General features: G+C 51.5%; 1 long non-coding RNA gene across 1 annotated transcript; it reads left to right on the top strand.

Annotated features, from left to right (window-relative positions):
• The first annotated feature begins 37,993 nt into the window (after positions 1-37,993).
• LOC139828322 (uncharacterized) lies at positions 37,994-43,411 on the top strand. Its single transcript, XR_011739841.1, has 2 exons — positions 37,994-38,765; positions 43,207-43,411. It is a non-coding gene; the product is annotated as an uncharacterized lncRNA (long non-coding RNA).
• The last annotated feature ends 27,857 nt before the right edge of the window (positions 43,412-71,268 follow it).

Genomic DNA, 71,268 nt, shown 5'->3' with positions numbered 1-71,268 from the left:
TTTTGGACGTTTCTGGTCAGCTGTGACTTACGGTGTCAATCTGGGCTGCATCAGCAGCTCTGTGCTCTACTCCTCCAGTCTAAGGGACTGGCACTTCAAGATGCTGGGAAGAAGTTCTTAGGTCGTGCCGCCGTCTCTTCTGCGTGTGTGTGTGGCAGTGCCGCCGTCTCGTAAGGGTGTGATGTTCGGTTCCTTTTTCTTTTTCCTGGGGCTGCAGAAGAGGCTCCTTGCCTCATCACTGCCTCCCTGCAGGGCATTTGGATTGATGCCGTCTCTGGTTTTGGGTCACTGTCATTGCAGAGCGTTTTTGGTGCTGTTGCGGTTGTGTTGTCCATAGCGTTCTGTGGTGCGTTTGTCTGCGCACGTGCCCGTTCGGCTCGGAGCTGCTCTGCCCGGTGGTGTGGAGTCAGGGGCGGGTAGAGCAAACTCTAGGAGTCCAGGGTTAATCTGTTGACAGATTCAATTGTGTAGGCAAAGGTTGGGCGATCATCTGGGATGCAGTAGCTGTGGGCAGGGGAGCTGGCAGTCCGTTCCCCAGTGTTTTAGGGACTCAATTAGAGTGTCAGGTGGGATTCCTGAATAGAAAGCAAACCTGTGGAATGGTCAAGCTGTTGATGAGCGTCTGGGTGACTTGTTGAATACCTTATTTTCAGAGGTGGAGGGATGACTTGGTTCGAAAGAGCAACAGAAGAGGTGAGCAGCGCGCCATGAGCAGGTGGGTCAGTGTGTGATGCCAGCGGGAAGATGTGTCGTGTGGCTCTATGTAAGTTTGGTCATTTGTCTCTTTCATAGAAGCAAAGAGGAAACCTGGGTATTAGCACCGCATCTCCTCGGGCAAGGTGAACAATGAGCATCGGGCCGAAGCAGCCGCTCGTTTCAGGTACCGTGTTGCCAGTGCAGGTGTCAGCGTCATTGGGTTGTGTTTTACAGGCGGCAGCTGAACCCCTGTGGTCAACAGCGTTGCAGTCAAAAGCAAGGGTGGGCAGGCAGGTGGGAGAGCGGCCAAGGTAAAGGAGGGGGAGACGGGCCCGTCTACGGGCGGGCTGTTTTTGAGTAGCGTCCGAGCAGGTGCTTTTGTTTTCGCAGGTGCCGTGGACCAGCTCGGAGGGGCGAAGTCGCACGCCGGTCAGCAGCCGAGAAGGTGAGGCGGCGGTGGGTGTCGAGGAGCCCGGTGTCGCTCGGTGACTCGGTTCAGCGTTTCCTTCTTGTTTTGCAGGCTCCTTTTGTGCCCTTTGGACTTGGAGGAACGTTTCTGGTGAGCCGGGGTATGGGCGAGGAGGAGCGTGGGGCTGGGGACTCGCTCCAAGCCCTACAGTTCTTTTGTTTCTCGCTGTCTTAGGTGTTACGAGCGATGAGGGTTTGTGACCGCACCCGTGACACGACGTGCCAAACGGAACGCCGAGGAACTTAGGAGGAGGTGGGTGTTGCGGGAGGAGTCGGCGTTTACCCCGCTATACTGTATGCTGGTACAGCTTAGTGAGCGTGTCTTTTCCTGTGTTACCGTAGATGTTGAAGAGGACCCCGGCAATGCAGGAACATCTCCGTTATTGCACGTGGCGTTTTCTCTGTCGAAGGTGGATTTGGTCCCTCGGCCTTCTGAAAGATAAGTGGAGGCACGGGGGCTGGGAAGGGGCCGGGAATTGCAGGGATGGGGGTAAAGTTCTGATAAGGGAAAGGGCTGTCCAGGACAAGTCCCCTTTGGGTGGGTAAAGGGCCCAGGGAACTTTACAGTGCGATGCCAGCAGGTGCCAGGCAGGGCAGCTCCAGCCTGTGTCTGCATTGTCGTGTAGCTCGGGAAGCCTGCCTTGCATCTGTCAGATGATCCCGGGGTCTCGCTGTCCTCCGGGGGCCCAACGGGCCTCTCAGGTGCCATCCCGGGATCTGGAATGCCGGTGTTAATTGGCGTAATGCCAATCGGGTGCTGGATTATTGTATCATCAGCCAAAAGCGTGGACGGTTCTTGCGTTTTGGATGTTCCTGGTCAGTTGTGATTTATGGTGTCATTCTGGGCTGCATCAGCAGCTCTGCTCTCTACCCCTCCAGTCCTAGGGACTGACACTTCAAGATGCTGGGAAGAAGTTCTTAGGTTGTGCCGCCGTCTGCTCTGTGGGTGTGTGCGCGCCAGTGCCGCCGTCTGCTCTGTGGGTGTGTGCGCGCCAGTGCCGCCGTCTGCTCTGTGGGTGTGTGCGCGCCAGTGCCGCCGTCTGCTCTGTGGGTGTGTGCGCGCCAGTGCTGCCATCTCATAAGGGGCCGTGACGTTGGGGTCCTTTTTCCTGGGGTTGCAGAAGAGGCTCCTTGCCTCATCACTGCCTCCCTGCAGGGTGTTTCGATTGATGCCATCTCTGGTTTTGGCGTCGCTGTCGTTGCGGAGCGTTTTCGGTGCCGATCACTTCTGAAGCAGCTCGAACTCCTTCATATGCTGCTAGTATTTCCTTTTCAGTTGGAGTATAGTTGGCCTCAGATCCTTTGTATCCTTGACTCCAAAAACCTAAGGGTTGACCTCGGGTTTCTCCTGGTGTTTTCTGCCAGAGGCTCCAGGTAAGTCCATTATCTCCGGCTGTGGTGTAGAGCATATTTTTAACATCTAGTCCAGTTTGGACTGGTCCAAGGGCCACCGCATGAGTTATTTCACGCTTAATTTGTTCAAAGGCTTGTCGTCGTTCAGGGCCCCACTCAAATTGGTTCTTTTTACGAGTCACTCGATAGAGAGGCTCACAATGTGGCTGTAGTCAGGAATATGCATTCTCCAAAAACCTACAATGCCCAAGAAAGTCTGTGTCTCCTTTTTATTAGTAGGTGGAGACATTGCTGCAATTTTGTTGATCACATCCATTGGGATCTGACGACGGCCATCTTGCCATTTTATTCCTAAAAACTGGATCTCTCGTGCAGGTCCCTTGACCTTGCTTCGTTTTATGGCAAAACCAGCATCCAAAAGAATAGGAATTATTCTCTCACCTTTCTCGAAGACTTCTTTCGCTGCGTCGCCCCATACGATGATGTCATCAATATATTGCAAGTGTTCTGGAGCTTCACCTTGCTCCAGCGTGGTCTGGATCAGTCCATGGCAGATGGTAGGACTGTGTTTCCACCCCTGGGGCAAGCGATTCCATGTATACTGGATGCCCCTCCAGGTGAAAGCAAACTGCGGCCTGCACTCTGCTGCTACAGGAATAGAGAAAAATGCATTAGCAATGTCAATTGTAGCGTACCACTTGGCTGCCTTTGACTCCAGTTCAAATTGCAGTTCTAGCATGTCAGGCACAGCAGCACTCAGTGGTGGTGTAACTTAATTCAGGCAACGATAGTCTACAGTTATTCTCCACTCGTTACTAGACTAACGCACTGGCCAGATTGGGCTGTTAAAAGGTGAGCGAGTCTTACTGATCACACCCTGGCTTTCCAATTGACGAATCAGCTTCTGGATAGGAATCCAAGAGTCTCGATTGGTGTGATATTGCCGGCGATGCACCGTCGTGGTAGCAATTGGCACCTGCTGATCGTCAACCATCAGCAGTCCTACAACAGAAGGGTCATCTGAAAGACCAGGCAAATCAGACAGCTGTTCAATTTTCTCAGTGTCCACAGCTGCTATACCAAATGCCCACCTATACCCTTTTGGGTCCTTAAAATACCCTCTCCTGAGGTAGTCTATGCCAAGGATGCACGGAGCATCTGGACCAGTCACAATGGGATGCTTTTGCCAGTTTTTTCCAGTTAGGCTCATTTCAGCCTCTGCAACAGTCAGTTCCTGGGATCCCCCAGTCACTCCAACAATATTGATGGATTGCGTTCCTTTATAATTAGAAGGAATTATTGTGCACTGAGCACCAGTGTCCACTAAAGCTTTGTACTCCTGGGGTTGTGTTGTACCAGGCCATAGTATTTCTACAGTCCAATAAACTCTGTTATCCCTTTCCTCCACCTGGTTGGAGGCAAGGCACCTCTAATTCCTGTTTTGCACAGTCTCTGGGTGTGAATTAGAGGTTCCTTCAAGAGCATCAGAATCTCTTCTGCTCCTTTTGTAAACTGGAGCAGCCACTTTCCTAGGAGTTTTTCCTTTTATCTCACGTACTCGTTCTTGAAGTTGAGGTAGGCCTTCCATGCCACTTATTGATGTTTTCTCCCTGCTCATGTAGGAAGAACCACAGTGAACCTCTTTTTGTGGGCTGTCTCTGCCCTCTCTCTCGAGATTGGAAACGCCTTCTCCTAACAGCTGAAACATAGGTTTGTGCAGGTCGTGAACGGTACGAGTCTTCTCTGAGCTCTTTGATTTCTTGCAACAGCTTTTCAAACCGGTCATCAGATTTTTCACACAGTTTCTCCACAGCAGATATACAAGCCCGTAGAGAACCAGCAAGGCTGTCCTCAAAGTACCGGAGCTGCTCAATCACTTCATTAATTTCTTGTACACCTCTAGCTGACCAGACCATTCCTGCCAATGACTTAGCATATGCAGGTGGTGCACTTTGTACAAATCTGCACCACATAGATTTTGTACAATTGATTCTATCTGGGTCTGTCCCCTCTTGGCTGTTTGGTCCTAGATAGATGATCTCTCGCATGGCTAATTCTCTCAGGAATTGGATACCTCTCTCCATAGTATTCCATTTCCCTAACTTGGATATACAATCTTCCTTGTAGGGAAATCTGACTTTCATAGCTGCCAGGAGTCGGGTCCAGAGAGTAGAGGCATTAGACTCTCTTGAAATTGCCCTATCAATGGTGGAATCTTTTGACAGAGATCCCAGTTGCCTGGCTTCACCACCTTCCAATTCAATTGTTTCTGCCTCATTGTCCCAGCATCGCAGCAGCCAGGTTAAAATATTCTCGCCTTCACGACGACTGAAGTCTTTTCGCAGATCTCTCAGCTCACCTGGAGAAAAGGACCGAGTGGTGGTCACTTCATCTCCACCCTGTCCTGATGATGATGCCTCTTGGGTTGATGTTGGCCCTGTGCCATCACCTGCTGCACAGGTAGTCTTTCTAGTGACTTTCTTACAACCAGCAACTGATGCTGATATGGGTTCACCATCATTTGATTCATTTTCAGAGTCTGAATGACTGTCACAGTGATTGCTGTGGTTACAGCAGCAACAGTGCCCAGTGTGTGAAGACGGGGGGGCTGCCTTGTTAGACTTTGAGGCTGGAGAAGTAACGTTATCTGCAGCGACCTTGGCAGAGGAGCTCTGCGGAGGAGCTGTAGCTTCAGCCTGTGAAGCTGCGGTTGGGGGGGCAGTGGCTGCAGCAGCAGCTTTGGCTGTTTTGCCTTTTCTCGAGCGGCTAGGAGTGCTTTTTGCTAAAGCTTCCGAAGGCGCACCGCAAATCTCAGGACTAAAAAGAGACGCAAACCTCCTATTGAACCTCATTTCTCTTAACAGTAACACAAACTGCCACACATTCAGCAAACCAGATAACACCATCACAGTTCTACAAAGCTCCAAGGATATTCAAAGTTCTCTAAAACATTTGCAAACTGTCCTAGCGAAAACACAAAAGTATTGTTAGTCAGCCTTTCTAAAGATTCGCTTGACCAATTAGCAAATATAGAGCCATTCTGCTCTTTAATCTCTCCTGGAGGTTTTTCAAGGTAAAGCAGAAGCGAGTAGAAATTCATTAGCGGCTGCAGTATAATGAAATAAACCAGTGCCATACCACACAGCATCATCATGACCGCTGTCCAGTTTCTTGTTGTTATATAATGAATACGTCGATTCAGAAAGAAACACCAACACAGATATGGGATCAGCGAGCACAATGTAGAAAATAACTGATACAACTTTTGCCATAACATCTTTAAATCAATGTAATTCACTTTGCCTTAATACCACTAAATAATATCCAAAGCAAACATACGTGTGAGTATCACAACTCTGAGTTGGCACCGTGCCAAGAAAATTGAAAGGTACGTCAGAGCAGTAGAAAAGCCAAAAATCTCCAAATTTACCCCTTTCTCTTGCCCCACGTTGGGTGCCAATTATCTGTCGAGGGTTAATATTGCGGGGTGACAATCAAACCCTGGCAGATGTATTGTTAACCTCCTCTCCCCCCCACTTCCCCCTTTTGCCCCTCCCTCTCCCCCCTTCCTACTCAGGACAGGCGATCGGGAGGGAAAGAAGGACAGAGAGAAGAGAGTTGGAAAAGTTAAAGATGTTTTACTAATGCTACTAATAAGAATAGGGAAAATAATACAAAATATACAAAACCAATCTTGTAAGTCTCAGCAACTGCAGAGCCAGCACCCAAAGTCCTGGATTAGACTCTGTAGCCAACTGGAGCTGGATTCAGTCTCTCACTAGGCCTCAGTTCGCAGGGACGACCAGCAAGGTCCTCTCCTAATGTCAGCCATGAGGAAAAAGGGAAAAAGGGCAAAGGGAAAAAAGGGGCCGAGATCCTCGTGATCTCCCACTTTTATATGAAGTATTCACGTGAATGGAATGTTATACACGGTTGGTCAGTCTCTCGATCATCAGTTTCTCGTTGCCCCTCTCGCGAGATGTCCATCCGTGCTTATCAATAAGTTTGCATTCCATTGCTAGGTTTAACCAAAACATGTGTTGGGTTCTCCAGGAAAATGCAGCTAATATGAAGGCTTTAGCTGACAGGCAAAAATTCACTAAAAGAGAAACTTGTTTTTTAACAAAACCAGGATAAGGAGGAACTTGGTGATGCAGGACGATCTCTATCAGCACATGTGGTGTTTTCCTCTGTTGAAGATGGATTCAGTCTCTTGGCCCTCTGAAAGATAAGTGGAGGCTGGGGGGCTGGGAAGGGGTTGGGAACTGCAGGGAGGGGGGTAAAGTTCTCTTTGGGGCAAGGGTGATCCAGGAACAGTCCCTTTTGGGCAGGCGAAGGGTCCAAGGAACTTCACAGTGCGATGCCAGCGTGTCCCGGGCAGGGCAGCTCCAGCCTCGTGTCAGTGTTGTATTGCAGGTCGGGAGGCTTGCATTGTGCCTGTCAGACGGTCCCGGGGTCTCGTCGCGCTTGAGGGACCCGACAGGCATCCCGGGCGCCATCCCGGGATCCGGAACGCCGGTGCCAGTTGGCGTAGCGCCAATCAGGTCCTGGTTTTCTTGTATCAGCAGCTGAAAGCGTGGATGGTTTTTGCATTTTGGATGTTTCTGCGCAGTTGTGTTTTATGGTGTAGTTCTGGGCTGCATCGGCAGCTGTGCTCTGTACCCCTCCAGTCTAAGGGACTGGCACTTCTTCCCAGCATCTTGAAGTTTTTAAGTGGTGCTGCCGTCTCCTCTGTGTGTGTGTGCGCCAGTGCCGCCGTCTCTTCTGTGTGTGTGTGCGCCAGTACTGCCGTCTCCTCTGTGTGTGTGTGCGCCAGTGCCGCTGTCTTATAAGGGGCTGTGACGTAGACAGTACTGAATGCTGCTCCGTGCTACTTCTCCTCCGGTGGCAAATGCTTCACAGTCGCCCGAGGAAAGACGCTTAGCAATCGATCTCCAAGAGAAACGAAACACGTGATGCCATAAGGCGAAAGAATAGCAGGGCATCTCTTCACAAGCTTGTCGCTGATCTATAGCTGAGGGCAAACACTTGTGTGCTTGTGGGAGAGCCTGTGTCTTTTCTGGAAGCATTTGGGAGTTTTGCTCAGACGCGTGTTTTCTCAAGTTCAAGAATCAAGATCTAGGATACCTGCAGACAGGTGCCTGTTTGTGTGGAGACAGTCTGCCTGAAACTCTGTGTTCCTTAGCGCCTGCTCTTTCTATCCGTCGCTCCACACGCCTGGGAGTCCCTTTCTTTCTCTCCACAAGCACGTGTGTTGACTTCGTCGCACACATGCATCTGCACAAGCGTTGAGCTCAGCGGATGGAGTGTGTCTCTTGACACTTGCTGTGCGTTGGCTGTGTCTGCCTGCTCCAGTGAAGAGAGAAAGGGGAAATCATCTTGGTAGAGGCAACAAAGCAAAAGCGAGGCAGGATTGACATCTGCTTAACAGAGACGGAATCCCCGCGCTGACACAGTTCACAGTTCCACGAGAAGAAATCTGAGCGGTACATGGACCGGAGACGTGTTTCCGAAGAGGTAGTTTAGCGAGTGAACAGCAGTGTGCGTGACTTTCAGGAGTGTGCCAGAATCACCAGAGCCTCTGTTCAAAAGCTGCTGCCTCTGTGACTGCATTGAGGCACGTTCCCATGTCTGCGAGTGTATAGACAGCTCTTTCGTGTTCACTCCAAGGGAAACGGTCCGCTATTGCTTCTGTGCGTACAGATGCGATTCCATTGTCTCTTGCGAACACAGGGAACTCTGTGCATCCAAATCTACAGGGTAAGGACGCGTCTGCATATGTTTTGGTGAACAATCGAGTGTGCGTGTTCTGACAGCTGTCTCTATGCAGACGTCTCCACAGAGCCACTTCTGAATGCCCCGCAGCCCGGCACTGAATGGATACACTAACAAGTGGACCGGTGTGAGCAACCACATATGAAGAAGGACGTCTTTCGTCTCACAGAAGCGCGAACGTCTTGGCGTTCAAGCACATGGCAGAAACAAGGTGTGAACAGATGAGCTGCTGCTATTTTCTCCGTTCGGCATGCTTCGTTGTAGCGCTCTTGCCGGTCGCAAGAGCAACAGCTGACATAGAACCTTTGTCACAATGCCCGCTACCGTGGTGAGGATGCGGGCACTCTGCGGGTGACAGAGACACAGCAGGACTTGGTGTCAGCTCAGCAATTTCTCAGTTCCCCAAAGAAGCTGGATTCTGCAAATTGCTGCTGTTGCTGTTGCAATTATGTCATCAGGTGGGTGTTTTGGTGTAATACACTGAAAACCAGAGCAGAAATGCTGAAATATTCCCATGGTATGCATGGTCTTAGGCTGTGTCACGGTGCTTTGCTCCTAAGTAGATCTGCCGCTTATTCTTTTGTACTGCCAGCAGATTGTGGAAGTAGAGTATAAAAAACATCCTGATGGAGAGATCTTTGCATTTTAGGCTTAGTCTAAGTGTCTCAAGTAGCCGGGGTTTTTGCTTGGGCCTAATCCATCAGGTGTGATGGCTTTCCTCCTTGTCTCCAGATGAATGTGGTAGAAAATATAAAGCAAGGAAACGTCCTTTGGCCTGGCCTTGCCTTGCCTTATTTCCTTCTCATCCTGTTCTCTGTCCCAGCCTCTCTCACTAACCCCTCGTCTGGCTGCATGTCTCTTCTTTCCTCTCTCCTTTTCTCAAACTCTCCTGCTTCCTGGCTTTTGTCTTTCCATTCCTCCATTTCAGTCCTGCAGCCCGGCACTAGCTTTTCCTCTTCCCTCCCTTTGGCTTGCTCCCTTCGCTTTCTCCCTTTGTTCCATATCCTTCTTTCCGACTTGTCTCTTGGAGACTTTTGGCCACGCTGGACCCAAGTCTGGGGGTGTTTTGGAAACTTTTCAGAGGCCTCGCTGCTGACAGGGGGGACAGCAGGCAGTGACAGGCCCGGGGCTGACAGGCTCCCCCCCCCGTCGGGGGCGCTGGGCTGCCACACCCAGCTGACATAGAACCTTTGTCACAATGCCCGCTACCGTGGTGAGGATGCGGGCACTCTGCGCGTGACAGAGACACAGCAGGACTTGGTGTCAGCTCAGCAATTTCTCAGTTCCCCAAAGAAGCTGAATTCTGCCAGTTGCTGCTGTTGCTCTTGAAATGATGTCATCAGGTGGGTGTTTTGGTATAATACACAGAAAACCAGAGCAGAAATTCTGAAATTTTCCCATGGTATGCATGGTCTTAGGAGCAAACCACCATGACTCAGTCTAAGTAGATCTGCCGCTTATTCTTTTGTCCTGCCAGCAGATTGTGGAAGTAGAGTTTAAAAACCATCCTTATGGAGAGATCTTTGCGTTTTAGGCTTAGTCTAAGTGTCTCAAGTAGCCGGGGTTTTTGCTTTGGCGTAATCCATCAGGTCTGATGGCTTTCCTCCTCGTCTCCAGATAGATGTGGTAGAAAATATAAAGCAAGGAAACGTCCTTTGGGGTGCAGAAGCATTGGTAGCTTACCTAGGAAAACAAATTATCTCGGTCCAGATGTTAACAATGGCAAAGTCTATTACAGCTAAGTGTGAAATTTGCTTGAAAAATAATCCTTTAGTAAGAAGAAAAATAGAAATGGGGAAAATTAAGACAGGGGAGCTAGAGGCGGCTGAGGGCGCGGTTTTCGGAATGTTCAGGGAACTCCTCTGAGGCCTGTTGTAAAGCTTGGTATAAATCAATGTGTTTATTGTAAGGAGGGAGGACACTGGAAAAATGAATGCCCGAATCGTCTGGGCCCTACGGGTCGGGTACCACGCGCAGCAGGGAATGCAATACAAACTCTGGTGTTGGGGGAGTTGCTGTTAAAAGAAAACCCAGTAGCAGAGGTACCACAAGCTGTGGAGGAGGCAGTGATCCCCACGGTATGGGCGACTGACATACCTGGGAAATCGAAAACGGCCCAGCCCGTTAAAGTGGAACTGAAGGAAGATGCCAAGCCAGTACAGTTGAGGCAGTACCCACTGAAACTAGAAGCCAGGTTAGGAATAGTGCCTCTAATTGAAAAATTTTTGAGGTATGGAATTCTAGAGGAATGTGAATCAGAATATAATACTCCAATTTTTCCAGTAAAGAAGCCTGATGGTAGTTACCGATTAGTCCAAGATTTGTGGGCTGTAAACCAGATCACTAAGGACATTTATCCGGTATTTGTAAACCCATATACCTTGTTAACATCTGTGAAGGAGAAATATAAATGGTTTACTGTACTTGATTTAAAAGATGCCTTCTTCTGCATACCCCTCAACCAGGAAAGCAAAAAATTGTTTGCCTTTGAATGGGAAAATCTACACAATGGAAGGAAAACTCAGTTAACCTGGATGCGTCTTCCGCAAGGATTCAAGAATAGCCCAACTATTTTTGGAAATCAGTTGGCTAAGGAACTCGAGGAATGGACTACGAAAGGCCACATCATAATCCCTCGACAACGGTACCTGTTGCTACAATACGTAGACGACATTTTGATCGCGACTGAGACGTGAGGACTCTGCATCCAGGTAACAATTGAAATACTGAACCAATTGGGAATGAATGGGTACAAAGTATCGAAAAATAAAGCTCAAATTGTATCCACTGGGGATATCTTCCGATAGGGGACCACACTTTGTGGCACAATTAGTAAAAGAAACCAGCAGATGTTTGGGAATTAAATGGGAGTTACATACCCCATGGAGACCCCAGTCTAGTGGGCAAGTGGAGAAAATGAATCAAACTCTAAAAAGGCAACTTAGCAAGATCTGTCAGGAAGCAAAAATTCAATGGCCTCAGGCCTTGCCAATAGCATTGCTGCGCATTAGGATTAAACCTAGGAGTGGGATGTCAGTAAGTTCATACGAGATTTTGTATGGCAAACCATGTGAAGCACCAGACCCAAACCCAGAGGTACATGTGAAAGGTAATCAGGACTTGCACAATTATGTGTTGTCTCTTGGCAGGACATTGAATCGACTCAGATCCGCACTAGTGTGGAATCGCCCACTAGCGCTCGAGAATCCGGTACATGATATAGAGCCTGGAGACACGGTGTATATAAGAACCTGGAATGAAGAACCCTTAAAAGAGCGCTGGGACGGACCCTATCAAGTACTCCTGACTACATTCACCGCAGTCAAAGTTGCTGGAGTAGACTCCTGGATACATTATACCCGAGTGAAAAGAGTTCCAAGACTGTGGAAATCGCAGATAGTGGGTCCTACCACGCTCAAGATTACATCGCAATAATGTCTGGTTTTCATTACCGAATTGTGATTTTGGTTAGAGCGTTTGTACTTCTGAAAATTGGAGGGGGAAGTGCCACTCTATTCCACAAGGCCTCTGATAAACGGTGGGAAAATGGGACAATTCAAATGGGATTGCAAATTAGGCCACGAAGAGCAGTAAACAATAATGAAAGTACCCAGGTGCCACAGGTAGTACAAAGCGTACAGAATCAGGCAGAGAATCTGATGATAGGGCTAATTCGAGATTTTGCATTGACCCAGAATACCAGTAGCATCACTGCTTGCCTTCCAATTCCAAAATCGGCTGAAGATCCAATACAGTGGGGAATAATATCTACCACCTTACCAGAAGTAAATAAAACTAGTAAAATAGCATGTGAATCTCACACTAGAATAGAAGAAGTCCCAACTGAGCGATGGGTAAAAAGCGGACCCCAGACAGAAGTAATGACAATAGAAGATTGTATGAGACTCAGAGGAAAACTTGGTCCAGGTGCTGGGTGGAAAACCAAGTGCACCTATGAAAGCTGGACCAAAGAGACGGTAAATGAAAAGGTTGAACGGACTTACTGGGAATGCAAAGATCAAAATAGCAAAAATAGAACTGAATCATGGAATAACATGTGGACACTGAGTATTGTACAACAATACCAATATAGTGAAGCATTTCCATGGTGTGTACGGTGGTCCAATGTAACAGGAGGAACAACAGTACCATGGTGGAATTGTTCACAAGTAATAACCTGCCAGACAGATGTAAAAGAAATACCTCTGTCCATCATTAAAGTTGCAACAATTGCAGGTTGCATTTGTCAGAAACAATTGGATCCAAAGGAAGCAACCAAAATAGGCATTGATGGAGATAGAATTGATTGTAGAGGCGTTATAGGTAGTGTGGGACATCTGGTTTGGGCCTTAAGTGATGGGACCTGGACAACTCACCTACCAATAGGAGGACCAGTAAGGGAAATTACTCTGGGACTGCCGACCCTATGTCCTATTTGGAAAAAGTCACCCTTGAAAAATAGGCAAGAACTTCTACAGGTTAGGCACAAACGAGAGGTAGATGAAGATGTGTGGCACGAACCATCAAGCAGTGTCAAATTTGGCTGGGCACTAGAATCTTTCTTTGCACCAATTGCGGCCTACAGAAATAGAGAAATGATTGATAAATTGATTGGGCAAATGGATCGATTGGCTAGAATAACTAAAAAGGCTTTTCGGGAACTTAATATACAATTACAGGCTACGACTAAAATGACCTTGCAGAATAGAATGGCACTCGACATAATGTTACTGAAAGAAAATGGTGTCTGTGGATATTTGAAAGACAGAATTGATCATTGCTGCATCCATATTCCAAACGTAACTTCAGAAGTTGAGAAGGACATTTCCCAACTGACCCAAACAGAGATGTTGCTGCAAAAAGAAAAGCAGGATGCAGAACAGAGCTGGATAGGCGCTCTGTTGAATACATTTGGCTTAAATTTGGGAGGATGGGTACATTCACTACTAGAAAGTGTAGTGGTACTTGAAATTGTGATTGTGCTTCTTTGCTTATTGTATGTAGGTATTAGGCGTGTACTTAGTCAAACAAGTGATCGCATTTTTAGTGTCTTGAGCAGGAATTATGATAATCCTGTATTCGAAAACCCTCCAGCTTATGAAGAATAATCAAAATAGTTGATGAAGGTGAGAATGCATTGTCTAAGAATAGAAAAGCATTCTCAAAGGGGGGACATGTTAGAGATAGAATCAATTTTATAGGGGATTATACTAATACAATCAATACAGTCAATCTTAATAGGAGACTAACAGGGTCAATTTTACAAGATGTTCTTTTCTGGGATGGGTACCAGGCTGATTCAACCTTTGCATACCGTGTTTTACCTAATAAGGGAATTGAGCATACCTTTATCTTATCAACCTAGCGTTTATCTTAGCCCAAATATGCTTAGAATGAGGAGAAATATATACAGTACCTCTGGAAAGTAAGCTAGTCAGCAGTTGTGCAATTATAGAGTAGTGCGCATGTGCCGCATCAAAAGGTGAAAAGGACAGAGGCGATGAAGACTACTTACTTCATCCTGAAGACCCCCTGAAAGACCACCAGAGGACACTGCGCATGATCAAAGTAGTTCCAAGGTGTTGCAATCGATGTTGCAATAAATGTTGAGCAACTGTTACATATTCTAATGATCCTAATGAATATATGAATATGTATGTGAATGGACTGCATAAATACTGTGTAACCTAAACTGACGATGGAAGCCAGTTTTGGGTGCGAACCCCTGGTTTCCCAGCGCTGAAATAAAACACCGCATATAACTACGCCCGTGGTTATGTGTCCTGATTGCTAACATTTTGGCAACCCAGATGGGACCTCGCGGGCATTGCTGAGATGGCTCGCGTCTCGATCCTGCTCTGGCTAGCACCGAGGTATTCTTGGGGAGTGCGTCGGACGCGACCGGCTCTCTGCTGCTCACGACGGACCTTTGATTGGTAAGAAGGTGCTTTATCTGTTATTTTACCTGGATTATTGGGTACCCATCTGGTCTGGTTCTGTTCTGGTCCTGTAGCCTGCTGGTCAGGCATCCGGTAGCCTGCCGGTCAGATGCGGCGAAAGCCACGCTCGGTTGGGCAGGGAGCTCCCGAGGTATTGCCTAGGCAGCCGTCCGTTAGACAGAGGGAAACCTCTGCAGGTTCGGCATCTGGTATCTGGTTATCTGGTTCTGGTTTTGCCTGTCTGGTTATCTGCGTGCACCTAGGGTCTGGTTACTTGTGCACACCTGGTCTGTTATTTGTGTTATTCAGGCTCACCACTTGGTCTGGTTATTTATCTGGTTGTCTGGGGTCGCCGGTTTCAACAGTGAATACAGATCATCGTTCTGGTAGTTTGACCTGTGTTCGCTGTTGAGACTGGTGATTTCAAAGTTATCCGTGCGTTATCTTTCTGTATTAACCCGTCTCTGCGTTACTCTCTTGTGTTGGTATGTGTGGTACAAAGATGTCACCATTAGACTGTTTGTTGAAACATTGGAAGGAGGCTGGATTTGGGCAATCTATGAGTAAAAAGAAATTAGTTGAATATTGTACTCACTGGTGGCCTGAATATGACTTGCCTAATGAAGTACGTTGGCCACCGGAGGGTACTTTAGAACATGGAACTATTGTTGAATAAATGAGGTTTTGTCAAAGGGAAGGTAAATGGGATGAAGTACAGTATGTGGATCTCTTTTTCTATCTTGAACAAAACCAGGACTGGACGAAGGAATGTGGGTTAATGTTAGTCCAGAGGAACGGTATTAATGATAAATGTACGGGCTGTACGGTGGAAAAGAAATGCATAACGTGTTTGGCAGTAGAGAGCAGCCACGGCAACGCTTCAGATCTGCCGTGTTTAGACGTTGCGCCTTCAGAAATTGATCCCTCTGCACCTAAACCCCTTAAACCCTCGGCACCTGTGCGTCTTACTGAAAGTGATATCGATTCCAGTGGGGATGAGGGGGCAGCAACCGGAGTAAAAGGAGTAACAACTACACCAATATCCCACAGAACTAGGAACAGAGAAAAGGAAGCCCAAAAGGGGGGTGAACCGTCAAATGTAATAGCACCCTTGAGACAGGCGGGTGAACCGTCAAATGTAATAGCACCCTTGAGACAGGCGGTAGGAGTCGGGGGAGAACCAGTTTATGTAAAAGTCCCATTTTCACCAGGAGATCTAATGATTTGGAAACAATCAGCTGGTCCTTACCGGGAAAACCCAGACAAGGTTGCAAGCATAATTAAGATGATAATTAAAACGCAGAATCCCGATTGGGATGATTTGCAGGTGATTCTTGACACATGAATGGATTCTACAGAAAAAGATATGGTTATACAGGTAGCAAGAGATAAAGTAAGAGAGGATATTCGGAATGGGGCTGTGGGCGGTAATGTTGATGAGAATTTCCCAAAAGAGGAACCCCGGTGGGATTATAATACTGGGGCTGGTCAGCTTCGCCTCCGGAGGTATCAGGACTGGTTATTAATTGGTGTTCAGACTGCTATGCCAAAACAAATGAATTGGTCAAAATTGTATAATGTTAGGCAGGAAAAGAATGAATCCCCTTCAGCCTTTTTAGAAAGATTGAAGGAAACTGCAAAAAGATATATGGATTTAGATATTGAAACGGAACAAGCAAGGGTCCAGTTGGCTTTGATCTTTTTGGGGGAGTCTCAGGATGATATTCGGGAGAAATTACAGAAACTGGAGGGGGCACAATTGCGAGATCTGGATGTTATGTTAGAAACAGCCTGGAAAGTTTATAATAATAGAGAAAAGGAGCAGTCGAGGCGTTCTCAGCAAGACTTGTTGGCTCTGGTCCAAGGGCAAGGCAGGGGAATAGGAATGGAAGCCCGCGGCAGGGGAGCTAGAGGCGGCCGAGGGCGCGGTTTTCGGAATGTTCAGGGAACTCCTCTGAGGCCTGTTGTAAAGCTTGGTATAAATCAATGTGCTTATTGTAAGGAGGGAGGACACTGGAAAAATGAATGCCCGAATCGTCCGGGCCCTACGGGTCGGGTACCAAGCGCAGCAGGGAATGCAATACAAACTATGGTGTTGGGGGAGTATAATAACAACAGCTGACTATATGGCAGCACAGAAACAGATACCCAGAGTAAGGAACCCCTGGTGACGATACAAGTGGGGGATCAGGATGTGAGATTTTTTGGTGGACACAGGGGCTACTTATTCTGTGCTCAATTCTTTACAGGGAACAGTAAGTAATAAAAAGACAACGATTGTTGGTGCCACAGGGAAGGAAGAAGTACAGCCATTCCTACAACCCTTAGATCTGTGTTTTGGAGAAAAGGAGTTAACCCATGAGTTCTTATATGTTCCAGATTGTCCAGTTTCCCTTTTAGGACGGGACTTACTGACCAAATTGGATGCTGTAATAACATTCGAGAATGGAAACCTGGTAATGAAAATTCCAGAATCTAAGGTAGGACAAGTTTTGCTGTTAAAAGAAAACCCAGTAGCAGAGGTACCACAAGCTGTGGAGGAGGCAGTGATCCCCACGGTATGGGCGACTGACATACCTGGGAAATCGAAAACGGCCCAGCCCGTTAAAGTGGAACTGAAGGAAGATGCCAAGCCAGTACAGTTGAGGCAGTACCCACTGAAACTAGAAGCTAGGTTAGGAATAGTGCCTCTAATTGAAAAATTTTTGAGGTATGGAATTCTAGAGGAATGTGAATCAGAATATAATACTCCAATTTTTCCAGTAAAGAAGCCTGATGGTAGTTACCGATTAGTCCAAGATTTGCGGGCTGTAAACCAGATCACTAAGGACATTTATCCGGTATTTGTAAACCCATATACCTTGTTAACATCTGTGAAGGAGAAATATAAATGGTTTACTGTACTTGATTTAAAAGATGCCTTCTTCTGCATACCCCTCGACCAGGAAAGCAAAAAATTGTTTGCCTTTGAATGGGAAAATCCACACAATGGAAGGAAAACTCAGTTAACCTGGACACGTCTTCCGCAAGGATTCAAGAATAGCCCAACTATTTTTGGAGATCAGTTGGCTAAGGAACTCGAGGAATGGACTACGAAAGGCCACATCATAATCCCTTGACAACGGTACCTGTTGCTACAATACGTAGATGACATTTTGATCGCGACTGAGACGCGAGAACTCTGCATCCAGGTAACAATTGAAATACTGAACCAATTGGGAATGAATGGGTACAAAGTATCGAAAAATAAAGCTCAAATTCTATCCGAGACTGTGATTTATTTAGGATGCGAGCTTTCTCAAGGACAGCAGAAAACACAAACCGTGTGCATGCTATCTGTGCTATTTCAGAACCACGAAACTTACATGAATTAAGATCCTTTTTAGGAATGACAGGATGGTGCAGGCTCTGGATCATGGACTATGGACTTACTGCCAAACCTTTATATGAGGCACAGAAGAATAAGACCTTAGTGTGGGGAAAGCCACAACGAGAGGCTTTCCAGAAATTGAAACCAGCTTTGATGCAGGCACCTGCCTTGGGTCTGCCAGACTTGAGCAAAGAGTTTCAGTTGTTTGTACATGAGCGACAAAGACTTGCCTTGGGGGTATTCACCCAACGACTGGGATCTTGGAAAAGACCTGTCGGCTAATTTTCTAAACAGCTAGATCCGGTAAGTGCTGGGTAGCCGGCGTGCTTACGGGCGGTAGCTGCTACAGTAATACTGATCCAGGAGGTCCGAAAACTAACTATGGGAAAAAGGATAGAAGTGTTTGTATCCCATATGGTGACAACAGTACTGGAACAAAAGGGGGGCCATTGGCTTTCCGCAAGCAGAATGATGAAATACCAGGTAATTCTGACAGAACAAGATGATGTTATTCTAAAAACTACTAACCTAATGAACCCTGCTGAGTTTTTGGGTGCAGGTACTGAAGAAGGAGACCTGGAACATGATTGCGTGGAAGTCATCGAATATACCCACGCAAGTCGCCCTGATTTGAAAGACACTCCGCTGGCAGAAACCGACTGGGAACTCTTTACTGATGGCAGTAGCTTTGTGGAGAACGGAATGCGGTATGCAGGATATGCCATCACTACTGCCAAGACAGTAATTGAGGCTAAGCCCTTACCATCAAACACCTCAGCACAAAAAGCGGAGTTAATCGCCTTAACCAGAGCATTGGAACTCAGCGAAAACAAGAAAGTTAATATATGGACTGATTCAAAATATGCTTTCGGAGTTGTTCATGTGCATGGAGCCCTTTGGAAAGAGCGGGGACTGCTCTCTTCACAAGGAACAAACATGAAGTACCAGCAGGAGATACTGAACCTGCTTAAGACCATTCAAAAGCCATCACAAGTTGCTGTAATGCACTGTAAAGCTCATCAAGGTGGAACATCAAAAATCATCGAGGGAAATCGGCTTGCTGATCAAACAGCTCGGTCAGTAGCATGGCAAGTAAGAACAATGGTGGGCCTTGTCTCCCAGAAGGTAAGAGCAATTGATTTATTACCTTCAGAACCACCTAAATATTCTACAGAAGATGAAAAATTGGCAAGTCTAGTAAGAGCCAGCAAAAATAATTCTGGGTGGTATGTAACCACCAACGGACAAGTTGTGGTACCAACCACTATTATGAGAGGAATACTTCAGACGGAACAACAGAAGTGTCACTGGGGTGCAGAAGCATTGGTAGCTTACCTAAGAAAACAAATTATCTCGGTCCAGATGTTAACAATGGCAAAGTCTATTACAGCTAAGTGTGAACTTTGCTTGAAAAATAATCCTTTAGTAAGAAGAAAAATAGAAATGGGGAAAATTAAGACAGGTGTACAACCTGGGGATTATTGGCAAATAGATTATGTAGAACTCCCCAGAACCTGAGGATTCAGGTATATACTAGTTGGGGTAGATACCTTTTCAGGATGGCCAGAAGCTTTCCCTTGTCGCACCAACCAAGCAAAAGAAACTGTAAAATGGTTACTAAAGGAAATAATCCCTAGATTTGGGGTACCACTGGGGATATCTTCCTATAGGGGACCACACTTTGTGGCACAATTAGTAAAAGAAACCAGCAGATGTTTGGGAATTAAATGGGAGTTACATACCCCATGGAGACCCCAGTCTAGTGGGCAAGTGGAGAAAATGAATCAAACTCTAAAAAGGCAACTTAGCAAGATCTGTCAGGAAGCAAAAATTCAATGGCCTCAGGCCTTGCCAATAGCATTGCTGCGCATTAGGATTAAACCTAGGAGTGGGATGTCAGTAAGTTCATACGAGATTTTGTATGGCAAACCATGTGAAGCACCAGACCCAAACCCAGAGGTACATGTGAAAGGTAATCAGGACTTGCACAATTATGTGTTGTCTCTTGGCAGGACATTGAATCGACTCAGATCCGCACTAGTGTGGAATCGCCCACTAGCGCTCGAGAATCCGGTACATGATATAGAGCCTGGAGACACGGTGTATATAAGAACCTGGAATGAAGAACCCTTAAAAGAGCGCTGGGACGGACCCTATCAAGTACTCCTGACTACATTCACCGCAGTCAAAGTTGCTGGAGTAGACTCCTGGATACATTATACCCGAGTGAAAAGAGTTCCAAGACTGTGGAAATCGCAGATAGTGGGTCCTACCACGCTCAAGATTACATCGCAATAATGTCTGGTTTTCATTACCGAATTGTGATTTTGGTTAGAGCGTTTGTACTTCTGAAAATTGGAGGGGGAAGTGCCACTCTATTCCACAAGGCCTCTGATAAACGGTGGGAAAATGGGACAATTCAAATGGGATTGCAAATTAGGCCACGAAGAGCAGTAAACAATAATGAAAGTACCCAGGTGCCACAGGTAGTACAAAGCGTACAGAATCAGGCAGAGAATCTGATGATAGGGCTAATTCGAGATTTTGCATTGACCCAGAATACCAGTAGCATCACTGCTTGCCTTCCAATTCCAAAATCGGCTGAAGATCCAATACAGTGGGGAATAATATCTACCACCTTACCAGAAGTAAATAAAACTAGTAAAATAGCATGTGAATCTCACACTAGAATAGAAGAAGTCCCAACTGAGCGATGGGTAAAAAGCGGACCCCAGACAGAAGTAATGACAATAGAAGATTGTATGAGACTCAGAGGAAAACTTGGTTCAGGTGCTGGGTGGAAAACCAAGTGCACCTATGAAACTTTGGAGGTCGAGAAGGACATTTCCCAACTGACCCAAACAGAGATGGAGCTGCAAAAAGAAAAGCAGGATGCAGAACAGAGCTGGATAGGAGCTCTGTTGGATTCATTTGGTTTAAATTTAGGAGGATGGGTACATTCACTACTAGAAAGCTTAATTGTACTTACAATTGTGATTATACTTCTTTGTTTATTATATGTAGGTATTGAACGCGTAATTAGTCAAACAGATGCTAAGAATAACCACATTTTTAGTGTCCTGAGTAGGAATTACGCTAATCCTGTATTTGACAGCCATCCAGCTAGCCCTCCAGCTTATGAACTGTCACATTTGCCAAATCACCAACCAAATCAATAATTGAAGAGGTTGTTTCAAGTGAAAATCCATTGTCTAAAGAAAAGGATTTTCAAAGAGGGGAAGATGATAGTAATCAACCTTACAAGATGTTTTTTTTCCATGGAACAGGACAGGATGGGTCTTCCCTGAATATCGCTGGATCTGTTACAATTGAATAAATATTAGGATAGCAACCAGCCCTGTAGCCATAGAACTCTTGTAATCAGTAACCAAACTCTGTTCTTAAAGCTGACATAGATTTATGGTATATTCTTACAAGGCAGGTAACTGTAACCGAGCCTTATTTTTAAGGTGGACATAGATTTACGATATATTCTTTTAAAGTTGGTACCGTAGAAAATAACTGATAATCATAGCATCTTTTAGACAGAAAGTTTGTGTTAGAATAGGTGTGGAATATGCTAATGGTTGTCAGGGGTGTAATGAATATGTATGTGACTGACTTGTATAATAAGGTATGGTCTGAATCAGCTGTTCGAAGCCAGCTTTGGTTGTGAACCCCTGGTTTCCCAGTGCTGAAATAAAGCACCGCATATAATTACGTCCATGGTTATGTGTCCTGATTGCTAACAGGTCCATTTGGCCACTCCCAGGTCCCTCCCGAACTCCTGGGTCCCTTGGTGCACTACTGGGTCCCTCCCGAACTCCTGGGTCCAACTCGAACTCCTGGGTCCCTCCAGAAATCCTGGGTCCCTCCTGAACTCCTGGGTCCGACCCAAACTCTTGGTTCCCTTGGGGCACTCCTGGGTCTCTCTTGAACTCCTGGGTCCCTTGGGGCACTCTGGGGTCCCTCCCAAACTCCTGGGTCCCTTGGGGCACTCTGGGGTCCCTCCCGAACTCCTGGGTCCCTCCCCAGCTCTTGGGTCCTCCCCGAACTCCTGGGTCTCTCCCTGAACAGCTGGATCCCTTGGGGCACTCCTGGGTCCCTTTCCGAACTCCTGGGTCCCTTGAGGTATACCTGGGTCGCTAGGGGCACCCCTGGGTCCCTCCCGAACCCCTGTGTCCATTGGGGCACTCCTGGGTCCTTCCTGAACTCCTCGGTCCCTTGGGGCACTCCTGGGTCTCTCCTGAACTCCTGGGTTCGACCCTAACTCCTGGGTTCCTCCAGAAATCCTGGGTCCCTCCTGAACTCCTGGGTCCCTTGGGGCACTCCTCTCTCCTTCCCAACTCCTGGGTCTCTCCCCGAACAGCTGGATCCCTTGGGGCACTCCTTGGTCCTTTTCCGAACTCCTGGGTCCCTTGAGGTATACCTGGGTTGCTAGGGGCACTCCTGGGTCCGTCCCGAACCCCTGTGTCCATTGGGGTTCTCCTGGGTTCCTCCCGAACTCCTGGGTCCGACCCGAACTCCTGGGTCAATCTTGAACTCCTTGGTCCCTCCTGACCTCCTGGGTTCCTCCCGATTTCCTGGATCCGTCCCGAACTCCTGGGTCCCCCCCGAACTATTGGGAGCCTCCCCGAACTCCTGGCTTTCTTCGGGCACTCCTGGGTCCCTTCTGACGGGCCTGGGACAGTGCTGGACGGCCTGTGGTGGAGATGGCCAAGGACACTGGCAAGGCTGAATGTCCCTGACAGACCCAAGGGCTTTGTCCCCTTGTCTATGGCTGATGTTCCTGCCACCAAGGCCTACGAGGAGACACATCAGTTGTCACGGTCCTGGGGCCTCCCTGCGCCCCCTGGGGAGGCTGAGGAGGCGCCACACTGCTGTCCTCCTCTTGGCATCGCACTCCAAAATGCAACTTTCACCTCAAATCTCCTCACAAACTCCCCCAAAACGCCATGTTTTTCTACCTCAAATCCCCTCCAAGTCCCCCAAAACACGATTTTTACTTTCAAATCCCCTCACAAACTCCCTTAAGATGCCACTTTTTACCTCAGATCCCCTCAGAAACTCCCAAAAAATGAGGGGGTTTGCCCTGAAAATGAGTATTTACACCCTACAGATGGAGCTCTAGGCCCAAAATAAGGCTTTAGGCCCTAGAAATGAGTATTTGGACCCTCAGAATGACGATTTAGACCCTAAAAAGAAAGTTTTCTTCCCACGGCACAGCAGTGACCACGTCTGTCACATCCCCCATCCTGCACCCGTTTCTGGGAGCGCTGGACGGAGCAGCGGACTGTTCAAGACTGAGAGCAACGGGGGTGGAACTTGTAGAAACTGGGATTCAAATTTGGCCAAGGCGACCCTGAGAGCACCCAGGTGCCCAGGGCTGAGCTGACCCTGGGCCTCCCAAGGAGACACCCTGGCCTCCCTCCCCAGGCGCAGGGTCACAGTGGGGCCCTTTGTGACCTCACACTGTGACTCCCACTGCCCCGCATGTGCTCAGCGCAGCCGTGGCCCCAGCCCACACTGTCCGGCAGGACGGTGACGGGACAGGGTGCGAGCACGGAGGTGGCGAGAGCCCCGAGTGTAGCCCATGTCTTTCAGAGATTCATAGAATCAGAGAGTCATTTTGGGTGGAAGAAACGCTAAAGATCGTCGAGTCCAACCAGCCACAACCTATCTCTAGCTGCCCTGGCAGACTCACGCAAGGAGTCCCTGAGTGCAGCTCCCATCTTTCACTAGCGAGGAGCTTCCAACCACAGCCCACGTCTTTTACCGCTGCCCCTGGCAGACCCGCACCACCAAGACGTTTAGCTGAAGCTCCCCAGTTCCCGACTCTCACCCCTTCACCCCATCAAGCAGGATGGCGCAGAGACCCCCCAGCCGCCCCAGGCTGGCCCTGCAGGACGTCAGGGCTCGTGGGGTTGTCCGAGCTCCATCACAGCACGAGGTGGATGTGGCCCAGCCACCAGAGATTGGTGAGTGAGGGGCCTTGATTGTCTGGGCAGGGTGGGGGGCAGCCCTTCCTCTGCTCTGTCCTGCAGACCTGCGGACCCTCTCTGCAGCCCTCCTTGCTCTCCTCCTTCATTAGATGCCAGCTGGTTACCTGTTTATGAATTTGAACAGCAAAGCGTGAACTTCATCGTGACCTTTGTCGGCAACCCAGACAAGGTAACCACGGCTGTGTCAAAGGCGGCTGTGCCGGCGTCTGCTGGCAGGGGCTCTGCTGCGGGGCTGCTGGAGGGAGCTAGCTGGGCAGAGCTGCTGCTCCCAGGTCTCCAATGGGCACCGCACCCCGTGCTGCGGTGCCGCTGGGCGTGTCCCCATCTCACACTCCCTGTTTGTCTCTCTGCTCTACGTCTGCCAGGAGGAGAGCCAGACGATTCGTTTTCTCCTGAGCATCTGTGAGCTGTGTGACAGCAGCCAGCGCCGCGGTCTGACCCAGGGCCTAGATGTCTTCTGCCAGAGATACGAGCTGGCAGAAAATATCAAGGTGAGGGGATACCTGGCGGCTGTGGGGAAGGGATGGAGGCCCCTGGCACCGGCACCCTGTGAGGACAGCGTTGGGCAGGGGCTGGTGGCACTGGGTGCTGGCGGCTGCCAGGTCCCATCCCGGCTGTGCTCTGCAGGTGCTGCTGGAAGAGGAGCCCAGAGAGCAGCTGCGCATGGCGGTGTGGTGGCAGGCCACGCTTGCCATTGCCACATTGAGGTACCTGTCCGTGGCTCCTGGCGACTCCCAGAGCCCCATGTCCGCCTGCACGAGGCCTCGAGGCGCTGCTCCCAGCACCAGTGTCTAATTGGCTCCTCTGTCTCTTTGCAGCTCGGTGGAGGGAGTGCTGGAGGGCAAAGAGAGAAGTCTAATCCAAGTGGTCTTCTCCAGTCTCTTCTTGCCTCCTCCAGAAGAGGAAATGCCATACGCCACCTATTGCCTCTACTTCTTGGTAAGTGCTGGGTGAGCTACAGGAGCCCCCGGTCCCTCTGGGCTGCTCCCCTACCACCCCATGCTGCGATATGACCATAGATCCAAGGCAGGGCAGGGTCTCAGCTCTGCTGTCCCACCCTCATCCCTTCATCCCCTGCCTGTGGGCCTGGCCAAGTCCAGTTTCGCAGGCTGCTCTGCCCGCAGCAGATTATTTGCCGCTGGGTCTCTCCCAGGCACAGCAAAGCAGCGTGAGAGTCATCCCTTGCTGCTGGGAGCTCAGATCAGTCCCCTGCGGGCGAGAGGGATGGCAGGAAACATGGCCACAACTCCTTGTCTTCTTTGCAGACCATGACATCCATGGACTTCATGCTGCAGGAGTTGCTTCTCAACTCTCCTGCCTGCAGAGTCGGCGAGCTGCTGCAGAACATCTTCCAGGTCTGGGGCGTGCAAAGTCTGGGCTTCACAAGGGCTGTTCCTGGCCCTGGGGGACGGGATGTCCACTCTGGAGGTGACAGTCCCACCCCATGCTGTGCAGAGACAGCGCGCTGCCGGGAGGGTGCCCACCTCCCTGGGAAACCTGGGGCTGCCCTCCAGGCAACTCCGCGGCACAGTGGCCGCAGAGGGTGGCATCTGCCTTCCTGCCTGGCCACAGGGCTGGCCCGGGGCCTTTGTCCCAAGCCTGCCAGGGATCCTAGGGCAGGAACCCCACTACAGGCTTTGCTCGAGACCAGGGGAAGCCTTAATGGAGTGGGCCAGTCCATCCCAGCAGCTGAGCACTGCTGCTTCTGCTGGAGCGGGGGGCCGTTCCCAGGGCTCACCAGCAGCTTCTCTCTTCCCAGATGCTCTTGACTTTCACCAGTTCTGATAGAGCACATGTGCGGCTGAGGGCCATGGGGAGTATTGAATGCCTGAGCGCTCTGCTGTCCACACGTGCCACAATGCGGGTAAGGAGCCAGGCACCCTCCGGCCAGGCCGTCTCATCACCCCTGCACCCCAGAGCAGCCTGCAGCTCTCCCCACGCAGGGCTGCTGCCCAGCCAGCTGCTTTGGGAGCTGTGACCAGCACAATCCTGGAGAGCCCTGACTGCCCTGGACACACACTTGGCTTCAGGGCTTTGGCACCAGCTGCCTCCCTTCAATCATCCTCCTGTTCTTTTTCCCTCACCCAGGACTGGCTCCACTCTCAGAGAGACATACACGGCGATGTCAGCTATAGAGACATCCAGTTCCCAATCCTCGGACAGCTGCTGGGACATCTCCTTCTCCATACTTCTGGGGAAATAGAAAGTGAAGCCGAGGAAGCCGTGTCTAGCCTTCAGAGATTCATGGCTCGGCAAAACAGTAGGAGAAGTTGCTGTGGGCTTCACCCCCCTACGCACGGACATCTCCCCCTATGTCTGCTGCTCTTCCTGACCTCCTTCAGCCCTCACAGCTGCTTCCCACAGCATCCCAGCTGTCATTTTGCTGCAACAGCTAAGTGCTCTCCTGAACTCTGGGATCCATTCTCTGCTGCTCCCATTCCTCCTTCCTTTCAGGATCTAGAACCCCGCTCTTTTGTGGTTCCCAGAGCCAAAGCTACGGCTGATTGCCATGTCCCAAAGCCATGTGTTCCCTCCCAGCGCAGAGCAGATCCATCTCTGCATCCTCCTGGCTGGTCCTGCCAGTACTTCCAGCAGGAAGCTACTCCTGATGCCCTCCAGAAATCTCCTTGACCACTTAAGTCCTGCCACCTTGCAAGCAGATCTCAGGGCAGTTTGGGAAGCTTCCTGGCAAAGCTACTGTGTCTTAGTGACTTTTCTGTGTTTCCCTACTGTTTAGGCAGGAACAATCAAGCACAACAGCCCCCTTTGGAAGGTGATCTCCCCGACTTGGGGCTTTGGGTAAGCAGCTAAGACATACTAATCAGCTCTTGTTGGCGCTCTTGTTCGGCATCAGCCGGGGACTTGTGTGAGCAAAGATCTTCACAATCAGCGGGACTGCCGTGGCCTCCCTGTCCCTGCTGAGAAGGTTCCTGCTGTCCCCGAGCAGGGACGATGTGAGGGCTGCGCTCCAGTGTCCCAGCAGCAGCCTCAGTCCTCCTGGCCACCAGCAAGCTCTGGTTGGCAGCAGGGCCAGCACCCTGTGCCCAGGACCCCAACCCGCCTCCCACGCCCCAAGGCCTCTTTTCTCATCCTCCCCATGCAGACACTGCCACCCCTGCTGCCAGCTTTGCTGCGGGCACTGCCACCAGCACTGCTAGGCGACTCTGCAGGGCTGCTGGCGCTGCCCAGTTATGCAGCACCATCAGGGCACTTGGCGTGATATGGCTTTGCTTCCTTTCTTCCTCCTCTAGTCCTGTGCACCATACCTCAGACTTTCTGAGAGGACAGACATCGTCCTTGTGTTCATTGAGGCGATGAGAGACTCCAGCATCTTTGACAAGGAGCACACGAGGGACTTGCTGGACGTGGTCATGCAAAACCCTGGCTTCTGGCTGGCGGATGTAAGTGGCCTGTGGCTGGAGTGCCCTGCCTTTTGGCCCTGTCAGGTCTTGTTCCTCTCTCCATCCCTCCTTCCCAACCCCTGTTGTCTCAGGCACCTGAAGCCACATGAAGGCAGCAGAAAGGGATGGTAAGGGCAGCCGAAGAATCCACCGCACTCCAGCAACAGCACCATCCTCACCTGTGTCCCCTCCAGGTGCCAAAGATCACGAGCTGCATCCATGAAAACCTGGAGAGCACCAGCACGGCACCAGCCCGGCAGAGCCTGGACTCCCTGCTTCTGGTGATGGCTGACAGGAGACCGGGGGAGGTGGTCCGGACGCTGCTGAGGATCGCTCCAGCAGGAGACAGGTACTGACCCCAAAAGCCATGAGGGTTTGTCCCCTGTGGGGAGAGGGGCCCGGGGACTCTCTGGCTGCCAGAGCCAAGGAATCCTGCAGGACACCCCCGAGGAGCAGGACCCTCCATCCCACCACGCTTTCCAGCCCTGGGGGTCAGCCAGGCCCGCAGCAGCCACAGCTGAGCGAGCCAGCCCAGAGCCCCCCACCGCGCCCCTGCCAGCCCCACGGGAGCACCAGCTCAGCCTCTGCTGCTGCCCAGGGCATCCCATGTGTCCTGCAGCGCTGTGGCCCAGGCTGCCCTGCTGACAGAGCGCTCTGGCTTGCAGGACTGCCCTGGCACTGTGGGAGGTAGTCTTCTCCGCACCCCGGATACCGAAGTTCTTCAAGAAGCTCCTCAGAGAACTCCAAGTCAGCAGAACATTCTACAGCCTGATCAGCTCAGCCACAGACCAGGCCTGCAAACTGCCCTTGGCTGTGAGTTACCAGGAAAGGCCTCGGTCACCTTCAAGAAGCCCAGCAGGTTCTGCCAGTGTCTCACTGCTGCCTTTGCTTGAGCTGATGCCCTCCAGTGAGCTTCAGTCGGAGGATTCTGGTGGCGAGTCCCACGTCCAGAGCTGTCAGAGGCATCCAAGCCTGGTGATAGCCTCCCTGGTCCTCCAAGTCCTCATGAGACTGGCAGAAAGACCTGACATGGTGAGCAGGGTGGCGTCAAGGGGAGCACTGTTGTCAGCTGGGGCTGGGGCAGCAGGTGGGGCGGTGGCTTGGCCTTGGCTGGGGGTCAGGCGGTGGGTGAGAGCTCCAAATGCCCTCCCTGCCGTGCTGGAGCCTGATGGCTGCCGGGGGAGCTTTCCAGGCACAGAGGCTCTCCCAGGCATCTCCCCTTCAGGCCTGTGGGGAAAGGGAAAGGGGATGGCTGAGCAGGGCACAGGGAGTCCTCGCTTTTCTTCCTGCCCTGGCCCTGCTGTCCTGTGTCTCTGCCTGTGTGCCCATGGCCGCCACCTACCAGGAGGCTGCCACAGAGATTCCTGTGCCACCACCTGCCAGGAAGCTGGACAGGAGGCTGGTGCTCAGTGACCAGCTTGCTTGCCAGGGTGGTCTTTGAGTGTTTCACAAGAAGGAAACTGTTCTTCACACAGGCAAGAAAAATGCAGGTTTTCCTGCCGCACGTCATCGGGGTGCTCGACTACGCCAATGTAGACATCAAGACGAAGGCCCTGGAGTTCTTCCGAAATGTGATGGGTCACCTGAAGAGGGAGGAGACCAGCCCCATCACCAAGCAGCTGGTGGAAAAGCTCCTGCCCCTCTTTGATGATGTAAGGCTGATGGAGGAGACCGAGCCCTGCGGGCGGGCAGCTGTCACCCCATGGGCAGCACTGGGAGTAGGGTCCTCTCCACTGGGCTCTTACAGGATGGGTTCTGGGCTTTGCAGCCCAGCACAGCTTCCTCCTGCACAATCTGAGCCTGGAGCATCTCCCCTCACATCAGCCCCCATACTGCTGCTGCTCACCCTGGGCAGAGAGCCGCTGGGTTTGAAGTCCGACTTTCCTCCTTCCTCCCAGGTGTCCAGCCGGCTGCGAGAGCTCGCCATCCGCCTCTTCCGAGAGCGGGTGCAGTCAATGATGGGGCATGACAAGAAGAGCATGAAGAGCTATGTGTGCCGTGCACTGCTCCCCCTCTTCTTTCATCTGAGCGACGAGAGCGACAGCGTGGTCAAGGTACAGCTTCCACACTGAGCACTGAGGCAGAGGAGGGCGTGCCGATACCACACGGGTGGCCTGGGCACCAGGGGACAGGGCTGCTGGCAGCTGGCAGCCTCCACCAGCACAGCCCGTAGGAAGGGTCCCTGCAGACCCAGCGCGAGCCGCAACAGAGAAGCTGCCACGGCCATTTCCATCACCTGCCCTACCTGGTCCCGCAGGGCTCAGCAGCGGCCCGTGGCCACCGAGGCCTGAACAGGCACGTCCCTACGGGCTCCTCAGCTGTCCCTGCAGGTGCTGGGGCTCAAGCTTTGAGCCTCACTCCCTGTCCCCAAGGGCTGTGCCCAAGAGAGCTCCAGATGTTTGGGCCAGGGCATGTCTCTGCTCCCAAAGGGCAGGATTATCCCAGCAACAAAGCCAAGAGGAGGGGGACGCCAGGTGCCATCTCCCAGCTTCTGCTGTTCTGCAGGCCGCCAGGGAAGCCCTCCTTGCTGCAGCAGAGCTGCTCCAGTGGAAACAGCTCAAGCACTCGGCACAGACACAGCAGACATGGAGGATTGCAGAGCGCTTGGTGAGGACAACGCCCAAGGCTCAGGGCAGATGGGTGCTGCCCCACATCTGTGGGCTGTGGGCTCTGCAGAGGTGCCTCGTCCGCCCTGCTGCAGCCCGCAGCTGCATCCTTGTTCCCTGTCCTCAAGAACAAAGCCCCCAGGGGCTCTTCCCTCTGCCCCACACCCAGTGGGAGGGAGGGCTGCCAGCACCCCTGGGACCCCTCGGCCTGTGTCTCTCTGTCAGCCTCAGCCCCACAGGGCTCCTGGCTGGGACACAGGAATGGCCTGGGGGGGAAGGGGAACGTGGGTTGTTGGGAGGAGAGACAGCGACTTGCTCACACCCTTGTGCTCTCTCCAGCTGGAGCAGGACAGGAGCAGGGCTGAAGAATACTTGAATCGCAGCCTGCCGTACCTGAAGGATGCTCAGGCCAGCTTGCGAGAGGCGGCCGCAAGGTTCATCGGTGAGTCACAGCCCCCGGGTCCCTCTTTCGGCAGCATGGCCCCAGTCCCCGCCGCTGCCCAGGCGCAAGGAGCAGCCCTGTGGCTGCCAGAGCCCCGGCTGCCCCGTGCAGGGCCTCGGGCTCCCCTCCCAGCCCTGCCCACGTGGGTGGCCTTGGTGGCCGCCTTGCTCAGTCCCACCATGTCAGCTACTGGTCTTCCCTGACGAGGGGAGGGAGCAGGGCTCTGACGGAACTCTGTGCCCAGGGCTGGCTGCACGGCCCCTGAGGGACCGAAGGGAGGAGGAGAAGCTGGCTGAGATCTGCAGCGGTGAGTAGGGAGCATGGTCCGGAGGGGATGCCTGGGGGTCTCTGCAGACGTGGGAGCTCTGGGTTCTGCTTCTTTCTGTTGCAGCCCTTCAGCCCTTGGAGCAGGACAGCGAACCCTCCATCCGCTCTCTGGCGGCTCAGACCATCCTCATCCTGAGCAACCCAAGGGAGCAGCCAAGATCGCGATGGACCCTGCGAGCCCTGTGCTGCTGGTGCCGCTAAGCCCGGCGGAGGTGCAGCTCTTCTCGGGAGGAGGGCTGGATTTTAATAAAGCTGGAGGAGAATGCCAAAGCCCCGGTGTCCTTCAGATGTGCAGCGCCCTGAGCGTGCTGAGCAGACGGCGTCGTTCCTGGGCTCTCCCGCTGCCGCAGGACGTGGTGAGTTCACAGAATCAGAGGACGGTTTGGGTTGGAAGGGACCTTCACACTCATCCAGTGCCACCCCTGCTGAATGGGAACTGCGGAAGAACCGACGTCCTTACGTTCCTTTAACTGCAGAGTGGCAGTCTGGGGGGATTTTGAATGTGTTAGCTCTGGTGGATACGGGGGCTGAGCTCACAGTTTTACGTAGTGATATTAAGAACAAAGATGCTACATCACAGATTTGTGGTTTGGAGGGACATCTGACCCCTGCTCTCCAAGCTACTGTTACCCTCACAATCGCAAATCCCAAGCCATTTACTGAAACAGTGTTGATTGCCCCAATTAAAGAATATATCCTGGGTATTGATGTCCTAGCAGGGCAGACGGTTGAAACCTTAAGTGGTCGTTTTGCTTTCGGCTCTCTGCACGCAGGATTTGCTATCCGGTCTGTAACTGTCTTGTGTGGATTCCCAAAATGGGATCCTGTTGTGCTGCCTGCACCTGCCAAGGTGGTGACTCTAAAACAATATCGCATCCCGGGGGGGAGGAAGGAATTACTGAGACTATTCGGGCACTCCAGCAAGTGGGGATCACTAAAGAAACCATGACGGCTTTCAATAATCCTATCTGGCCTGTTTGAAAAACAGATGGCACTTGGAGAATGACTGTAGGCGATAGAGAATGGAAGAAAGTCACCCCCCACACCTTGCAGTTATGGTGCCAGCCCTTCTGAGAGCTTCTCTCTCTGCCTTTCTCCCAGAGACGGCGCAGCAGCGGCTGAGCACGGCTCACCAGAGGAGACGGCGTGAACAGCCCCGCCAGGAGCTGCCCGACTACCCTGTGACACCGCTGGCCGCAGCCCAGGACCTCAGTGCCCCGACCGAGGGTCTCCCCAGCACCCTGGGTGAGGCTTCCACACACTGCGGGTGGGAAGGGACTTGCCGGGGGGCAGCTGCGCTTGTACCAGTGTCTCCAGAGGCTTGGGATGCTCCTGGGGGCTGGGTTAGTGCCCCTGTATGTAAACCTCAGGTGTGAATTGGCCTCCGCGTCCTCTGCAGGGGCTCAGCGGAGCTCTCTGAGCCAGCGCAGTGCCCGGAGGGGGCAGGAGGGGAGAGGCAGGTGGGTTAAAGCCCGTTTGCCCTGGCTTTGTGGTGTCCCCATCCTGTGCCGTCAGGTCCCTGCTGGGTCTTTCCCCAGGCGGGGACGCCCTTGGCGGCTTCCCCTGCGGGTCTTGCTCAGACTGCGAGGGTCTGGGCTCCGGATGAGCACGAGGAGGGGTCCCCTTCATGGGGGACATGGCACGAGGGAGGCTTTGGGATGTTTCTCTTGTTGGTGAGCAACACCCTGGACTGCGACCCTGTTTCTGTGGCACTTTCTGGGATCATTCCCACACTTCCTTCCCCTCTTCTCAGGGGGATGATTACTTAGAAAAGGAGAAGATCCTCTTGGAGTCCCTGAAGAAAGCGCCATACACCACTTCACGTCTGTCAGCATCCCGTCCGTCCTTCTGCCCTTCTCTGGACCGCAATTTCTTTGGGGTTTCGCAGTTATTTCTGGAGATCCCGAGGAAAGTGCCCTACTGCGCTTCACCTCTCCCAGCGCCCGGCCATCCTCCCTGCCCCCGACCACCATTTCTGAGAGGGTTTCTTAGAGAAATGGGTTTAAAAGCCCAAGGCTCTTTCGCCTTGTGTTCCCTGCCCCTGAGAGGGCCCCAACGTGGACTGTTTCTCTGCTGTACCTTTTAAGTTGTATTTTATCTTATAATTAAGGCATCTTTTTAAAGCGCAAACGTCTGAGACTCTGATACAGGGAACCTGGGGTCAAGAACGTTTCCGGGACAGTTTTGTGCGCATGAATCCGCGTGTGGCACTGCTTTGCTGATGGAGCTGGGAAGGAAATACTCGTCCTTCTCTGGAGCCGAAAACCACACACAGTGGTTGGAGAAACTGCCGGTTTGACTCGGAAGGATGGAGCCAGAATTTGAGGGCAGAAATCAGTTGCCCCAGGTCCTTGGGTCTGGAGATTGTTCCGGGATGTTCTTCTGGTTTTTAAAGGCCGTCTTCCAGAAAACAACAATCCAAGTGAAGGGTCCAGGCTGTGTTTTCCTCCCCATGCATTTCCCTGTGTGATCTGCTCTGTGACCCCGCGTGAGCAGGGCTTGGACTGGGGGTCTGCAGGGGTCCCTTCAGCCCGGGATTCTGTGACTCTGCCCTGCGGTTCCCCAGCACCCCCAGGATGTTCCACAGCCCACAGGCAACTGCAGCTTTTCCTTTTTGGGCCGATTTCTAAAAAAAACCTGGCTGTGGTTTTGGGCTTCACCTCCCGTCCGGGTACCCCGGGGTGACAGCGGGGCCTCTCCAGTCCTTCCGCGGGCTCTGCCCGGTCGGAGCAGCAAGGCCGGCGATGGGGAGGGGTTCCCGGGGAGGGCAGAGCGCGCCCCGCAGGGCTGCGGGGACGTTTCTAGGCAGGCTCCGCGCTAAACAGCCCCGTTGCTAGGGCAGGGGGGCATTCCCAGCCCGGCGCTGCGGTAGACAGACCCGTTGCTACGGCTGCGGGGCCTTCCAGGCCGGACTCCGCGCGGCGCGGCCCCCGTCGCTATGGGAACGGGGCCCTTCCAGTGCGGGCGGCGCGCAGCATGGCGGTGCCCCTGCCGAGTGTGGCGCTGAGCGGCGTCCGGAGCGGGCGGGCGTTCGGCACGGCCGGTGAGTCCCGGGCCGGGGAGCCCCGGTTCCCCTGGGCGGGCAGCGGGAGCCGCTTGCGGCGTGGCGGGGAGAGCGCTTGGGCGGCTGAATTCCTGGCGTGGCCGGCTTGGGGAGGCGGGGGTGGCTCCGGCTCTTCCCGGGCTCTCTCGGCCTCATCTCTTGCGCTCTGGAGAAAGCGGGAACTCTCTGGCAGCGAAGAGATGGAGTGAAGAGCAGAGGCAATGCCGCTGTTCAGCGGCATTCTTTATTTCATCAGCGCTGGGCAGCACTGGTAGAGTCTTGCACCTGGGCAGGAACAAGCCCAGGTTCCAGCCTAAGCTGGGGAAGGACCTGTTGGAGAGCAGTGTAGGGGAAAGGGAGCTGGGGGTCCTGGGGACAGCAGGGTGAGCATGAGCCAGCACTGGGCCCTTGTGGCCAGGAAGCCAATGGTACCTGGGGTGGGTTAGAAGGGGGTGGTCAGTAGGTCAGAGAGGTTCTCCTGCCCCTCTGCTCTGCCCTGGGGAGACCACACCTGGAATATTGTGTCCAGTTGTGGCCCCTCAGTTCCAGAAGGACAGGGAACTGCTGGAGAGAGTCCAGCGCAGCCACCAAGATGCTGAAGGGAGTGGAGCATCTCCCGTGTGAGGAAAGGCTGAGGGAGCTGGGGCTCTGGAGCTGGAGAAGAGGACACTGAGGGGGGACTCATTCCTGGGGATCAATATGGAAAGGGGGGTGTCCCAGAGGCACCCCAGGTTCGTTTAAGGGACAACAGGGTCCAAACCAACTTTTGTTAAACCGGTGAGAAACAGGGTTTTAGCATCCAAAAGTGACTTGAATACAGGTTCAGATACCAGTTGAGGAAAATTATGAAGGGGCAGCAACCAATACGACAGGCGGTGCACAGAGTGCATGCACGTGGCTTCACCAAAACAGTGCCGGAGCCGTCCCTGAGTCCGGGAGGAGTCCGCACTTGCCTGAACACGGTGTGGGGTTATTTTGAAGAGATACACGTGCTGTAGTGAGTACGGAAAGTGCACACTCGCGATTCTGCGAGGGTAAATTTATAATACACTCGCAATCCTGCGAGGGTTAATACACGTGCAGATGTGCACGGAAAGTTACACGTGCTTGTGCGGAAGCAGGGGAGGAAAATACACACGCGATTGTGCGAAGAAATAATTGATACACATGCTTGTATTGAGCACGGAACGTTACACTTGCAAGTGTGCATGGAAAGTACACGTGCTTGTACTAAGCATGGAAAGTACGCGTGCAAATGTGCACGGAAAGTTACACGTGCTTATGTGGAAGCACGAGAGCAAAATACACCCGTGATTATACGAGGATTAATTTTACACAGGCTCGTATTGAGCATGGAAAGTTACACGTGCATGTGTGCACGGAAAGTATAAATACACTCGCAATCCTGCGATGGGCAGTTTCACTCACACCTGCAGCGGCAAGGCAGCGGAGTCTCCATCCCGGGGGGGCTCTCGGCGGCAGCATCTCGCTCGTGCTCCGAGAGACCCGCGACAAATGGGCGAAGTCTTGACGAGAGTCCCGTTTGTTATTGGCTGATCAGATCTGACTGTGGGCATTCCAGAAGCTTCTCTGCGCCCCCACTCTGGCTGTGGGTGCACCTGAAGCCTCCAAACATCCCCCACACTGGCCGCAGGCGCCCAGCGGCTCCCTGGCACCTCGGCGCTCCCTTCTCCTAACGGCCCTGGCCAGGGGCTCTGGGGCCAAACAAAAGAAGCTGTAGCAGAGAGAGGGGGAGATGTGTCTACTCCTTCCATGATGAAGGAGGGAGGGGGAGAGAGGGAGGTTTGCACCTTGCCACACCCACTGTCCTGTACTGTACCCCACTATACTGCCCCTTCACCCTGCATACCCCCTCCCTACCCCCCTGCACCCCAATGTCCTCCACGTGGTGCTGGTGGATGGATCCAGCTCAGCACAGGGTGGGGTGCCCGACTACTCTTCCTGGGCCCCCCCCAAATCCTGCTGTGAACCAGCAGGTCCCAGTACAGCCCAGCACCGCTGTGCCTGCCCTAGGGGGTTGCAGCCAGTGGGGGGTGCCCAGGAGTGGGTGCTGGCAGTTTGGGGGAGCACCCACCTGGCCCCAGCCCAGGGCAGCATGTTGGGGTGATCCTGGGTCCCCACACCATGACACCCAGCAGCAGCCACTACGTGTGTGTCACAGGGCTGTGCTTGACACACACACATACCCAAGCACCTCAGAGCCCCCACCACCCTCTCCCATGGGCATCCCCACTCCGATGCCTTCATCACCCTGAGCATCCTCACCTGCACCCCCCTGCTCCTGGACACCAATTTAAGCCCAGCAGCCCCAGTGCTGGGATGTGTTGTGCTCAGCTCTGTTCCCTGTGCCCACTTTGGGGGTTTCCTGCTTTATCTGCCCCCACTTAGGTGTTTTATTTCCCCCTGATGGATGCTGGATGTGCAGTGGGACCTGCTGCTGCTGCCATGGTCCCCCTTTGCTGCCCAGGGTGGGGGTGCTGGGACCACCTGCAGCCCCAGCTCGTTTAGGGGGCAATGACTGGCAAACCAGCCTTCCCCCCACCCCGGGGGCACCCATTCTGCCCCCCTCTCTGTGCACTCTAGATTCTCCCCATCCCTCTTCCCCTCTGCATCCTCTCTCCAGTTCCTCTGATCCCGAATATCACAGCTCCTGTGCTTCCCCCTCACACCCCCCATGCCCCAGATTCTTTCCTGGTTCTCCCCCATTCCTCTTTACCCCTCCAAATCCCCTCCAGCTCCGTTGCCCTCCGCAGGACTTTGCTCCTGTCCCCTGCTCAATCACCTCTATCCCCACCAAGCACCTTCAGCTTGGCTCTGGTCCCTGCTTGCTCACTCCCACCCTGTGTGACACCCCCTGCACCATCCCATTCCTTTCCCCCTCCCCATATACACTTGGATCCTCTCTGGACCCGTCTCCAAGACCCTCCCTGGGTTTCTGTGCCCCCTGCTCTGCTCCAAGCTCCTCTGGGGCCACCCAGACCCCTCTGTCCCTTCCTCTGCTCCCCGTGAGCTTGGGCAGGATGTTCCCCCCATGTCTCCCCTGGATGGGACCCTGCCCCACGATCTCACAGCGAACAGAGCCTGGAAAGAGGCTTTGCTGTCATCCGCTCTGGGTCGCCCATGGCGTGGCTGGACTGGGACAAGCACCAGCCGCCTCCTTCCCCAGGGGAGCTGGAGCTGGTCCCATCGTTGTGCAGGTTTTGGCAGTCGTTCTGCTTGCTGGTGTTCTTCAGATGACCTGAATCCCAGAGCACAAAATCTTTCCCATGGATATTTCTCCCAAACAGGCACGGGTGTCAGAGCCGGTGAGCTCCGGAGTGAGCGCTGTGCTGTCCCCGCGCTGTGCTTTGTCCCTGCGTGAGCAGTGAAAGCCTGGCAACTGTGTGGGGGTGTTATTTTTCCCTGCTAAAGTGGCTGAAGCATTTCAAAGGGTTTCCCCAGGTGTTCTTGGCAGAGAGCTAAAGCCAGGCACATTTCCCTGGCCTCTGCATCACCCAAGACACTTCATTTCTGCTTTTCCACCAAGCTGAGTGGTGCCGTCGATGTGCTGGAGGGAAGGGGTGGCATCCAGAGGGACCTGGATAGGCTGGGGGGTCCATGTGAACCTCATGAAATTCAACCAGGCCAAGTGCGAGGTCCTGCACCTGGGTCAGGGCAATACCCAGTACCAGCACAGACTGGGGGAGGATGGATGGATGGATGGATGGATGGATGGATGGATAGCAACCCTGTGGAGAAGGGCTGGTGGGTGACAAAAGGGACATAAGTCCACAATGTGCATTTGCAGCCCAGAGAGCCAAGTGTCTCCTGGGCCACATCACCAGCAGGTGGAGGGAGGGGATGCTCCCCCTCTGCTCTGCTCTCCTGGGGCTCCCCAGAGAACCGAGTTCAACTCTGGGTTGTCCGGCACAAGACAGACATGGACCCCAGGGGCTCTGTCCCTCTGTCACCAGTGCTGCCTCAGTCCCACCCTGCTCCCTCCAGCATTTTAGAACGATGCTAAAACCCAACCTGTGGCTGGTGATGCCAACCCAGGCGATGTGTGGCTCAAAAATCAGCATCACATATATTAACCCTCCTAAAACCAACATGGAAATGGCAGATGTTTGTGCCTCCTTGTGTGGAAGCAGCTCTGGCTGCCTCATCCCGCATCCCACCCTTGCAGCTCCAGGACAGACCCCACACTGGTGGCCCTGCCTGCATCTCCTGTCCCAGAACAGCCAAAGGAGCCGCTTGTTTTGGCCTCCAACTGGCTGATTTAGCCTGGTTCCCTTTCTCCATGAAGGATAAAACCCGGTGCTGAGGCTCCGGTGTCAGTCCCAGCCTGTGCCTACCCTCCGTTGTGTGTCATTTCATGTGATTTTGATCACATCCTTGAAAACAAAAAGAACCTCCAACCCACTCAATCTCAGCCCTCCCAAGGCAGAGATATTTCCGTGTGGTGAACGCTCCCATGCAAATTCTCCCATGTCCTATTTTAGGTTTCTCGCCGGCACCGGCTGCAGACAACTGCGCTGGAGCTCCTGTCAAGCCTTAGACAAGGTTCTCAGGGATAGGGGTCAGTGCCAGGGGTGGGTTATGGTTGGGTTCCATGATCTTGAGGGTCTTTTCCAACCAAAATGATTAATGAGTTTTTAGGGTTTATCCCAAATGATGGGAACCCCCGGTTCCAGCTCTGCTCTTTACCAAATACCTTTTAGAGGCTGAAGAGGAAGGAGACGCAACACCTCAGCATACGGAGGATCTTCCCCAAAGCTTCCCAGTGTCCCTTCTGTCTCTGCACATCAGGGCAGGGCACAAGGGACAAAGTACCACCAGCACGCTCTGAAAGGTCATCATTTCTACCAACTGCAACCTGATCTGGGTGAAGATGTCCCTGCTCACGGCAGAGGTTGGACTGGATGAACTGTGAAGGTCCCTTCCAACCCAAACTGTTCTGTGAGTCTGATTCTGGGATTCTATGATTTTCTTCTCTATGACCTTCAGGCTGTCGGAATACCTGGAACTGGGACATTCCCAGCTGTTGACCAACAGACTCTGGGTCTTGGATTCGGTGATGTCGCTGCTGAGAGGTGGGTTTCTCGGTCAGCTGAGGCTTTGGCAGATGTTTGTGGACACACACGGGCCCACTGGTGCAGCCAGAGCCGTCTGGGGGACAGAGGTCCCAGGAAGTTGCTGGCTCCACAGGATCAAGGAGGGGAAGCCAGGCTGCCCCCGGCTTTCCTCTGGCCAGGAACGCCGTCCCCACCCCAGCCCATCCCCAGCTCTGCGAGGAGAACAGCTGGGTGAGGGCCAGGGCGATGGGGCTGCCTTCAAACCCAGGTGAGTGCTCCTCAGGGTTTGACCCCCATGCGTCCCGGGTGACAGAAGTGACCTAGGACCCCCCATTGCAGCTGGACCACAGGTTTGGGAGGAACGAAAAAGATCTGCTTTATTAAACCCAGTGGAGAAAGGGTACAAGGGGTGGCGGGGGAGTGCAGAGCCAAATGGATGGTCTGGGCCATCCAAAAGACGTGGGGTGGTGGGGGCATCCGAAGCACAAGGGATGGTCTGGGACATCCAAAGCTCTCCTGGAGCGACTGCTGCGTCTTCTTGCTGGCTTTCTTCTTGCTTTCGATCAGCTGCTGCCCCTCCTTCTTGATGTCTTCCCGTGTGGGGACGTGCTCGTCATCTTCGTCATCAGATTCAGAGGATTCTGGAGGAGGGAACAGAGAGAAATGGGCTGGGGAGGGTCTGCACGGCCCCCTCCGCTGTGCCGGTGTCACCAGGGAGAGCCGGCACGTTTTGGAGGGCTGGTGGCTTCACAAGGAGCTTTCCTGCCAAGCCCTGGCTCTTCCTGCCCAGCATCCCAGGCTGAGCTGCAATGCCGCTGTGACCCATCCCCAGCTGTCGGGGCTTCCCAGAAAGGTCTGGAGCCACGCGGTGCTGGACGCCGCTCCAGCTTCATTCAAAAGAGGTGGCAAGCTCCAAAAACTCAGTGGCTCCTCCAAGAGCATCCAATAGGAAGAGGCCACAGACAGACCCCAGCACTGGTTATTCTTCACAACCAGGTGATTTTGAAGACAAGGCTCTCCCTCCTTGCCCCATAGCATCTTTTCTTGTTCCTTCTGTGGTTCGATGCTCACCACCCCACTGGCTGCCTTCATGCTCCCACATCCCCACCTAAAAGCACCACCCATGCTCAAAGGCTTGGAGACAGCACAAGGTCTGGAGAGAACTCATGGGCTGGACTCTGCTGGGACAGGAGAGACAGGCGAGGATGGTCACAAATCCCAACAGGCAGGGGCAGGGACAGTCCCCGTGGGACGCGTCCCCGCTAAGCTCTCCTACCGTCATCACTGCTGTCTCTCTCCTCAAAGGAAACCACCACGTTCCGAGGATCGCTCGACATTTTTTTCTCCATAAAATCCCTGGCCTTCACAAAAGTCTGTGAAAGACACCCTGGGTTCATTGCTGAAGGGGAGGTGGGTGTTAGAACCCAAGGGATGCCCTTGATGATCCCCTGGGGACAACACCCTGCAGTGCCCAGTGCCACCTGGAGCTGAGCTGCTCCATGGGGCCACCTCCATCCTCCTCACTTGGGACGGGCCATCAGGAGGAGCCTGGTGCGGGTCCCCGAAGACCCCAGCAGGGATGGAGACCCCACGTACCCCGTTGCTCCCATCGGGGATGTGCCTGTCAGGGACAGGTGGGCTGCCCGCTGTGCCAGGTACTGCAGCTTCTGGCCCAGGTACTGGAGCTTCTCCTCCACCCCCTGGGACAGGAGAGAATCATCCTGGAGACAGAGAGAACCACCTTGGTGGGCAAAATGAGCCACTTGGGGTGACGGTGGCTGCACCAAGTGTCACCGCGCTGTGTCACTGCACCACCCAGCGCTGGGTGGGTACCTGGCCGGGCACGGTGATGCCATGCAGATGCAAGATGAGGTTGTCGATGTTGTTTTCAAACCCGAGGAGGAGCTCAAGGTCCCTCAGCATCTGGGCTCGCATGCGGTCCCGCCGGGCCTCTTGTGACTGCAGTTTTGCCCTGAGCTCCTCCTCCAGCATCCTGTAGCCAAGCACAGCCACATCCATACAACTGCACAGGGGTGCAGAGACACCACAAATCCGTTGCAAAAGCTGCTCAGGTTGCAACCCACCCCCCTGTGCCGTGAGCGGGGACATCTTCACCAGCTCAGGTTGCTCAGAGCACCGTCCAAGCAGAGTTGAGGGGCAGCATTTTCGGTGCAGGGCTTTAGGGTACAGGACTTGGGGGCGCAGGCTTCGGGTGTTCAGGACCTGGGGCTGCAGTAATTTAGGGTGCATTGTGTGGGAGGACAGAATTTGGGGTGCAGGATCTGGGGTACAGGTTTTTGGGTGGGGAATTTGGGGGTGCAGGGTGTTGAAGGACCTAGGGGTGCAATATTTGGGCTTTAAGGGTTTAGGGGGGCAGGATCTGGAAGTGCAGAGTTTGGGGACAGGATCTGCGGGTGCAGCATTTGGGGTTACAGGTTTTGGGGGTGCAGGGTTGAGGGAATTGTTTGAGGTGCAGGGTTATGAGAGTGCAGGATTTCCAGGTGCAGAGTTTGGGGGCGCTGGGTATGGGGCAGCAGGATCTGGGGGTGCAGGTTTTGAGGGGAAGGATCTAGGGGTGCAGGTTTTGGGGGTCCAAGGTTAGATAGGATTTGGGGCTGCAGGGATTTAGGGTGCAGGGCTCTGGAGTAAGGGGTGGGAGTGAGGCTTTGGGGGTGCAGGTTTTGTGTTTTCAAGAACTTGGGGTGCAGGGTTTGGGGGTGAAGACTTTTGGAGGGCAGGGTTTGAAGGGTGCAGGGTTCAGGTGTTCAGGACTTGGATGGAGGATTTGGGGGTGCAGGGTTGGGGAGAAGGATTTTGAGGTGCAGGATTTTAGGTGCACGGTTTGGTAGGGCTGAGTTTGGGGGTTCATGATTTTGGGGTGCAGGGTTAGGATTTGGGCGTGCAGGGTTTAGGGAAGGATGACATTGGGGTAAAGGTATTTGGGGTGAAGGGTTGGGTAGGACAGGATTTTGGGGTGCCGGGTTTGGGAAGGAAGGAAGGAAGGAAGGAAGGAAGGAAGGAAGGAAGGAAGGAAGGAAGGAAGGAAGGAAGGAAGGAAGGAAGGAAGGAAGGAAGGAAGGAAGGAAGGAAGGAGGGAGGGAAGGAAGGAGGGAGGGAAGGAAGGAGGGAGGGAAGGAAGGAGGGAGGGAAGGAGGGAGGGAGGGAAGGAGGGAGGGAAGGAAGGAGGGAAGGAAGGAGGGAAGGAAGGAGGGAGGGAGGGAAGGAGGGAAGGAGGGAAGGAGGGAAGGAGGGAAGGAAGGAAGGAAGGAAGGAAGGAAGGAAGGAAGGAAGGAAGGAAGGAAGGAAGGAAGGAAGGAAGGAAGGAAGGAAGGAAGGAAGGAAGGGAAAGTAATGTCGTGCTGGGGCATCGCTCCCGCTTTCCAAGGAAGAACAGCTGCACCCGATGGCAAAGGGCTATCAGGACTTGATCAGCGTTCATCAGGGTGTGAGGGGAGAAGGAGGTGAGGCCCACCTGGTGGAGAGCCAGCTGCAGGCTGAGGTGATACGATGTGCTGGCCCAAATCTTAGCGAACTCTGGAAGAACAAGGGAAAGACCCGTCATGCTCTGAGGCAGCAGCCGGGAAGCCGGCAGTGCTCTGCCCTGCCCGCGGGGGCACGGGGCTGTGCTCCACGCGGCTCTCGGAGGCTCAGGGCAGGCCCTGGTGTCTCCCCAGCAGGGGCCAGTTTTGCCGGGTCACATCTCTGAACACACAGAGCACACGTGGCCCACGAGCACCTTCAGCTCTTCCATTCAGACATGAGCTCAGCGTGGGCAATGCCCAGCGCCAGGCAAGGGCAGCCCCTTGGGGTCAGGGGCTTCTGCCTGGGCTGCCCCAGGAAGGCAGGGGCCACGTCAGGGAGGGAACCAGGAGCCCTGGCTGCCACATCAGCCCCTCAGCCCTTTGAGATGGTCAAGCAGGTCCCTCCTTGCAGTCACCACTCCTGAGCAACCACCCCCCACAGTCCTCGGGTTTCCATGCCTGATTTCAGAGATGTCCTTGACCCAGACACACATGTGAAATTGGGCCTGAAGGCCTTACCATAACGCTCCAGCTTCTCAGTGGTTGGAGTCGGGTGAGGCTGCCAGAAGAGGTCTCTTGCCATCTTAGTTCCACTCCTGCTTCAGGTCAACAACTGCAGAGAGTGGCTGGATGATGGCTTTACTGCTTCCTGCAAAAAGCCTCCTCTTTCTCCTCTCTGCTCTTCTCTCTTCCTTTTCTTTCTTCTCCTCCTTCTCCTCCTCCGTCTCCTTCTCCTTCGGAGCTCTGGTCAGTTGTGCTGTTGGACTAGAAGCGTCTCTCAGCCGAGGTGTTTCACTGGCCGGGGGCCCTGTCTGCCAGCCAAGGGCCATGAGCAGGGTGGGCTGTTGGTGGAGAAGTTTCTGGTGCTTTCAGGGGGTGGGGGAGGAAGGTGCATCTGCCACAGCCCCTCACAGTGTCTGGGAGCTGGAGGGCACCCAGCTGAGGATGGTGCTGCCACTGGAGTGCAGCCATTTCCTCAGCTGCCTCTGAACCTGCTGCCCTTCCCATCCCAAAGCTGCTGCCTTGAAATCGTTTCCGGGTGCCTGAGGCAACGGGGCGAGGGAGGGAAGAACAAGGCCTGGAAGGGCTCCAGGGCAGGGCAGCCACGGGCCGCTCACCTTCCTCAGCCAGGAGCCAGGTTCTCTCACGGCCACATCCATGATGCTGCTCGCCTCCTCCTTGTCACAGGTGCTGGAGTCTCTCATGGCCTCAATGGCCACAAGGGTTGACGTTTAAAACCTCTACTTGAATCTGAGCTGTGGTCAGTTGTGGTGGCGGACTAGAAGCTTCTCTCACCTGAGGGGTTTCACTGGCCAGGGGCCCTGTCCGCCAGCCGAGGGACACGGCTGTGACCGCAGTGCGCTGATAAAATAAAGAAGGCCGTGTCACGGGATCATCGACTCTGCTGTTATTTCTCCATTTGTGTGGCGTCTGGGCCAGCACCACCGCTCCTGAGCCGGGAGCCCCAGGAGGTGACGGGGCCCCAGGGTTTTGGAATTTGACAGTGGACTTGGAGGTGCGGGGAGGAAAACTGGCAGCTCCTGCACACCAGGAGGGGCTGTTGTCCATTAAAACGAACCAAGTGGCTCATGATGTTCAAAGCCGGTTTAGTCCAAAGGACTCAAAGACACTTATGCTTTTTCTATGGATAAACAACGTTTAATCCACTTCCTTAATTGTATTCTTTAAACATGTGTTCATTAGAGCATAAGCAAAACAGCGCTGGGTGCGCGGGGGATTCACTCCGCCCAGCACGCACACTTTTAACAATAAGAAGTGTGCTTAAATACAGTAAGGTATTACATATTCATAACGACCCCAGGAACGCCTCTACATATTCATGAAGTGAGTCTCAGATCACCATTCCCATAGCCCCTTCTCGCCCCTCCCCTGTTCGCCTGCGCAGTGTCACTTGGTGAATTTGAGGAGGGGTCTTTAGGGGTCTCTGGATGAAGGCTCCTTCAGCTCCGTCACAGTGGACTTTTTCCCTTTGGCTCATTACGAGGAACTGGTTGGAACTCAAGCTACCAAACCGACTGAAACCGGACTGGCGCCCCCTTTTTGCTGTAAATCTTGGCTGTCTTGTCTCCTCAAGGTTGCAGCTGGTGCTGTAAAACTTCTTATCTTGGCATTCGATGAAGTCCTGCTTTTTTTAGCACAATTGGTTACATACAGCTCTAAACTAGATATTAATTACGTGGTTTAAAATGTTAGCTTGTTAGTAGGCCCTTACTATATAGTTGCTTAACCCTTAAAACGTTAGTTCCCTCTATCAATAAAACTTCCTAAACAAGTTTCATAACTTTTTACATAGAACTTAACCACCTTTTTCCCTTTTCCAAGTTCAGAGTCCGTGCCTCATTTGGTTATATCTGTAAACATTCAACATCTTAGCGCAAATCACAACTGCATTTTTCACATTTTTCACAATTCCCCCTTTTTCGTTTTATCCTATTGATTCGTGCTTTGCCTCAAAGTTAGCTAGTACTTGCCTAGCGGCAGCTAGGTCCAGTTTGGTGTTATCTTTTAAAATCATCAATTTATACCCCGTTTCTTTTGTTGCCGTTTCAGGATCTATAGGCATAGCTGAGATTTGCATGCCTTGGACTACTGAATGTATTAACCGAATAAAGCATGGGATCATATATGGTACAAACAGTAAACCCAGAAATGCGCATACTATCATGAACCCTATTTTCTTCCACCAGACTACCATTTTGAGACCAATATCCATTAGGTGGACTTGGCCACCAAGTGGGAGGAGTAGAGGTATTTGATGAATTTGCCCGCAGCACTAACAAGGGTTTGTCCAATGTATTCACTAAAATCTCGTTTACCATCCTCCCTTGATATGCATATCTGCCCTATTATTAAGTGACTTAATACCCATCCTTCTGGTCTTTTTTTTTCTTGAGTTACATGAGTTCTGTTCCGCACCAGTAATCCTTCTGGGCTTACACTCTCTCCTCTCCAAGGCCACTGTTCTGCCATGTGAGACCCCCACATATCCAGCATGATGTGACATTTAATTCCTGGGCTATCTTTTCCATAAGGTCTATGAACAGGTTTTTCCCCTACTGTTGGTAATTGTAATCCCTTGTTTTTTTGCCTTATTTCTTCATACCAATCACTGCTTTTCTGTACCACTTTCTGTTTCTCTTGCCTTCTTTTCAATTCCTGAGTGGCACTCTTAACTAACTCCTCCTTATACTGATCTTGCACTCCCTTCCATCTGAATAGCCCCACATACCAGCTTGTGTAAAACAGATACTCTGTTCTCACCTAGGGCAGGAGACAGAGCCTACACCGAGTCCACCTTTCCCTAGATTAGTTGCTACCCGTAACTTCTGCCCTTGGATTTCACATTTTTCCAATTTTGTTCTATCAATCATAACATCCAGAATTAACATGAGTGTGATAATTGAGAACATATTGTGTCAGTTGTCTTATTCTCACGTGCTTATAGCATTTGGTACAGGGATTGGGCAGGCTAAGTAGGGAACAACAAGTCACCACTCCTAGCAAGAGGATCAGGTCCAGGTTTCCGCACCCTCTGCCTCTCTGGCTGAGCAGGTTGCAGCCGGCAGCCGAGTTCGTCGTCTTCTCAACAGAAAGGGCAGTGTCCCCGCCTTTCCTATTTTTGCCGTTAGCGTGGCGATGTTTTATCGTTTCCCACCTCTTGGCCTTCACTTCCTAGGAACAACAGGAGCAACATGGAATTTGATTTCTCTTTCTACACTCTATTCTTCTCATCACTGGTGGACTCTCTAAATTCCCATTCATCCCTTCAGTAAATACCTCCCACCATTCTTGACTATTCTTTTTCTGTTCTTCCAGTGGCAACTAGAATCCTCAACCGAGCTCTAGTTTCCTTATCTTCTATTTTTAGACATTTATTATGCAATCCTGTTGGTAAGTTCCCTTTGTGGATATGCTTATACCACAGTCCATTTACAACCTAAACATCGAAAATAACAAGAGAATTACATATACAACTTGGTTCAACACATTTAACTATTAAACCATTCTCATTTTCATTTATCAATTTCAATTCCCCTGGTTCTTGAGTTACTTTCCAGGTTCTTTCTTCCATCAGTGGTCCTTTAACTCAAGAGATGTGTGTCCATCCTTTCTCTGCAGTCCAAACAGCTGTTCCTGTAGTTAAAAAAGCAAGAAAAAGACCCCTCCCATCATGGGGTTTTCTTCACTCTAGAATGATGAATCCAGGCATTCTGTTCTCTAATATTGGTAGCAGTGAAGGATATCAGGAGGTCTTGAAATGGACCTTCCTATTATGGTTCCAAAGTTCTCTGCAAAAGACTTCACATACACATAACTAAAATGTGGCCCTCTATCAGAGGATATAACAGCTGGAACTCCAAACCTTGGTGTTATTTCATGTATCAATGTTCTAGTCACCTCCTAAACTTTTGCTGTCCTGGTAGGGAACGCTTCTGGCCAACCTGAAAAAGTGTCAGTTAATACCAACAAATATCGGTGCCCCCCTTTTCCTGGGAGTTCTGAAAACTCAATTTGCCATTGTGGTCCAGGCCCATTCCCCTTACCCATTTGACCCATTTCTAGCTTGGGCGTATTTCTGGGATTAGTCTGGAGGCAAAGATCACACTGCTGTCACCTGTTTTACAGCGATATACAAATTTCTAGCTCCTGTTTCCCCTAATCAAATGTTTGCATAGTGGTTCTACTCCCCAAAATCCTTTCTTATGTTCTGCCCTTACTGAAGGCCAAACTAGATGAAAGGCGACAATAAGTTTTCCCTGGGGAGAGGGGGCGGGGGGGGGGGGGGGTGAACCCACCCTTCCTCATTATATGATTCTTCTAAATCTATGATGAGTTTCGATTCTCTTTAGTATACTCTGGCTTACCTGTTAAAGAGACCTGCCCGCCAAGGACGAGAGCACTTTCTGTTTTTACCTTTTGCTTAGCCGTTTGTTTTGCCTCTCTGTCCACCAGCCTTTTCTGATTCCGAGCTCACTTTCTGGTGTGCCTTAATGCACGGTTACCATTTTCTTAGGAAGTTTAACTGCTTCCGGTAGTTTCAATATCTCCTCCACACGTTTGATATATTTGTCTTGAGAGTTCAAAAGTCCCTTTTCTTTCCAAATTGCTCTGGGCACATGCACAACCCTTATGGTTAGCTGCTTCCGTTTTCAGAGTTTTCAGTAGGAATGTCTTTTAGATTTAGTCGATTGTATTATGTTGCTTCGATGGTCTCCAGGCAGTCATGATGAACTGGTTCTCCAAAATTACCACTGAGGAAAGAAGCTGGGTTGACAACGTTGGTGACGGTAATTTCTACACCATCTTGTTAGACACTGTGTGGGATACTAGCACAGTCATTTTCTGACCCATGGTAAATCTCCAGGCCTCCTGTACATTCAGTACCACTGCAGTAACTGCCCACAGGCATCCAGGCCACCTCTTCGCAGTTGCACCTAACTGTTCGGAGAAATAGGCAACTGCTCGTCGATATGGGCTGAGATCCTGTGCCAATGTACCCAAGGCTATTCCCTGTTTCTCGTGAGAGAATAGGAAAAATGGTTTACTCATATCTGGGAGTCCTAGAGCAGGGGCTGACATTGAAGCCTTTTTAAGTTCTTTAAAGGCTCGTGTGGCTTCCTTATTCCATTGCAGCTGTTTCTGGTCCATAGGGTCCAGGTCATGCACGTCTCCTTGGTTCTAGTAGCGATTAGAACGTCATCCACATATTGTAGCATCTGTCCCTCATCAGACAAAGCTTCCCAGGATTAAAAATCTTTAGCGAGCTGATTTCCAAATATTGTTGGGCTGTTCGTGAATCTTTGTGGCAACACCATCCACGTGAGCTGGGTTTTACATTTATTTTAGGGTTTTCTCATTCAAATGCACGTATTGTCTGGCTGGCTTCATGGAGAGGGAGGCAAAAGAAAGCATCTTTTAAATGATAAACCAAGTCAAATTAGGTGTTAATACTCTCAGAGGGGTGTATGGGTCTGCTACCACTGGGTAGAGGTCCTCAGCTATTTTGTTTATAGCTCTTAAGTCCTGAACCACCCAATATGACCCATCTGGCTTGAGGACAGGCAACATAAGGGTGTTATAATTGGACTCACATTCCTTTAATAACCCCATTTGCAGGAATTTCTCTATTACTGGCTGAATTCCTACTTCTGAACCTGGGTCAGAAGGTGTATATCTAAGGGGAAATCCGCATACTCTGTGCGCGTTACACACACCGGAGCAGCCCAGCAGGAACGGGCAATTTTCCAGCCTCTCTTCCTCGAGCCTGTAGTGCTGCCTGTGGTTGTTGTGACCCACGTGCAGAACCCAGTGCCCTCAGGCAATTGGCCTCAGCACAACAATCCAGCTGGTCCAGATCTCTCTGTGAGGCCTTCCCACCCACCAGCAGAACAACACTCCCACCCAACCTGGTGTCATGTGCAAACTTACTGGGGCTGCACTCCATCCCCTCATCAAGATTATTGATAAAGGTTAAATAGAACTGAGCCAAATACTGAGCCCTGGGGACACCACTTGTGACCGGAGGCCAAGTGCATTTGGCTCCATTCACCACAACTCTTTGGGCCCAGCCCTCCAGCCAGTTCTATACCCATCGCAGATACACCATTCAGGCCATGAGCTGCAGCTTCTCCAGGAGATGCTGTGGGATACGGTGTCAAAGGCTTTACTGCAGTCTAAGGACACAACACCCACAGCCTGTGTGGCGGATTCACTCCCCACGACAGACTTTCCCTCATCTGCTCAGCCGGTCACCTTGTCATAGAAGGAGATCAGGGTGGTCAAGCAGGACCTGCCTTTCACAAAGCCATGCTGACTGGGCCCGATTGCTCGTCTGGTGTGTGTGACCTCACAGTCCTTTCCCAGCCATGTTCCTGCTGTTGGCCTGTCCCCTGCAGAGGCAGAAGTGACCTCACAGTGCCCTCCACAGCCATTGGCTTCCTACTGGACCATGAGCTCCTGAGACACAAGTGACCACATGGCATCGTACCCAGCCATCACCCACCCTCCTTGTGCTCCAGTGTGTGACCAGATAACAGTGAGCTGCTTTCATCAAATTTATCCAATAGATTTCCTATCAAGGGTTTGAGTGGAGAAACGTTCCTCAGAGAAGCTGCTTTATTTACTCTGGGGCATTTTACATCTCTGCTTCTGACTCTTATTATTTTTCTCTTCTTCCTCTGTTTATTCTGATGTGAAAGAGCTCTCCAAGGAAAAGATCCATGGAATCCTACAATAACACAGGTTGGAAGAGACCTCTGAACACCATCTCTGTCCCACTGACTTTTATGACACCCCAAGGAATAGCAGATAGCATTTGTGCTCCCTTGGGTTCACCTCACCACATGCACACAGTGGACATGCACATGATGTGTGTGTTTACAACTCATCTGTACAATGAACACATGGGTTTTTGACCTAGTATTTCATAGAATCATAGGATGTCCTGAGTTGGTAGGACCCACAAGGATCACGGAGTCTAACTCCTGGTCCTGTACAGGACACCCCACAGTTCACACCGTGTGTCTGAGGACGTTGTCCAGTCTCTTCTTGAACACTGTCAGGTTGGGTCCGTGACACCTCCCTGGGAACCTGTTCAGTGTCCAGCACCCCTGGGTGAAGAACCTTTTCCTCATGTCCAACTGACCCTCCCTGGCACATCTTCTGCCATTCCCTTGGGTTCTGTCATTGGTCACCAGAGAGAAGAGATCAGTACCTTCCCTTCTTTCTCGCCTTGTGAAGAAGCTGTAGCCACCATGAGGTCTCCATTTAGTCTTCTCTTCCGCTCTGATGCTCAGAAACCCCTTGGTTTACTTTCTGAGCAGAAAGGAGAAGCCATGACCTGCAGGCAATGGGAAGGGGGATCCTGTCCCTCACACATGCCTCAGGGCTTTTCCTGGGACCGTGGGATGTGGGCGTGCAAGGCCCAGGGAGGGACAACACTGGGACAACAACTTCCAGCTTCCCCATGGGGCTGCAAGGAGGCAACGAGGCCCCAGTGCCATGAGGACAATATGACTTCTCCTGGGCCTCAGTGGCAGAGGCAACTGCTATGGCCAAGGGGACAGAGACCTGGGTTCTGTGGGTGCCTTCCAGCCTTGCCAGTGCCCTTTGCCATCTCCATCACAGGCTGTTCTACACGGTCCTACCCCTGCCCCTCTTTCCCTGCAGGCTGCAGACACCCATCTCGCTTCCCCACCTGTTCTCAGCATTTCTTGTGGTCTTTCACCTGAGAGGAGAGAAGTAACCTCATCATGATCTTCTGAACCCCATGGCTGCTGCTGGCCTTTCAGCTTCTCTGACAGACACGACCATGTTCCTGCTGCTGTCCCGTCATGTACTCAGGTGGGATGGACATGACAACAAGTCTTCAAGGCCTCTTCCTGGGTAGGGCCTGTAGGTGCTTAGGCAGAGATACCTTCCCAGCTCTATTCCTGTTTCTGGCCTGCCACCTCCAGAGACAGAACTGACTTCACAGTCCCCTTCACAGCCAAAGTCTTTGAACTCAATTATGAGTTTCTGAGACACAAGTGACCTCGTAATCCCACACCCATCCATCACCCTCCTTATGAGCCAGGACCTGACTAGATAAAGCATGCTTGTTTTATCAAATTGATCAATTTTTTTTCCTACTAAAAACCTGAGTGGAGAAGCATTATTTAAGGGAATGTGAAATGTTGACATCCTTTCTATGTCCTCTCCTGCCTCTTTTATTTTTTGATTTTTTCCCTTCTTCCTGGTTGCTAATTGCAAATTCACTAACTGAAGTGCAAAGCCAATCCCACACCCAGAGATGAGATTTTGTTTATTCCAGAGCTGTGCAAGTCTGGATGCTGGAATAAAACCAGCACAACAGGTAGGGAAGGAACATCTATTATATCCAAAATCTTATCCCTACATTCAGACCCTCACTGCAGTCCTAAAGAGCCAAGTGTTTACACATTGGCATATTGGTTACATAATCATTTTATCACCATGCAAGCTTGTTGAGAAAGGGTCCCGGGCTGACCCCGGTTTCCTATTCTAGGGATGCATATGAGCACATAAGGTGAAAAGTACAGCTAAAGGACACTTTATGTAACAGTCTTGAGACAGATGTTAAAACAAGACTCAACTAATTGTGCAGACTCCAGAGTGACTGCACTGCAAGGACAGAATTCTTTGAAGGTTCTGTTTAGGTGTTTTAAAAGTCACTTTTATCTTTGGTAGCAGGGCAGACCGACCAAAACGGAGAGGATTTACATATTTTAGTTTAGCAATTACAGGCAGGATTTGTTCTTTTAACTGGTAAGGACTACATATTCTGTCTTCAAACACCTTTTCAAGGTAAAGATTCATTGAATCATAGAATAACTCAGGTTTGAAGAGAGCCCTGAACATCATCTTGTCTCACTCTGCTGCTCAAGACAGGGTCAACCAGGTGAGGTTGTTCTAGGCCTCTGCCCAGCTTTGCACTGTCCACAAAGGAGCTGAAAATGTGCTCCATGACACGATGCAGGGGGAGAATAAAGCCGTTCAACGGTGTTGGCCCCAGTACTCATCACTGAGGGTTGCCGCCTGTAAAAGGCTAAACACAGGACTTTGTACCACTGATGATATTTGGGCTTGGTCATCCAGCCAACTTCCCACCTATCACAACATCCACATCTGCATCCCAGATCTCCCCAAGCTGCTCTAAGGCCACCACAGGAGACCATGTCTGGGGCCTTGCAAAACTCCATGTACACAACATGCCTTTCTTTCCCCTGCCCATCTGGGTTCAGCAATCCCTTCCTTGTCCTACAACTGCCTGGAGATGGCTGCAGGAGAATGTGACTCGTTACCCTCCCAGGGACAGATGTAGGCTGACCAGCCTGTCATTCTCCCAGTTCTCCTTCCTGTCATTCTTGAAGATGGGTTTGACGTCTGCTTTTCTGAGGGACCTCTGATCCTCTCTGATTACTCTGGCACTTCTGAGACCACAATCCAGAATTTCCCACAGGGCAAGAGGGGCAGATGCAGGACTGTGTAGAACAACATGTGGTGGAGATGGCAAAGGTGATATAGCAAACAGGGACACTTGCGATAAGCCTGTCCAAGGCAGCTGAGATGAAACTCACTGCACCACTGGGGTTTGTCCCTGAAGTCACACACGCAGATGTTGGGGTTCTGTCAGGTGTGCACATAGAGATATTGAGGGACAGACACTTTCCCTTTTACACACAGAGGCAGGAGCCACAGTATCCCTCTGTCCTTCTGTTCCTGTTCCCAAAGAATGGGATGCACCTCAGTCCTATGTTGTTTCACCATGTTCTACATTTGTTTTGATGTCCCACACCATTAGGAAAGGAGATTGGCTCAAGGAAGCACATCCAAGTGCTGCATTCCGGTGGTTTCCTATGGGATATTAGTCCCAACATGATATGACCTCAATGAACTGTCTGTCTCACAGGTCTTCATGGAACCACAAGGAACGGTGTTTGTACTGACTCAGATTCATATCACCTCATGTACATGATGTGCATGCTCAGTCTCATCTGTTCAATGCAAACATGGACATCTGAAATACTCATTCAGTGTAATTCCATGGAAGAGTGGCTTTGGGGCAGAGGCTCTGCTGGGGAGGAGAGGAGACCAGGGGTTGCACTGGGAAATGTGTCTTTGCTGCAGAGAATTTGAGAGAGGTTCCTAAATCCCATCCCCAGCATTTCTGGTAGCAGTTAACTCTCCCTGCCCATGTCTGTGCTGCCTGCAGCTGTGTCTCTGTCCCTGGGTCTGCTCCCTGTCAGTGTCACAGACCCCGTCCCACCCGCTGTGTGCTCAGCTCTGTCCTGCTCACACCTCCTGGCACTGCCCAGGGGCAGCTCTGTGTGCACAGGGCCTCAGGAGCAGCTCAGACAAGTCCTAACGAGAACTGGGGTCTCAGTGTCTTCTCCAAAGAGATAAATAAATCCCCATCTCCCACTGTACACCCAGACAACCAAGAGTGGAAAACTGAAAGTACAGAATCCTTCCTTTGCAGCTGTTTCTGTCTCGATGTTGTTGTTCAGAAGGACCCTCTGCCATGTCTGTGGGGTTGATCTGGAGCTGTGAGCAGCCCTGACCCACACAGCACCCTCCAACCCCACAAACTCACTGCCTGCCCTGCCGGGGGTCGCTCCTTCCACCCACAGCTGCTGCCATGGGATCTCCCTGGGCAGGCTGAGCGCTGACCCTGGCAGGCGGCAGAGTCCCTGCCCTGGCACAGCCCTGGGGTGCAGGGACCCTGCTCTGCAGGACAGCCCTGGGCACCCCTGGGTGCTCACCCAGCTTCACAGCTGTTCAGCATTGCCTGACAAGAGCCCCCTCCTTACAGATCCCACCAGCTGTGCCTGTGCCAGGTTTAGGAGATGCCTCCAGGAGCTACAGCTGCATTGCCCTGCACCCAGAGACTTACCATGGCAAGGGCTGCAAAGGTTCCTCCTCCAGTGAGCTCTCAGTCATCCTCCCAATCCTGACCACCTTTAATCTCTCTCTGCCTTGCTCGTCTCCCTGAGATCCCCAGGCAGAGCCCTCAGCCCTGCTGCGCTGTGCAGAGGAGCTGCTCCTGGGCAGAGCTGTCTCTCTGCAGCGCTGCCGCTTGCCAGGAGCTCCCTCTGTCCCAGGAGCCCAGCCCAGCTCAGCAGCACAGGAGCAGCCCAAGGCGCTTTAATGACCCCTCTGGTGGCTTTGATCCTGAGTCCATGAACCTCAGACCCTGAGGGCAAGTTGAGGAAACCTCTCAAGAAGTCAAACTCAGATGCAAACTCCAGAGTTTCTTGTGATGTTAATGGGTCCGACTGAGGCACACAACTGAGAAACTGTCCCAGGGTCAGTTAGAGCAGAAAACTGGAGGCAGAGATCACAGGTCAGGAATAGCAAGGCGAAGGTCTCTCTGATGCTGAGTAAACCTGGTTGTCTTTCATTAATCAAAGGGCCCCCAGCCCTGGGAAGTCAGATCCTGTCCTTCCCACGTTGCCCAGGGCCCTTCCTGGACAGTGTGATGTGGGGCTGTGCAAGGCCAAGGGCAGGACTATGGTCCCACACCTCCCAGGTTCCTGGCTGGGGAAAGGAGGCCATGAGGCCCCTGTGCTGGAAGGACAAGGTGTCTCCTCACAGGCATCAGAGGTGCAGACAACAGCCATAGCCAAGGGGAGAAGGAGCTCATGTCTGCTGGGGCTTTCAGCCTCTTTACATCCCTTGATCATCTCCACCACAGCCTGTCCTGTGCTGTGGCATCCCCTGCACCTCTTTCCCTGCAGGCTGCAGACATCCCCCCTGCTGCCCCACCTTGCTCTTGTCTGAGCATCTTCCTTCCTTTGCTGAGATCTCTGCATCCTCCCCAGCTGTTCCTTGAAGCACAAAGCCTTGGGCTGATGCAGACTCCCTCTGCTGACCTGCTCCACCACAGCACTGCCGTTCCAGTCACATTCCTTGCTGCTCATCTCCAGCCTGGACCTCCCCAGCTGCACTTTGGGCCATTATTTCTTTCTCAAGCTCTTTCCCACTAGGAAGAAACCTCCACCACCTCTGAAACCACCCTTCAGGCACTCTCAGGCTACTCCTGCACTGCTGCAGCCTCCCCAGCGCTGCTGGCCCAAAGCAGCCCAGGTCCCTCAGCATCCCACACCATGTGCACAAGGTGCTGAACCTGCCTTGGCATAGCCCTGCACTCTCCAGTTCCTCCCTGCTTCTCCAAACTGGGAAGCCGCACACTGGCACAGCCCCGTGTGTGTGGGGTCACACCAGTGCTGAACCGAATGGGATGAGAACTCCAGGTGTCTGGGTCCCCACGCTCCTCCTCATGCAGCCCCGTGTGCAGCTGCCTTGTTCATGGTGAGCATGCACCACGGGCTGGTGTGGGGACCTTGGAGTGCCCAGGCCCTTCTCCTCAGGGTCACTGCTCAGCGTGTCAGGTCCTGCTCTGTCCTGATGGATGGGGTTATTGTCCCACCCTGATACAGCACTGGTCACTTCTCTTTGTACAACTTCAGAGCTTTCTGCTGGTTGAATACCAGATTTTCACAAGGTCTGGACTCACCCTGGACTGAAGCTCCATTTGCTCATCTGTTAATATTTTCATGCAGATGGTTTATCCTGATAAGGGTTTCTCTCCCAAGATAACAGGATAAGGAGTTACAGGACACTACAAATTCCTTCTCCTGGAGAAACTGTGGAGTCTTAGGGGTCTGCTACTCACAATGTCAGAGGTTTGGACTCACAGGGGTAGATTCCCTTCTTGTGAGAGAACAGCAGAAATCCATGAAATTCAGCCTGGCGACAGACAATGTCAGCTGAAGGTTGAGGAGTTACTATGAGAAGGCAGAACAACATGGGCAATGTTGTTGTCACTGGACATCAGCTACAGACTCAGTGATGAGGAAGAGGAATTAGATGAGGCCTCCTTCAGACAAATGAAAGAAGCCTCATGTTTCCAGGGCAGTGTCCTCATGACAGACCTTAGACATCCCAATATCTGCAAGGTACCAACCATCCAAGAGGGGTTGGAGCTCATTGACAACATCTTCCTGACACAGGTGACTGAGGAGTCAGTGGGGTGAGGTGCCCTGTGGGACTTCACGCTTACAAACCACAAAGAGTTGATCAGGATGGAACAGTCAGGGATGGGAAAGTGGAGCTGAGGCTCCTGGGAGATGACCACAAGGCCAAGAGCAGGATTTCAGCAGAGCAAGCTTTGGCCTGCTGAGGGACCTGCTTGGGTCCTATGGGATATGACCTTGGTGTCTGCAGTGCTTTTCTCACACATTTCCTCCCTCCTCTCTCCCACCTGCTGTTGTGCAGCGTTTTTTACCCTTTCTCAAATACAATATCACAGGGGTGCTGCCAGCATCAATGAGTGGCTCAGATTTGGCAAGGAGTGGGTCCATTTTGGAGTAGCTGAAATGGGCTCTGTCTGACGTTGGTCAAACTCCTGTTGTCTTCTCAAAGAGGTGACAACTGTAGCACACCCACACCCACCCCCCGTTCCAAGACTTTGCCATAAACCCAGCACGGGGTGACAGTGCGTTGGGTGTTACAAAATAATTGATCGTGAAGAAGAAATTGTAAAGATCTTCTTTCAGCAACGCATGAAAGTCTCCAGTCAATGAGCAGGTTCCTATGGGGCACTGTAATTGCCGTGACAGTCACTGGCCAGGCAAATCTGCAGTTGCCAACAGTCCAAAGGATCTTGGGCCAAATGCTTAAGAGAGCTGCCTGATGGGCCAACAAGGGTGATGCTCACCTGGATCTGGTACCAACGAAGAAGGAAGAGATGGTGAGGGATGTGAACATGAGTGTCCACCTTGGCTGTTGTGACCAGGACACAGTGGGGTCCCAGGTACCAGAGGGGAGGGAGGAAGGCCAGCAGCAGAGCACAGGCTGGTGGGCTCCAGAGGAGAAGACTTTGACATACTGGGGGATGGCAGGTAGAGGTGGTGATGTGGTAAAGTCATGGAGGGTGAAGGAGCTCAGGAAATCTGATCAGCCTTATAGGACAGGCTGCTCCAAGCACAAGAATGATCCCTCCGAGTACCCATAAAAAGAAGCATTTATCTTGTGAGGCTGCTCCTCTGAACTGATGGAGCTGCAGAGCACAAAGGCAGCACACAGGAGGTGGAAGCAGGGGAAGCTACAAAGGAGGAATTTAGAAACCTTGGCCACGGATGCAGAGATGATTCCAAAGTTGCCCTGGACTTGATACCTAAAGGGGAGGCGGAGGGCAGCAAGATGAGCTGATACAGCTTCCTTACAAAAAAAAAAAGGAATAGACAGGGAGAACATGGGCTTGCTGCTGAACTTTATAGGGGCAGAATCAGACAGGACTGAGGTTCTTCATGGCTTCTTTGCCTCCATCTTCACCAGCAAGGTCTCCTGCGACTTTGTTCCTGAAGACAGGAGTCTGGAGAACACCCAGCAGTGGATGGGGCTCAAGTCAGGGGTGACCTGAGCAAACTCAGACACCATTACAGAACAGGAGATGGGTCACTTGAACAGCTCCCTGAACACAAGTATCACTGTGCTGTGGCATCTGAGATTCCCAGGAACACCCACCTCTTGGTACAGAGGAGTGTGACTCCTCTTGAGGTGTCCTGGCCTGTCTCCTCGGTCAAGTGATGCTTTAGGCACCCACTTCTCTGACACATTCAGTCGTTCTCAGGAGATTCTCTAGATCAATATTCATTGGAGATTGTTGATACCAGCTGTTGTGGAAATAAGAGTTTTGGGAGGGTGACGGAAATATTAGAGATTTGGTTTTATTACTCTTTATTATGGAAATGCTCACTGTTTGGCTACAATTCTGAAATCTCTGAAATCATCCACACCAGACTTGAAGCCTTTAGGAAAGTGCTGCAGAGAGCATTGTCTTGAAAGGGCGTTTTGGATGTTACTGAGCCCTCTGCTGCCACGATCCTGAACTGCAGGTACTGAAAGAATGAACAAACCCGTCATGACCTGAAGGGCAGAAACAAACCCCAAGTTTCTGAGGGTGTTTGGGACCCCACGAAGGACCATTGCTGACACAAGCAGTCCCTGTCCCTGGAGACAACGGTCAGCAGTCGTAAAGGTGATGTGGAGGTGGCTCTGGTGCCACGTCAGCCCTTGACGTTTGTTCATCACCAGAATGGCCAAGCCCTGACCCCAGGACCAGACAAAGGAGACCCTTTCAGTCAAAGGTTTCTCAGGCTCTGCCTGTGGTCACTGTGAGTGTTTTGTGTTTTGGGGGTGGGTTTGGTGCCAAGTGCTGTTGCTTTAACCACAAGGCTCTGGTTTTCTGAGGACTTGGAAATGCCTGTGAGGTCCCCCAAACCCATTCAACTTCTTTCATACACCTCGCAATGGTCACCAATCATCTGAGCTGTCCCAGTCCCACACTTGCTTGAATCCTCTATTTGGATCCATACCCATCACTCCAGGAGGTCCATGCATCCACCAGGTTCATGGAAGAGTCCTGAGGTCCATCCAAGTGTGGGCAGTGTAAGAGAGGAGCAGAGCAGGATCAGCTCATGGGCCATGACTGAGCACAAACACCCCAGCAGCAGCCATTCCCCATCTCCCAGGCGCAGCCAAGCCCACAGCATGCAAATGGAACTGCCATATATCCTTAGTCCAAAAAAGCCTGCCTTCTTTCCAAAATCAACAACAATCTTTCTACTATTCCTCTTTGACCCCCAGATATCAGCCGCATTCCACTTGTGGCTCAGACATGGTTGTAAGGATTTGCTGAAGTCATCAACCGTCACCCTTTTCTACCCCACATCTCCTGACCCTCTCCCACACCACACATGGCCGGTCACTGCTGCTCAGGGCCTCACGCTCTACAGAACAGGTCTTGAGCTTCTTGGTTCTTCCTGGTGCTTGTTATAATCTTCCTCACTCCCTCCAGATCTCACAGTGAGATTTCTTGTTCGTGACAGGGCCTTTGTAACCAACTCTTATGAAATGGTTGTCCTTCTGTGATCATCTGTGCAGAAGAAATGATCACAGAAAAGCACCAAATATGTCAAATCTGATGCCGAGTGAAATGCAATAAAACCTTGTTGAGCCAGCCCTGTAGCTGTGTCTTTCCAGCAAGGAGTTTCTCCTGAGAAAGGGATCCAACCTCTGCCACTCTCTGCAGAGGCACATGAGCAGCGTCCATGCACCTGGGGACACAAAGGGTGACTTTTGCAAGATCACCCTCTATCTGGACCATTGGATGGGGTATCAAGCCTTACAGTACAGCAGAGACTGGAGTTCTGAGCTCCCTTCAACTCCCTGTGTGACAGTCTGTAAAATTAATTAACCCAGTGAAAAAGTTGGTTTTGATTCTCTTCACAGCCAGAAGCACCACATGGCTCAGGAGACAATCCAGGATACCCAACCAGCACTCACATGCTCTGCACTTAAAGTTCAGGTGTTCCCGGGAATCTCAGCAGACACGTCACGCTGATATCTGGGTTCAAGGAGCTGGTCAAGAGCCTCGTCTGCATTTCTGTAACGGTGGCTTTGCTGCCTGGCTGATGTGCAGACTCTGTACATGGATGCTGACACCTCTTGAACAACCTGCTCTGAAAAGATGAACAAGGTGGTGTTTTCTTTCTGGAAGGGTATTAGGACAGCAAACAAAAGGAAGCTGGATTGCAGGAAATGAAAAAGGATACAAACGTTGTGATCAGGGTTGTTTATGGTTACTTGTAAAGCAGCCTTGCGCCTCATGCGAATTATTTCTGTGATCAGAGGGAACCTGAGAGCTTTCTCCAAATCAGAAACATGAAGGGGAAGGAAGGAAGGAAGGACAGTGTCATTCAGTCTCTAAGGCACCTCAAGAGGTGTCTTGACCAACCTCCTCCTCAAAGCAGAGTCAGACCAGATTAGTGAGGGGTCTATACAAACACATTGTGGTAACTTTCTGATGTAGAATGGATGCGCACTGCTGGGAAACAGCTTCCAGTGCTTGACTGTCCTCAGGAATGCAAAGTTTTTCCCCTTATCTATTGTCCTTCTAAGCCAAACCATCCAAATTGCCTTTTACCCGTCTACTTGCACACTGACACAGACCATAATATCCTAACTTGGGCACAAGCACATTGTAGGGGATGACGCTGAATGCCTTGCTGACTTCCAGGTAACAGACCACCCCTGCTCTGCCCACATCCAAACCCTGTCCTTTCCTCACTGAAAGCAAAGAGGATGGACAACAGGACACAGGGATTCTCACCTCTTTCCCTTATTAAATTGATCAGTGGCCACACACTGTCTTTGTTTCTCCTTTAAGTGTTCTTGCAGTAGTAACAGCTCATTATGGGCCCTTGAACTCCCTTACAGGTCCAGACTGAGTTCTGATCTGGGCTGTTCTGTGCTTGGAGGCTGCTGTCCTTGCAGACCAGATGAACTCACTTCTGCCACCCTGCCTGGCAGTTCATTCCACCCGTGTCACAGCTCTGTCTGCAGCACTGACAGCTCCAGCTCCCCCAGTCAGGTCCCTGGCTGAGGACATTGCCTCACATCTGGGCTGAACCACCCCAGCTGTGGCACCAGCCCAGCTCTGACCTGCCACAAGAAACTGGTACCAAGTGTCCAAGAGCCCATGTGTGCAAAGGCTTTGCCTCAGAGCACAGACATGACATGGTCAAAGACTGATGAATGTCTCTCTAGACCTAGGAGTATAAAACCAGAATATGATGCTTAAACTCATTCAAATGAAGAATTTCCCATCCACAGTTTACAGAAATTTGCTGTAACATTCCTGGTGTCCTGCCTAATGATGGGACAAGAAAATATGATTCTCATACTGATTTATTTTTTAATACAGAGAACACAATGCTGGCAAGAAGTGTCTGTTTAGAGGAGAGAGAATCAACATCACTGATTACTTGAGGCTGTTTGAAGGGATGTGCCCTTGGAGCCCCAGGGACATATGGAGGGAACCCAGAGGGGACAGAGAAAGGGACTTCATGGGCTGCTCCTGTGCTGCTGAGCTGGGCTGGGCTCCTGGGACAGAGGGAGCTCCTGGCAAGCGGCAGCGCTGCAGAGAGACAGCTCTGCCCAGGAGCAGCTCCTCTGCACAACGCAGCAGGGCTGAGGGCTCTGCCTGCAGCACCAAGGGCAGAGGAGCCAGGCACAGAGAGGGGAAAGGCAATGTAGGTGGTTCGCTGCTGAGGGCTCATTGAGAGACAAATCTTCACAGTCCTTACATGGTAAGTCTCTGGCTGTAGGACAATGCAGCTGCATTTCCTGGAGAGAGACCCTAAAGATGATTCATCCCACAATCTACAGGATCTGTCAGGTCTTTCTCACAGTATCTCTGTTGTAGAGAAGAACACACTCCAGAGCAGGGCTTCCCTGCAGCACCATCAATGGGAAAGGGCATCATGGCACCTTCTGCTGAGGGTGACTGCAGGGGGACCTCCCAGGGGTGCCCAGGGCTGTCCTGCAGAGCAGGGTCCCTGCACCCCAGGGCTGTGCCAGGCCAGGGACTCTGCCACCTGCCAGGGTCAGCACTCAGCCTGCCCGGGGAGATCCCAACAATACTGAGGGGAGAAGATGTCACATGAAGGAGCAAACCCGATAGGGCAGGAAATGTGTTTCTGCTGTGGAGAGGGTGCGGTGTGGGTCAGGACTGCTCACACCTCCAGATCACCCCAAGATTTTTCCAGGGGGATGCCTCAAGGACAAGATCAGTGCAAGGATTACCAGACAGAAAAGGAGCTTTCCTGCGCCTGTCTTTTCAGTTTCCTCTCCCAAGGAGTGGGGGGTGCAGGAAAGGATAAAATGAAAATGAGCTCTCATGCTTAAACAAGTCACTGAGACTCCTGAACTGCAACTCTGAGTGATCAGTACATCTGCCAGAAGGCTCATAACATCCCTTCACCACCCCTCTGCCTGTGCACAGCACCTGCATCACCTTGGCTGGACCCCTCAGCCTAGTCTGACCTGTCCTGTTTTCCAGCCTGCAAACAGGAAGATGCCCCCAGGCAGTGCCCTGTGAACAGGCAGGATCTGTAGGGCCGGGGGAGGGCACAGAGGGTGGGATGGGGTCTGTGAGCACTGACAGGGAAGAGGCATGGACAGGGAAACACCTCCCAGGGGGACAATCTCCAGGCAGCAGGGAAATGATCAGAAATGAGAGGAAACTAAACCTGGAGTGGTTATGGGAGGGAGAACAGAGAAAAGACCCTGTGATCCTCTGCAGTGCAGATCCCTCCTGTGAGCAGCCCCCTGGCCTCCTGTCCCACCCAGCAAAGCCTCTGCCCTCAGGGCCGGGGGCTCCAAGGCATGAAGCAGCTCCTGTGCAGCCAGAGCTCCAGTTCCTCTGCAGAGCACAGGGGCTGAGAGCAGCTGCCCGGCAATGTTGGTGTCTGGGAGGTGGCTGCACAGCTGGGGAAGGGTGACGCTGTCTGAGTGCCCGGCTGCCTCTGCCCTGGCCTCTCTCACACCTACCCTCACCGCATTGTCCTTCTTGCTCCCCTGCTCTGGGTCACTGCTGTTGGGATCTTGTTCTTGCTGTCAGGCTCTCTCGGGATGGCAGTTTCAGCTGCAGAGTCACAGCCTGACCTTGTGGGTCCTTTCCTGCAGGTGTGTCCATGGGAACAGTTGTCCCAGCTTTTCTCTGCTCTGTGGAGCCGTGGGCAATGCAGTCTGTGGGGATGGGGAATGAGCTGAATCTCCCTGAATCAAATGCCGACATTAGGACTGTTGGCTGTGTCACTGAGGTTTCCTTCCAAGCTGTGAGTTTCCATCCAGGATGCAAACCTGTCCTACAGCATCTGTGTGTTATGTGAAATCCCCACAGATAAGCATAAAGCTGCTGTGACAGAGAAAATGCTGTTTGGTTTTTGAAATGAGCCATGTGTGTCCTGGTTCCAATGTGAATGCTGAGACCTTAGGAAAGGGTGAGACATGTTTTGGTTCCATTTGACAAAGATGAACTCCAGCTGGAGGAAGGTCTGGAAGAAGGAGAAGGGGGTGTGGAGTAGGGGGAGGATGTGTGAGAAGTGGCTTTGATTTCCTCAGAGAAGTCTCCTCTTACTTGTCTGTTTTGCCCTGTGACAGTGCCCCATGTGCAGAGCCAGCAAATGCCCAACAGCAGCTCCATCACCCAGTTCCTCCTCCTGCCGTTCACAGACACACGGGAGCTGCAGCTCTTGCACTTCTGGCTCTTCCTGGGCATCTACCTGGCTGCCTTCCTGGGCAACGGCCTCATCATCACCACCATAGCCTGGGACCAGCACCTCCACACCCCCATGTACTTCTTCCTCCTCCACCTCTCCCTCCTCGACCTGGGCTCCATCTCCACCACTCTCCCCAAGTCCATGGTCAATTCCCTCTGGGACACCAGGAACATCTCCTATACAGGATGTGCTGCCCAAGTCTTTTTTCTCTTGTTCTGTGCTACAGCAGAATATTCTCTCCTCACCATCATGTCCTACGACCGCTACGTTGCCATCTGCAAACCCCTGCACTACGGGACCCTCCTGGGCAGCAGAGCTTGTGTCCACATGGCAGCAGCTGCCTGGGCCACTGGGTTTCTCTATTCTCTGCTGCACACGACCAATACATTTTCACTGCCACTGTGCAAGGGCAATGCCCTGGGCCAGTTCTTCTGTGAAATCCCCCAGATTCTCAAGCTCTCCTGCTCACACTCCTACCTCAGGGAAGCTGGGCTTATTGTTGTCAGTGTCTTCTTAGTTTTTTTATGTTTTGTGTTCATTGTGGTGTCCTATGTTCAGATCTTCAGGGCCGTGCTGAGGATTCCCTCTCAGCAGGGATGGCACAAACCCTTTTCCACCTGCCTCCCTCACCTGGCTGTGGTCTCCCTGTTTGTCAGTACCGCCGTATTTGTCCACCTGAAGCCCCCCTCTCTTTCTTCCTCATCCCTGGACCTGGTGGTGTCTGTTCTGTACTCGGTGGTGCCTCCAGCAGTGAACCCTCTCATCTACAGCATGAGGAACCAGGAGCTCAAGGATGCCTTGAGGAAACTAATGACGGGATGCATTTGAAGTGCTCATCAACTGCTCTCTAACAGATAACAGTTTTAATGTAACTCATTAGAGGCCCAGACTTCTGGGTGTGTGTGTTAGTGGTATTTATTTTTTAATAAATCATGATATTTTTGTCATCCGCTTTCTAATCCATCGCTTCAGACAAGCCAGAAGGGAAAGACTCCAGCCTGGCTGAACAGAGAGTTTCAGGTGGAACTCAGGAATAAAAGAATTCAAAACCTATGGAAGGAGAGTCTGGCAAGCCAGGAGATATACAGGGATGTCATGAAGCTGTTCAGGAAGGAATCAGAAGGGCCAAAGCCCAACTGGAGCTGAATCTGTCCAGTGCCATAAAGGAAAAATAATATTTCTATAAATACATTATCCACACAAGGAAGGTAAAGAGAAACGTCATCCTTTATTGGATGCAGGAGGAAACACAGTGACAAGGATTAGGAAAAGGCTGAGGCCTTCTTGCCTCAGTCTTTAATAGTCAGAACAGTTGTGCTCCAGGTCCACAGCCCCCTGAGCCAGAAAACAGGGATGGGGAGCAAATTGAAGCTCAAAAAATCCAAGGGAAATGGCTGGTGACCTGCTACAACACTTGAACACCCACAAGTCTATGGGGCCAGATGGGATACACCAAGGGTGCTGAGGGAGCTGGCGGAGGTGATCACTGAGCCTCTTTCCATTATCTACCAGCAATCCTGGCTAAGTGGGGCGGTCCCGGTTCACTGGAAGTTGGTGAAAGTGACACCCATCTACAAGACAGGACATAAGAAGGATCTAGGGAATTATAGTCCTGTAAACCTGACCTCAGTCCCAGGGAATAGTATGGATCGTATCATCCTGAGTGCCATTATGTGGCAGACACAGGACAACCAGGTGATCAGTCCTAGGCAGCATGGGTTTAAGAAAGGCAGGTTCTGCTTGACAAACCTGACCTCCTCCATGACAAGGCACCCTGTATAGGGGATCAGGGAAGCTTTAGTAAGACTTTGACACAGTTTCCCACAGCATCTCCTGGAGAAGCTGCAGCTCATGGCCTGGATGGTGTATCTGCGATGGATAAAGAACTGGCTGGAGGGTCGGGCCCAAGGAGTTGTGGTGAACGGAGCCAAATCCAGTTGGTGGCCGGTCATGAGTGGTGTCCCCAGGGCTCAGTATTGGTGCCAGTTCTGTTTAATTTCTTTATCAAGGATTTAGACAAGGGGATCACGTGCACCCTCAATAAGTTTGCAGATGACACCAAGTCTGTTGGGAGTGTTGACCTGCTAGAGGGTAGGAAGTCTCTACAGAGAGATCTGGATCAGGTGGATCGATGGGCTGAGGCCAATTGTATGAGGTTCAACATGGCCAAATGCTGGGTCCTGCACTTGGGTCACAACAACCCCAGGCAGCGCTACAGGCTGAGGGAAGAACGGCTAGAAATTTGTTGAGGACGGAAAGGACCTGGGGCTGTTGTTGACAGTGGTTGAACCTAAGCCAGCATGTGCCCAGGTGGCCAAATAGGGCCAGTGGTATCCTGGTTGGATCAGCAATAGTGTGGCCAGCAGGACTAGGGCAGTGATTGTTCTCATGTACTGAGGACTGGTGAGTCTGCACCTCGAGTCCTGGGGTCAGCTTTGAGCCCCTTATGACAAAAAAGACCTTGAGGTTCTGGAGCAAGTTCAGAGAAGGGAACGGAGTTGGTGAGGGGCTGACGAGCAAGTGTGTTGAGGAGCAGTTGAGGGAACAGGAGATGTTTAACCTGGAGAACAGGAGGCTGAGGGGAGACCTTATGAGTGTCCACAACTACCTGAAAAGAGGTTGGAACATGGAGGATGTTGATCTCTTCTCCCAAGTACCGAGGGATAGGACAAGACGGAATGGCCTTAAGTTGTGCCAGGGGAGGTTTAGATTGGACATAAGGAAACGCTTCTTCATGGAAAAGGTTGTGAAGCAGTGACTAGGGTTCCCAGGGAAGTGGTTGAGTCATCATTCCTGGGGGTGTCTAAAAGATGTATAGAGAAGGTTCTCTGGGAAATGGTTTAGTGCTAGAGTTAGGTTATGGTTGGACTTCATGGTCTCCTCTAAATAAAATGATTTTATGGTTCTAGGATCCTGTGATTCTATGCTTGAAGGGCTATTTCCCAGATGGTGGAGCTTTCCTTGGAGATAGGAATCATAGAAGCATAGAGAGTGTTGGAAGGGAGCTTCAAAAGTCATCTAGTCCGACTCCCCTGCCATGGGCAGGGACATCTTCAGGCAGATCAGGCTGCTCAGAGTCCCATCCAGCCTGGCCTGGGAATTCTTCAGGGATGGGGCATCCACCACCTCTCTGGGCAACCAGTGGTTGTGTTTCATCACCCGCATTGTGAAAAATGTCTTCCACATGTCTGGCCTCAGTCTCCCCTCTTCTAGTTCAAAACCATCACCCCTTGTCCTATCACAACAAGCCCCACTAAAAAGTCTGTTCCCATCATTCTTATCGACATGTTTTAAGTACAGAAACATGGGAATAAGGTCTCCCAGGAGCCTTCTCTTTTCCAGGCTTAACAACCCCAACTCTCCCAGCCTGTCCTGCCAGCAGAGCTGTTCCATCCCTCTGATCATCTTGGTGACCCTGCTCTGGACCCTCTCCAACAGTTCCATGTCTTTCCTGTACTGAGGGCTCCAGAGCTGGATGCAGGACTCCAGGTGGGCTCTCACCAGAGTGGAGCAGAATCCCCTCCCTTGACCTGCTGGTCATGCTCCTTTGGATGCAGCCCAAGATACATTTGACCTTCTGGGCTGCAAGCACACATTGATGGCTCCAGTCCAGTCTTTCACCCACCAATTTCCCCAAATCTTTCTTGTCAAGGCTGCTCTCCATCCCTTCATCCCCAGCCTGTACTGATACCCAGGGTTGCCCCAGGAGATGCAGGACCTTGCGTTTGGTCTTGCTGAAGCTCAGGAGACTCACATGAACCCACTTCTCCAGCTTATGCAGGTCCCTCTGAATGCCCTACTGTCCCCCAGGTGTATCAGCAACGCCACTCTGTTTGGTGTCATCTGCAAACTTGCTGAGGATGCACTTGATCCCACTATGCCACTGATGAAGATAATAAATGGTACTGATCCCAGTATGGACCCATGAAGGACACCACTCGTCACCAGTGTCCGTCCAGACATTGTGCCATTGACCACCACTCTCTGGGTGTGACCACTGAGACAGTTCCTCATCCGCAGAACAGTCCAGTCATCAAATCCATATCTCTCCAATGTAGAGAGAAGGATGTGGTGAGGGACTATTTCAAAGGCTTTACAGAAGTCCAGATAGATGGCATCCATAGCCCCTCCTTTGTCCACTGATGTAGTTACTCTATCGTAGAAGGCCACTGGGTTAGTCAGGCAGGACTTGCCCTTGGTAGAGATGTGCTGCCTGTCTCAAATCACCTCCCTGTCCTCCTTGTGCCTTAGCACAGCTTCTAGGAGGATCTGTTCCATGATCTTCCCAGGCACAGGTAAGAGGCTGACAGGTCAGTACTTTTCAGGGTCCTCCTTTCTACAGCAGAGAAACACTGCCACAGAGCACAGCTTGGAACGTGGAGACTGTACATGAGGAGGGAGAAATGTGACCCAAATGGCAGTGCTGTGGCACAAGAAATCATCCAGGAGGAGCATAAGATCAGTCCATGTCCTTGTGTTTCAAGGAACAGAGCATGAGACTGGAGACACATCAGTCAACGTTTGGAAATACCAGGGCAAGAGCAAGGGGAGGAAGTGAGATGGGTGTCTACAGCCTGCAGGGAAACAGAAGCAGCTGTGAGACAGTGTAGGACAACCTGTGGTGGAGATGGCAAAGGGCACTGGCAAGGCTGGATGTCACCAAGAGAACCCAAGTCTTTGTCCCCTTAGCTATGGCCATGGCCTCTGCCACCAAGGCCTGTGAGGAGACATGTTGTCCTGAGGCACTGGGGCACCTCATGGCCTCCTTGCACACCCCCAGTAAGGATGGGAACTGTCACACCATTGTCCTTCACTCAGCATCACACAGGCCACATACCCCTGGCCCAGGAAGAGCCCTGAGCAATGTGTGAGGGACAGGATCTGCCTTCCCAGGGGCTGGGGGTCAGGCCTTGGCCTCTCTGCTTCACCCAACAAAACCAGGCTTTTCTCAGCACCTCAGCTGCCTGCACATTTCCCTTTGTTTATCTGGCACCATGGCCTCCAATTCTCTGCTCTAACGAGTCCCTGGGGAGGCTTAGTGGTTCTTGCCCTCAGTGGAACTCATTAATACTTCAAGGTACTTAGTACTTTTTTCTTCCGGCTTTGACTTCTGGAAAGGTTTGTGCAATCTCCTCCCAGCACATGAGTAATGTTCAAGGACTCAGCACCAAATGCACCATGGGGCTCATTACACTGAAGAAAACTCTATCAAACCATGTCTCTTCTTGTAATTGTCTTTCAGTCTTCTCTAGTTAATCAGAGAGTTTTCTTGGTGTAATAATGGAGAATGATTTCAAAAAGCTTCTGACAACAATGTCTTTCTATTGTAAAGGGTGCATTTTATTACTTATCAGTTTGCAGAAGACCTGATTGCAGCATTATCTGATGTTGATCCAGGGTCTCTCCTAAGCAGGTCTGGACTGGCTGGAGAAGCTGTCCCTGGAGCTCTCACACCGTGTGCACAACCTTGCTCCTCACCTCCCCAACCCCATCGTTTCTCTCATTGGCCCCCTGGGCCTTGCATCCCTTTTCCTTACACCAGACTTCTCCACTGCAGTCTGCAGCTGGATGTGCCAGCTCCTTTGCACCAGCTCCCACCTGCTCTCCTTGGAGACCTGGCTGCACACAGCAAACAGGGACTTTGCTTTACCTTTGAACTAACAAAATAACACTGATGAGAGTCATGATTAAAACACATCCTCAACTGTACACCATGGACAAACTGCCACCACTGAGGTTCACCTTCTCCAAGGCAGAACCGTGCAAGAAATGTTGTAGATAGGAAGGTAATTATAAAATAAACACAATAAAAGAGTTGGCTAAAGACAGAATTAGACAGAGTACTGAAAGACAAGAAAACTTATAACTCCTTGAAACTGAAAGCAGCAACTGGATTGTGGAAAAGTGTCTGAGTGATCAAACAGTAAGAGGAAGGGAACCCCAGAGAGCAATCGCAAGTGCTTGTGTGCAGATCAGCTGCTGGAAATGGGACTTCAGACATGGTCGGTTTAGTTAGGGCAGGAGGAAATACCTGGAAGATGAGGGAGATCAGATGCGCAGCCTGATAGAGAGAGTGCTGAGAAGGCAAATCTAGTGGAAGATCAGTAGTTCTCCTGTTGCTCTTAATGCACATGCTGAATAGTCTCATTTTGATCTCATGGGAAAACACTGGTATTTAAAATATTCAAAACAAAGAAAGGAGAAATAAAACACCAACAATATGTGATGCTTAAAGTTGCAACAAGACAGTTCCTTCACTCTACATCTTTCATTTGATTTCTTTTTCCCTTCAGTTTTTAAAAATGTTCTCTAGATTTCTGTCCTGCCAAAGCATCCAGCATTAAAAAGATAATCCTTTTTCTTTCGTGGAGTCGAAGGCACCAAACAATCCACTGCCATGGACTGTCAGTGCCACTTTTTACCCTTGGCACAGAGTGAGTCCTGCTGGAAGCTGTTGGCCACTCTTGCCTGACGGAGGGAAGAAGGAGAAAAAGGTTAATTGAACTGTTCTCTTTTTAGATGGTCATATTGACATTCATCTTAACACACCTGTGTTATATGTCTTTCTATGTGGTCATGAGCTCCCTTTGAACCTGAATGACACTGCCCTTCCTTCCCCTTCATGTTTTCAGTTTAGAGATTCTCTCTGACCACAGGAACAATTCACATGAAGTGCAGGGCTGCTTTACAAGTACCCCTGAACAGTCCTGACCACATTCCTTTTCGTTTGACCCAACCCAACTTGTTCTTTTTTGCTATACTAATGCTCTTCCAGAAAACACTGCCCATTTTGTTAATCCTCTCAGAGCAGGTTGTTCAAGAGGTGTCAGCATCCATGTGCAGAGTCTGCACATCAGCCAGGCAGCAAAGCCACCACTGCAGAAATGGAGACAAGGAACTTGACCAGCTCCTTGAACCCAGATATCAGCGTGAGGTGTCTGCTGAGACTGCAGTGAACATCTGAACTCGAAGAGCAGAGCATGTGAGTCCCCATTGGGTATCCTGGCTTGTCTCCTGACCCATGGGGTGCTTCAGGGTGTGAAGAGAACCAAAAAAGCCATTTGACTGGGGTAGTTCCATTTTACACGTGTCACACTGGGCAGGTGAAGGGAGTTCGGAACTCCAGACTCTGCTGCACAGTTGGGACTTGAGAGACTGGATACGCATGTAAAAGTGTTGTGTAAGTGTACATCACATAAACATTCTGGCTTCCTTTGTGCCTTTGCACTGACCTGGGATCTGTTCCTTGGCCTTCTTTGCCTCAAAAAGAAACTGTTCTCATATGCCACCTCCACATCACACCAGGGAAAATAAAAAAGGAGGAAAGTTATGAAAGAAGCATGATTTTGGGGTAATTCTTTCCAACAGGTGTAATCTTTAGATGATTAAAATAAAGGTGAGACGAAAAGCATTGCTCCAAGAACTTATTTCAGGACACAACTACTGAGGCATAGTAGATGTTTTGAAAAGTAAGAATGACTGTTAGGAATGCAATTAAAGAGCTTTACTTCATAACCATCATCAGTGAGAATAAGGAGTTCCCTGTTACTGTTTTTAGTGATAGCACCACTGTTTAAAACCATCTTTTAGAGCATCTCTGTTGTCCCTCGGCTCCAAAGCTCAGCCTGCTCAGATTTTGAAGGGATTGCTTCAAACCCCTGTGACCCAAATCTCTACAACTGTCTCTCCTCAACAGCCCTTTACCCCAGGAAGGGGAAAACTCCCAATGCAGGCACCAAGCAGTGCCCAACCTGCCTGGAGAGTCAGGACAGCTGTGCCACACAACAGCAGCCTCTGAGGGAAGCTGGAGGTGATGGAATTGAAATGGTTTCAAACCAAATCATAGAATCATAGCATAATGGAATCATTTAGGCTAGAAGAGACCCTTGAGAACATGGAGTCCAACTGTAAATCAAACACTGTCAGCTCCACCACTATACCAGATCCCTAAGTGCCACATCTCCACATCGTTTAAATACCTCCAGGGATGGAACCCCAAATACTGAGCTGGCAGGACACCATTGGCTGCAGTTGGACATAAGATACTGGTCATGACTGTGAGTTCAGCCCTCGGTGGCAGAATGTCTCACACCCTCACTGAGGAGGGCAGGGGGTTGGGAGATGGGAGCACGTTTCAGTTTCCAGATCCCAGCACAGAGCCCAAACCATCCTGCCCTTGAACTCTGGCATCCCATTTCCTGAGATGCAAAGCTGGTGGCCTTCTGAGGATAATCAGGTTAAAAGGCATGAGAAGTCCTTCAAATGTTTGCATAACTTATCTAGACACAGGGGTAACTCACCAGGTCTTTACGGCATTTCACTCGGCATCAGTTTTGACATAATGGGTGCTGTCCTGTGACTGCCCTTTCTGCACAAATGATCATAAAAACACAACCATTAAGTAAGACAAGGCCATAGGGGGCTGTTATGGACAAGAAAGCTCACCATGAACTCTGGAGAGAGCAAAGAAGTTTATTATTATCACCATGACGAACCAAGAAGCTCAAGGCCTCTTCTGAAGAGCGGGAGGCCCTGAGCAGCCATGATTGGCCATTGTAGGTGTGGGAGAGGGTGAGGGCAT

Source organism: Patagioenas fasciata, chromosome 6, assembly GCF_037038585.1.
Source record: "Patagioenas fasciata isolate bPatFas1 chromosome 6, bPatFas1.hap1, whole genome shotgun sequence".
NCBI lineage: Eukaryota > Metazoa > Chordata > Aves > Columbiformes > Columbidae > Patagioenas > Patagioenas fasciata.
This window is presented reverse-complemented; position numbering and strand designations above follow the sequence as displayed.